The sequence below is a fragment of the Gossypium raimondii genome, chromosome 10 (assembly GCF_025698545.1).
Source record: "Gossypium raimondii isolate GPD5lz chromosome 10, ASM2569854v1, whole genome shotgun sequence".
Classification (NCBI taxonomy): domain Eukaryota; kingdom Viridiplantae; phylum Streptophyta; class Magnoliopsida; order Malvales; family Malvaceae; genus Gossypium; species Gossypium raimondii.
The window spans coordinates 11,253,356-11,319,653 of record NC_068574.1 but is presented as its reverse complement, the minus strand read 5'-3'; the positions used below and the strand labels follow the sequence as shown (position 1 = coordinate 11,319,653).

Here is a 66,298-nt window from a genome sequence, read left to right as displayed (position 1 = left end):
TTAGGTGATCCAATCACACCTCAATAAAAAATTGGTGGCGACCCCCAATTTTTGTTTTTTTAAAGTCGACAACTAATTTTTGTTTTTTTCCAAAATAAAAGTTGGTTTCGACAATAATCTTCAAAGTCTCAATTTTATCATTTAAACTAAAATCTCATTTGTTTTTCATATTATTATTTTTAAGTATATTTGTTGCAAAAAAAAACTACTAGAATCTAATTTAAATATATCAGCAGAATTTAATGAGTTATTTATTATATTATCCATTTTATTTAAATACACAAAACATTTATTTAACTCAAATTTTGAAAACAGAAACTATCATCCATGCCTCTAAAATTATGCTAAAATAGAAGTTATTGTTAGGATCGACTTGTATAAATAACAAATAAGTAAAATAGAAAAATTTAAATACACAAATATTTATATGAAAAATCTTTGATTAAAAAATATCTTTTTCGATAAGTTGTGGAACGTCTTTCTAAATACTTACAAAATATATGAAAATGTGAGACACACTCTACAATTATAATTTAAAAGAAAAAGAAAAAAGAAACGGACAAATGATACCATTATTTAAATAATGCATAATTTAAAATTTCAATTTCGAATACTTACCAGAAGATCTAAAACAAAAGTTCAAATTGACATCTACAAATACAATCAATGTAAAAAAAAATGAAAAAGAAAAAATCTTAAAATCCCAATAATTTCTGTGATCTTGTCTTGAAATAATCTTAAACAATCGAAAATGTGTGGTTGGTTTATGGAACCAAATCCAAGCCTAGCCCCATTGATAGGAGACAATGGTGTAGTCTAGCCCTGGCCTAGCCACCCCACCCCACCCTTTGGTGAATTCATGGCAGCCAGATCCCCGGCCCCATCAGCCAGCCTTGAGGATGAACCCTGGCTCAACCACCATAACCAGTGGTGGACCACCTTTTTGTAAAAGCCAACACGTTATCCCTTCACAAGTTTCTAAGAACCTGTTTTTATATGATCTGATCCGTATTTAAACACAATTTTTTATTCATATTTCTTATTAAAAAAAGTTTGGGTTTTAATTGAACTTTAATTGATTCTTTATTTATATTTCGGTAAACTATCATTAAATTATTAAATTTACGTTTTAATAATTTAATTTTAAAAATTAAAAATGATTATAGAATTATTCGAAAGTTTTCATTTAAATTATTAAATTATTTAAAACTTTTATTCAAGCAATTTGATTATTACTTTTAAAAAAAGTCAAGGTAACGAGCTCCAAACGATGATTGATATGGTAGATTAATACCCATCAGCTATTAGAAGAACTTTCCAATCATAGTCCTTACAGATCAAGTCATCCATATAATATACAAAAAGAAACTCCAGATATTTGATATCTTTCTCTTTAAATGAGATATCCATTCTAACGACAGTTTCATTAAATATCTTACAACTAGAATCCCTCTTTTTTTTTATTCAGGTCCTCCACCATCGCGAACCCCGATTAGATTCAAGCATGATACAATTTTTAGTTATTTGGAGAACCCAAGTACACTTTTTCAGTTCCAAGAAACAATTTTCAGAAATCTTTTTTTTTTTCCTTTTGGAAGATACAGGAGCGAAACAATCAACCTATAGATATTGGAAGACCCAAAAGATTCAAGTCGATCTGACGGTTAGTATTAGCAATTAGAGAAGAAAGTTGTTTAAATTTTAGTTCGCAAATTTGTGACATTCAAAGTCGTTTCATGAAAAAAAACTAAACTATAGAAGAGAAAGGAATGAGACATTTTGATTGGTGTAGGTGGTGCAAACAAATTCGTATGGTAACAATGTTAACAGTCCTCTGATTTAAACGAAAATTTTCGATGATTCTTTATATTTTTAAAGTTAATTCGTGACGTTTTTCTAAAGTTTTTGTGACGTTTGTGAAACGTCACTAAAGATCATTTCTAGTGTAACCACGAAAGTCTTGCAAATATATATATATATATATTTACCAATATTTTTCTTTTATTAAATAATTTTTATTTTATTTTTCAAAATAAAAAATAGGTTGGCAAAGTCTTGGGTGTATTACTCAATCAAATACAAGAAATTTAAGGCCAAAAAGGAGGCATGTAATTAGAGTGAAGACCGAAAAGATTAATTGTAACTAATGGGTGTGGAAGATGTCTCCATGCATGATTGTATGTGTAGGGATTTGAATGTTTACACACACTTCCATTTAAAGTAATATTATTTTAAGGGTATGTGAAAGGATTCATTATTCTTCAATTTCTCTCAAGTTGCATTTCGCAAGTATTGTGAGAACCTTATTTATATTGTTTTCTTTAAACATTTATTCATTTTTCAAAGTTGTCGCTAAAAGTATACATTTTCATATTCCGACCTAAGACCTCCTTCTAAATCGAAAAAGAGACTTTTATATAGGCAGGTTCAAGAGTTTGAACTTGAAGAGATGTGCCATTGGGTAACAACAGTGGACACTTGAAGACAACAATGTGTCATTATAGCACATCTTTTAATCGTCTTATATCATTTATAAAATTTGTAATTCGAACTAAAAATAAGTTATCTTAGAGTGATAAATTTGGTTCGAGGAGGTGAGATGTTGTTAGGGATTAACTCGTATAAACAACGAAATAGAAAAGATAGAAAAGACCGAATACACAAATATTTACATGGAAAACTCCTCCGGGAAAATCACGGGCAAAGGAGGCTTCGGCTTTTTACTAATTGAGTAAATAAACGAGAGTACAATTTTGAAAAAAAATAAACCTAAATGTACTAAACGTACAAACTCAAACCCCAAAAATAAAGTCCCAACTTGGGAACAAAATTTTCTCTATAGCTATCACGAAAACTCTCACCAAAACTCATATGCGACTACATCTTTTTGCCCCCAAAAGAAAAGTCCTGTAATACTACATCTTTAATTGCCCTTCAATTAGCCTCTCAAAATTGAGATATAAAACCCCTTTAAATAGGTTAAGTTTAGAGGTCTAATCATACTAAAATATATTTAGAGTAATCAGAGTTTAACTGAGAAAAGATAACAGAGTTCAACTTAGAGAAGAAACCCGACTTAATAGGGAATATGTTGCCACGTCACAATCTCGAAAAACTTTTTATCGTAACTTTGTTATTCGACCGAAAATATGAAACACACCTCACAGATGTCCAAGTTAATTTAATTTAATTGAATATGGATCCCGTGGCTTTAGGTTTTTCTTGATGAGTTCTCTCAAATATATAATTTAAGAAAAAATAATTGAATGAAAGGGGGACTACTCAAAGGTTCAAGCTCCAACTCTCCTCATTTTGTGTGTGAATTTGGATTAGCTTTTTTGGATAAGGTTAGGTACCCATTCCCTCCATTCTATTATATTCATGCGCTGAATTCCAAAAAAAAAAATAAAAAAAAAAAACAAAAATCATATTCATGCCCTATGGTCATGGGCACATCTTCAATTGGGAGATGAATTATAAAAATCTTATAATATTAAATTTTTTTAAAATAATAATTTATTAATCATTAAAATCAATCATTAAATTGAATAATGTAAAATTTTAAAATTTCAAACCTGTCACTAAATCAATTATGAATACAATAAAATAAAATTTCACTTTATGCCATCATTTAAAAGAAATAGTGTGTTTATTGTGAGAATCATAACAAAGTCTTAGGAAACAAACTTAGTTTTGCAAAAGGCAACAAAAGAAATGTCTCCAATGCAATCTCTTTAAATTAATGGCTATGGATTAAGGAGTGAACTAAAATCATTTGCTTAATTAATTGAGGTTTTATATAATTAATTCACGATTTAATCTATATTTTTGTCACATTAATATTTATTTTTTATCCAATTTAGTACTTTAAAGTACCATTTGGTCCAATTTAACGCAATGTGGCATTTTTAATAAAAATACAAAAATTCTTTTATTTAAATATATATAAATTTTAAAAATTTATAAAAATAGAAACAAAAATATCAAAAGGTATATAAATAGAAAATTTTAAAAATATTTATAAACTCTAAATCTATATGAAGTAATTAAAGTTTTAACCAAAAGACTAAAAATGTAAATAATTTATGGGTTTTGAACCCAAATCTGAAATTTGGTACACACTTTTGCATATCAAATATCACAATCCATAGAAAAAGCTATTAATCAACGAAATTTTGAAATGGTTTTAATTATTTAGAAAATGTCAAAAAAATCTATTAATTTAACATTGAGCTCAAAATTTCAAAAATGTTATTGTTGTTCTTTAAGCTCCTTAGGAAGCAAATAAGAAAACATGGGTGTCCATCCAGAACACGCATTTTGCTTTTCTTCTTCGTTCAAGTCAAGAGTGGGAGATGAAATGTATTCCAACTTGCAGTTTAAACTCAAGATCAATTTTGCTAGGATTTGGGAACCGATAGTCCGTAACCGATAGGATCCGGACCTCCGACCTAAAAGAAGAATGTTCACCTGTAGGCACAGTCAGCTAAGGACCTCATGGGAATGCAAGATGTTCGCAGAGAGAGCTCGCGTAAGCCTCTCACAAATGAGGTCACAAGAGGAGAGCTCGCGTAAACCTCGCAGGGACGAAGTCGTGAGCCCTGTCTGCAAAGAGAATCCCCACTCTTGACTGGCAGGTGCAAGGTTTGCTGGGAGAGTCAGTCCCAGGGTTAGAAAGGACCGCGTGCTCCGCAGAAAAGCGTGCAATAAACCAAAGGAGGCCCAGAGAATGTTAGCACCAGGAACAGGGAATGTCAGTGTCCTCGACCCAAAGACCAAGACAAAACAATGGATCCTATTGTGAGCTGTAATAGTAACGGTAAGAATGTATATAAATGGCTCTGTGTTTTCCTTAATATAACATAAGAAAATATTACTCAACAAATCACAAATTTAAAAACCTTCACCATTGAAGCAGAGTGAGAAAAGAAGATGATTTTAAAATAATATTAGTGATATGGAAAAGGGACGTTGGGAACTTGGGATAGATAGAATTTGAATTTCGATTAATTAAATTTAATTTTATAACTGCATTTAAAAAGAAAAGAAAAGAATAGTATCCAAATTATTTTTGAAATGGAAAGTTAAAGATAGGTAGTACGATATAATTGGTCAGATTTTTTAGAAAATAATATTTTAAATACTAAATTGAAATTAAAAATATTTAAATACGAAAGTGAATAAATGAGTATATTTTAAAAATCAAATCGTGAATAAAGTTCAATGTAAATGGAATTCAAGAAATTCAAGCCTTAGTTTACCATAACATTTACTTTTCTTATTAAAAATTATTTATTCGATAAATAAAGTTTAAAAATGACACATTTTTTTAAAGTGTAATAAAAATATACAGTATAAATAAAGTTGTTTGTTTGCTTAAAATAATGAATATAATGGAAGTGCTAGACTGCAATAGCCACTACGGCTTGGTACTGCGAAAAACTATGCAAACTAAACAGAAATAACACCAAAGTTTGCTATGCAATTCAATGTTCCTATGTTTGCGGAGTCTAATTCAATGAGTAATTTCACTATCTTTCCCACGAATACAATAACCGATTCGCATTTTATCACTTTCCAAGTATAGAGATCTCACATTTGTACCTAAAGACTAGAACATTCATCTAACGACCCAAAAGTTAGTGATGTCAAAAAATGCGGTTTCGGAACTCCATTTCCAATTATCAAGAGGTTAGAATAAAAATATATTGAAGTTTGGTCCTTTAATTTTGTTAAATGGGTAGTTAATTAAGATATAAGAACTAAATTTTAAAAATGGTAAAAGTTAATCGCTAAAAATTATTAATTGATTGAAGGACTAATTGAGTAAATAGGCCACTATTATTTTGTGGAACGGTGCTGGATAACAACAAACATCCACCAAATCTTGTTAATTAAGCTTAAGTTAATTTAATAAGGTTTAATTAAATTAATTATAATTAACTATATGTTAAACTAAGTATATAAGTTAAAATTAAAAGAAAAACATAAGCCATTTGTATGTTCATTTTCTTCCCATGAAACTAAAAGAAAAAAAAACAAGGTTTCAAGTGTTCAAGATTTGACCAACAATTTCTAGTCTATTTCTTGTAATATTTATGTTTTTGAGGTCTCAAGAGTTTGATTTAGCTAACTCGAGTATCAATTTGTAAAATTGTTAAAGTTTCTATTGATGAATTCTTGAAGAAATTGGTATTAATTTGTTAGATTTTAAGCTTAGCGTGAAAAGGACTAGTTTGTAAAGTTTAATTGTTAGTCTTGAACATAAGGACTAAAGTGTAAATATTTAAAAATTGGTATGAATTTATGTAATTATGGACAGTAGAGGATGTAATTGAGATTGATTTCAAAATTGAAGCTCAAATTTGAAAAATATTGTAATTTGGTTTTAGGGACTAAATTAAATAAAATACAAAATTTTAGGGGCATTCGAATAGTGAAATTTAATTGATATATGTTTATAATAGGATGATATAATATGTATATAATTGATAAATTGAATTGAATTATTATCTAGATCGGGATTTGAACCAAAACAACGATAATCGGGAAAATGTAAAATTACTAATTAGTCCTTGCAGTTCAATTTGTTTGCTAATTTAATCAGGTAAATTCATATGGTATGTTTATTTTAAATTTTTTTATTTAAAATTATGAATGTATATATGTTTAATTGAAATTTGGATTGTTTACGATTTGGTACAAAAGGTGAAATATGGACTAAATCATAAAAAATGATAGATTGACTGATAAATTGAATATAATGAACTAAAATAGGAAATGTTATGTGTTGAATTGATGATTTGAACTATGAACTAAATTGATGAATTACGAATTTAACGAAATGATGATTTGAATAAATTTTTACCCTATTAACTGTTCGGTAAAGTCGGATATAGTTGGCATGCCATAGGATAGATTGAGTACGGGTTACTTTGACTATGTGTCAATGAGTATCGAACATAAATTTTACTTTGGTTATGAGCGCTGGGCACAAACTATTTACTTCGGCATTGTCTGATGAGACACCAGGTGTCAAATTAGTGTGTTGGTTGGATCCGTGTATCCGTTCGAGTCTGGGTTAATAGGGGTAAAAATGTAAATTGGATAAATGATATACGAACTGAGTTGATATTATGATTTGATGATACAAATACATACTGCAATATACGAATATCGATAGTATGTGAAAGATCATACGAACCTATTATACGAGCCCCGTGAGTCGATATGGAAATGCGATGAATCAATGAATTCGATTTGGAATTTGAATGACGAAACAAATTAGTGATTGACATTAATTTTAAATTGGATGTATTGTTGATAAATGGATGGAATTATATGAATATGATAGTGAATTTGTCACACCCTAAATTTAGCGGATAGAAAAGAAGGCCTGTAGATATGAAGTTATTTGTTTGGCGCACTATAGTATCATAGTCTGCAAATTACAAACTTTTGGCTAGCTAAAGTTTGACATAAAGTATCCGCTGTAGAATATGATAGTGAATTTGTCACACCCCAACTTTAACGGATCGAGAAGAATGCGTGTAGATGTGAAGTTATCTGTTTGGCGTACTATAGTAGCATAGTCTGCCAAATTACATACTTCTAATGAACTAAGGTTTGGCGTAAAGTATCTGCTGTAGAAGTATCTAAGGATTTATTCTCATAGTATACTTGAATTGAAGAAAAAGTAAGACAAGCGAAGAGTACCCCTCAGAGTTTTGGTTGAGCATGACACGTCTACTAAGTATATGTTAAAGTTGTAAGAGACTAAAATGTCTTTAAGGACATGCCATATACAAGTTACCACCGTAGGTATGGTACATTGGTTTGCTCGATCGATGTGCAAGATGGATTCTTTAACGTGATTGGTTGAGAGTCAACTAAATGGATTGACTGGTCAAATATCATCGACATCGAATTTTCTTTTATATTTTCTTTGATTTTTGTAGGACATTCAAGGGAAATTTTTTATATACATTTCAAACTTGTCAAGATCCACTAAAAGGTACTAGGTATATATATATGGTAAGAAAGGGACGTTTGGATGGTTTTCTTCCTTCCATTTTACACTCTAGTTTTTCATAAGATTAAATATTATCTTCTTTTTCATTAATTGGAAGCTGAGGTTTTTAAGGTAATCAGTGGATGTTTCAACCTCTTATTAAGTCTGGTAACTCTGCATGTTAGGATTTTGAAAGAGTAAGGATGTTAAGAAGTATATGAATAGTAAGATATGAATAAGAGGCCCTGCATGGGGGCCGTATATAATTGAGATGATAGTAAATTGTCTGTAAATGGGTTTTTAATGGTGATTCCATGTTCTTTTACGCAGTTGTTACTACTAGTTCGAGAAGGACGGTCAAATTTAGAACTTCAAGTTACAGTAAATGTGAGTTTCAAGTGAGTCTTCTTCCTGACTCATGCATTTTAATTTACAATGGGAAAATCGTATATTGATGTCATTTCGAATGTTTGGTGAGTGTAAGTGTGTGTGAAGCATCATAAAGTTGTTGCATGTTTACAAATGAAATATATCAGTTACTACATGAACAATGAGATGTGTGGTATTTATGCATATGAAATCAAGTGTGGGAATGAATTAGCCAGGTGAGTGAATAAATCTGGCTAAGTGGATTCAGTGGTAAGTAAGTAAAACATTCATTTGTGATGCCTCCGGTAGGGTAAGTATATTGCTAACCGGATAGGCAGATTACAATGACAACGAAGACACTCATGGTGTAGCCTCCGGTGAGATGTGAATCGGACTGACAGAACACGACATGAGGATATGTAAGACCATGTGGCTAAGACCCATGACGCTGTATGTCAATGAAAATATTCATGGTGATGCCTCTGTTGAGATGTAAATCGGACTGACAGATCACAATATGAAGATATGGATAAGCCCGTGAGGGAAAAACCCATGGCATCCTTTGAGTTAGTTCGTCGAGACAGTAAACATGTAACTCTCTATGAAACCTTTGTGTCATATTCTGTAACGCCTTTGTGACGTATTTTGTAACACCTTTGTGGCGTATATTGTAACGCCTTTGTGTGGTGTATTCTATAACGCCTTTGTGGCGTATATTATAACACATTTGCGTGGCATATTTTATAATACTTGGCGTATTCTGTAATGCCCTTGAGGCAAAATCTGGAGAACTGCTCTTGAGGAAACGATCTGAGTAAGTTTGAGGATATCTCGATTGGATAACCTTATGATAAAATTTTATATTGACCTAAGGTATTTCCTAAAATAGTTCTCAGTTGTGTTTTTGAAGAGTGAATCTACCATAGTAGCCAGCAGTATAGAGAATTTAGTGTATACGTAAATTATCTAAGTGCTTACTAGATCTGGATTTGTCTACACTGTGAATGCAGGTTATCAAAGTTCTATGGTATTCACCAATCTGAGTATTTTCATGTTATGTATAGTGCTTATCTGGAATCTAAGTTTTCCACCAAGTTTGGTGCTCTCGTGATATATATAACATAGTTGTCTAGAATTCTTATAGATGACCTAAATCGTTTCAATCATCAGAATAAGTTATGATTTGGGGTTGTTTCAAGATATGATTTGATTGGTATTCTGATAGTTGCCAACTACAGTATGAGAGTTCGCCAAAGGTAAGACCCGTATGAAGGTCAACTTAAAAGATCAATTAGTATATGTATTCGCCAAGAATAATATCTGTGAGAACATCATCTTGAAAGATCTATGAGAACACCCTCTTGGGTGAAGTATTCTACATCTGTCTGAATGAGAATCCGCTGAAGGTAGGTTCTGTATTGATATCCTTCTGGGAAGTAATTTGTCTTTTAAAGAAGGAAATGAGATCTGTATCGACTGGTGAAATCTGGAATTAGCTCAAAGAGTGACTTGTGAGTGGATTGGTCAAGTATAGAAGTTGGCGTATATGTATATATATCCAATATTAGGAAAGTATTCGCTAAAGACAGATATGAAATCCAAATACTTCAAGATGTGGAATTCAACCAAAAATGCTTCAAGGTAATCTAGGTTAAAACTCACTATGTTCGCTTGAACTTACAAATGTTTGTTTATGTTCCAGGTTCTACTGTAAAAGTAGGTACGCCAAGAGGGGCCAAGCTAGGATTGCGCTATGGTAGCAGTGCAAGTTGCAATATTATGCATACAGAGGGCATCATAGGAGTATGGCGTATAGTACATTATGCCAAGAAGAGTCTGCTATTAACAAAGTTTTATGTTGTAATGTTGCACGTTGTTTAAAACTTTAAATGTGTTTTAAAATAGTTGTACGCCGGTTGTAAATTTTTTTTGTTAAGAGTTTGTGTTGTAACATCTAATATCTAGATTTGATGATTCGGGTCGGGTAGAGGATGTTACAGAATTGGTTAAGTGTTGATTGATTAAGTGAACTAGAATGTTATATCTTTGAATTACTATATGGTATGATAAATTTTGAACTCGCCTTCTTAATATGTGATTGCCATGTTAAGCAAACTTGATAAGCTAGTAGTTTAACATATTAAATCGTAAATTGAGGCAAGTTGTTGTTTAATGCCTATGAACTTACTAAGCATTCGATGTGCTTACCCCGTTATTCTCCCTTTCCTAAAAGATTACCAACTTGCTGAGTGTGTCAAGCGGATCATTGAGAACCTTACACTAACACATTATCGGTTTGGTAGAATTTAATCATTTCAAAACTTGGTTTTGTGACATGTATATAGATATTATATATTTGTTAAATCTTGATTGTTCGTATAGTTTGAAACCTTTAATGCTTGGTTTTGGTGAGGTTAATGCCTACATGAAATGGTGTGTTTTGGTAATATGATTAGGTTATGTACTTTGACATTTTAAATAGCATGAATGCTCATAGATTAATATGGAATAAAATTTGATTTTTAGATGATTAAATGGTTGGATAAATGATGTATAATTGAATAAGTTAAAATAGTATGCTTTGTGAAAAAGTAAAGCTATGTTGAATTTGTTGATTGGGAATGAATCAATGGTTTAAATTGGTTTGATTGGGTGTCAAATTGTGGCACATTGGATGGAATGTTGTGAAATTGGATTGGTTTTGTTTTGTTGGCATGAGAAAGATATCAAAATGCAAGATTTTAACATTTTTGGCACAGAGGTATCGATACTTTAGAAAGGGGTATTAATACATTAATGTTTTTTCTTTCATTTTTAAACATAGAACCTAAAAATGGCATTGGTACAGAGATAAGGTATCAATACCTTGACAAGGGTATTGGTACTTTATGCCTGTTATCGATACATTTGTTCTTAATTCAATTTTTCTAAAACATCAAAGTTCAAAATGGTATTAGTACTTATATGGGGTATCAATACCTATTTTCAAAATTTTGGAAATTTTGTAATTTTATCCTATTTCATGTTTGGAATTGCAATTGAGCTTTTGTAACCTCGATTAAGGCTCGAATTTAATTCTATATCATATTGTGAATGTGTTTATGACATGATGAAATGTTTGAATGATTTATTTACGGTGTACTTGACAATATTTGTTACAACAACGAATATGACATCCTGTAGTTCAGACTTGGCGATCGTGTCAGGCAATGAGTGTTACAATTCACCTCCAAATCCTCCCCCTGAAAACTTAGGCAGTAAACACTCAACAATGTTTACAGTTCAATTTGCACTCTCTCACAAAATAGTTCCTCAAATAAACAGACTAGAATGCACTCAATAAACTCATATACAAAACTTGTACAAGCCCCAAAAGTATATATCAATTTCGGCTTACTAACACAAAATCTAAGTTAATGTCGAAACCATTTTTTGAAAAAAAAACGGGTATCGATTTTGAAAATGGAAATGGGAGTCGCCACCGATCTTTTATTAAGGTGTGATTGGTTCACCATTAAAAATTTTGAAAAGATTTTAAAATACGATCCTTTTATTTTGAATAAAATGAATTAGACGATGAGAGTCACTTATTCCAAAGAAATAAAATGACACACACAGTAAATTAGGGCGCAACATTTTTAATCTTCAAAATTAAGTTTATCTTTTAACTTTAAAAAACCATGCATTCGAGAAGGATATTTGATTATTCGGGTCAAATGAGAAAATCAAAACCCAGTAAGTTAGTGTTTAATTTTCACAGAATTCCTAAATATCGAATATCGTTTTTATTTCCATTTATTAGAAAAATACTCGTCTCGAGAAAACCACATGTCATGTCCAATACGTTAGGACATAACGTGCCGAATTCCCGAGAATGAGCTTTTTATTTGTGTGTTAGTTAAAAGGGATATTCGGTTTCTTAGATCCCGAAGAAGATTGGAATCCAGTAAGTTAGGACACAATCTTTTAGAGGATCCCAGATTCCGAGTGTCGTGTTGTTTTGAAAGACTTTTGAATGAATTGGTTTTGATATTTAAATAAAATGTACTCCTTTTGATGAATAAAACACCATGGAATGACAATGTATAACGCAAAAGGATAACTCATAATCCTAAAAATACATGTTAATGAACTCGAATAATCTATCAACACAAATGAAATGATATAATGTACATAATATCCATAATCACATATCACTTGGAAATATTAGCACCAACACTTAAAAATTAAAGATATAAAAGTCTATCACAAACACAACGAAACTAGACTAAAGTAGCTAAAAGAAATTTGAAATTATCAATGTATGCACACGAATTACATATAAAAGTTTAAAAAGTAATAACTAATGTGAAGATTTAAAATATTTTAAAAATAGAACACGAGATGAATACTATATGAAATAATATTTAAAAGAATTTTAAAATGAATATTGCATGAGAAGAAAACCAAAATACATGAAATGATATATAGATGTTACATATGGAATGAAATATTTAATATAAATAATATATATTTATATAATAATATATGTAAAAGGGTTGAAATGAGTAAAATAATAATAGAAAATTTAAAAGAAATAAAATATTTATATAGAGAAAATAGATAAAATTTACAATTTGAAATTGGTGGTATATTATTATATACATACGTATAAAAAATAATTTAGTATAAATTATATATCCATAGATAAAATAGAATTAGAATTATGAAATATTATTGTATAAATCTTTAAGGTTAAAATATACATATATATATGGTAAAAAGATAATCATAAAATGTACAAATTATACTAATCAAACATAAAATCTATACAATAATATATTACAAAAATTAAATAATAATATATGGAAAACACCAAATAATACTATATAATAAAATAAAATAAACGTATATAAAAAGGTTAGGAAAATTGATAAAAGGAAAATAAATAAAAAATACTACTACTACTACTACTACTACTACTACTACTACTAATAATAATAATAATAATAATAAAGATAATAAACCAAACAATTTTAGCAATAATAACAAAATAGAGGACTAAATTGGCATTAAAGCAGTGATTCAGGGGAGAAATCTAAAAATAGATAAAAGGAAAGGCCCAAATTACAAAGCGCGAATGACATGGGGGATTGAAAGGGGAATAATCCCCACCCTCCAAAACGCAGTGTTGCATGAGGACCGACATGAAAATCGCAGGAAAATAGGCAGCCCAATTTAAAAGAACGATAGAAACTAAATTGAACCTAGACGCAAAAGTGGAGGACCTGGCACGCAAATAGCCCTCCCCTACCAAAACACGCGGGTCAAGCTGCAATCGGATCAGGTCATCGGGTTTAGGGCCAATACGGCACTGTTTCAGGGCCACTGAAGTAGGCCTTAAACGGCGTCGTTTTTCACTCAATAAATACCCAACTTTAACCCTAAAATCAGCAATTAACAGCTTTAAACAAATTTTTAAAAAAACTAAACGTTTCTCCCCCCCAAAGTCGTGTCGCTCAGCAAAGATTGCTCAGAGGCCTTTGAACCGTCGTCCGACTCCGATGGCGACGGAGCTAACGAAGATCCGGCTAAACAGGTAAAACCCCTCGCTCTCTAACCTTATTTTCTCTTTTATTATCTTATTGCTAATGAATAACAGAGCCACGAAAAAAGAACAAAGAAATGCGAAAATAAATGAAATCACCTTCCAAAACTCAAAGAAAACTCTGTTTTCTCGATTCTTTTCTATTGATATTGTGTATATTGATATTCTCTCTGTATTGATTCCCTTACAAACGTTTCGACCTTTTGTTTTATAGGCCAAGAGAAAAGAAAATAAAAAAAATACAAAATCCCCCCTTTTTCGTTGTCTCTGCTGCTTGTTTGTTGTGCAGGTTCGGGTACGGAGGTGCGCGGGCGCGCATGTACGGAGGCTGTGCATGAAGAGGCAGGCGCGCGTGGGGGAGCGTACATGTGTGTTGGCGTCGGCGGCTTGATGGCTTGCTGGAGCGGCGGATGAGGCGTATGAAGGCTCATGGGGCTGAGGGAAGGCTGGAGGCGTGCTTGTGGGGAAACGGTGCTAGGGCTTCTAGGGTTCCTTGCCTCTGATCTTGTTCTGGGCTGCATGGTGATTGGGCTAGGGTTTAATGGGTTATTCGGTTTAGTATGTATTGGGGCTGGAGAGTTAGGCTAAGTGTAATTGGGTTTGAGCCATGTTGGGCCTACTGTTGGGTCTAGTGAGTTTTTGTAATTTGGACTGCTATTTCATTGGACTTTTTTTTATTTAATTTGGTTTATGGGCCGGGCAAAAATGGGCTCTTACAGTTAATACAAAGTAACTTCTTGAAAATAGCTATTACAATGACAATCAAAATAAAATCACTCGAAGATATGCTTTCCAAAATCACCACCACTATCTCGATCACATCTCAGCATTCTAAGGATTTAATTGATTCATAAGAATCCAAATTAAATGCTAAGGATTGATTTTTATAAATGAACCAAGAATATCTTTAATAAAAATACATAATCAAGTCCAAAAATTTTCTTCATTAAATTATCAAACCAAATAAAATAAGTTTTAACCATTTTGATGGTTGTAAATAACATTGTGGAATGTCATTCAACAACTTTCTAACTCATTTTACTTCAACAAACACTAATAATTTTAAATCTTACTTTCAATTTTCTTTTTATTCTCAAACCACGAATTTGTTTTCTAAAATTATGTGATTCTTGACATCAAATTTGTTTGTTTTATATAATATATAGTATTCAATGTCATTGTGTCTACATATTTTTGAGCCCTGTCTATTTTTGGGTTGGTCGGTTGTAAAAGGAAAAGAAACTTCATTGAAAAGGTTACATAAGTTTATTGAATTGGTTTTTCTAATAAAAAAAAAAAGGGTCAAAATAAGTAGCCGAACCACATGAGATGTGTAAGTTGAAGGATGCATGTGATATTGTGTCAGGGGATGCAAATAGGTTGAAGTTAAAGAGAGGATAGTCAAATGACAACAACGACTTCACTTAATAATAAGATACAAAAATCTAAATTGGGCGAGTAAGTGGATGTTTTTGAATGACATGTGCCAACTTTTAGAACAACATCCACACTTTGATTTTTACTATTTCATTTTTTTTAATATTACTGATTACATCATGAAGTTCTGTTCTTCTTTTTTTAAACAATGGACTAAAAATTGAAATTAATAAATTTTGTGTGGATCTTGATATTAAATTAATTTTATCTAAAAAGCATTTCAATCTTTAAAATTTTAGGTTGGGTTTGATTTTAAGAATTAAAATTATTTTTATCTATTTTAGTAAATAAAAAGGATTAGTATTTGATACATTGACAAAGTTTTTTATAGTCCATAAACAATTTTAAAAATTGTTATTTTTAATATTTTATTATACTCTTATAGGAGACTCACAACCCCTAACCCTACTTGTGAAGTCTAAAACTCAATTTATAAAATATTTTCTCAATAAAAATATTAAAGAAAAATTATTTAGTATATTTTTAAAAATGAAAATTAAACAAAAAATTGTTTTCACTACAAATATTTTGTAAGACCGAAAAAGCTAGAGGATTGTAACTTTAAAAAGTAAATTGACCCTTTTTAAACTCATATAAAACAAATATATATTTTTTCAATAATTTTAAACATCAAACTCTACAATCCATATAAAATGTAATGCATTTATTTCATGAGAAAATATTTGGCACAATATCATGAGAATTTTTAAATTTCACAAATGCAATTAGAGTGATGACAAGTGTTTTATAAGATATAGTAAAATATAAATATATATATATATACAGAGCTAAAAAGGACATTGTAAGTGTACTAAAATTAAGCCTTATTTTATTTTTATGTTTCTATCATAAAAATAATAATAAGTACCAAACATATTTTTATATTTTCATTATTGAAAATAAATTTCTATTTTATTTCTATTTCTATTTACTAAATATGTTTTTCAATTTCCAGAAAATAAAAATATTAAAAAATCAAAAATCAAGGAAATCTTATATTTTAAGATCAAATCTATTACAAATTTGTGTTCTATTAAAAGGAAAAATTATCCCATACAGAAAAGCAAGTTAAGGGTAAGATATGTGGTTTTATAGGACATATTAAAAATATATATTCAATACATAAGTGGTAAAATTTTTAATTTTAAAAACGAGGTTGAGATTTGGTCACATGTCTTATTTATTTATTTATTTTAGATACAACTTAAGAATACATAATAAAATCTCAACCCATTTGTAGTGTTAAAATATTCCCGCACCAACCAAATAAGAAATGAAACATTTGCTATACTTTAAACTTCGTCTCCCAAATTTATAAAACTCCATAAGCTATGTCTTTATAAAAAGGGAAAAAAACCTCACTGATCAAAAATTATGTGAAGGTTTGCATCCAAAAAACAATTTTAAACATATAAATTATATAAGTGATGTGGAATTGATGATTGAAATGCAACTTCAGTGTGGGTAGGAGGATAATACGCTTCAACGCAATTAAATTCATGTCCTCCTACATTGATAATAATAACTAAGACTCAATTGACCATTTGTATTATTCTCTTTCCTCTAACTTCTTTTGCTTTTCTTTTTTGAATTTAAACTTTTAAAATAACTTTATTAATTTAATTTTAATAAATTAATACATATGGTTTCCAATGCATTTTTATATTTCCGTTTCCGTTTCCAATTGCAATTTATTTACTTTTACTTATTTTGATTTAGAGGTTTTTAACTTTTATTTATTATTTTAATATAATTATATATTGATTAAACTATTTAAATAATGTTACAATAAAATTTTTAATTATGTATTAAATTTTCAAATAATTTATAAATTAAATTATATAAAACTCTTAATGTAGTGAAGATAGCAAGGAGCAGCGATTAAAATTATGTCGATAACATTTTAAACTAATGTTTTGATATTTTAAACACTTTAATATTTTTAACTATCATTTAACATTGATATAAATTTAATTTATATTTAGTATTTAATATACATATATTTTTAATTTTTATTATATATATTTATTTTAATTTAATGTCCTTTATAGTCATTTTCTACTACTATCTTGTGATTAAATCTAAACACATGTCTCATCACTATTTTTAATTTCACCAATGCAGTATTTCATCTCACTGTGACAATAACTAATCTAATCTCTACTATTATTTTTAATCTCTCCGAATTCAATCTCACTGCCCATCCAAAAGAAACCTCAAGTTTTGAAGTTGGCGAGAGGGAGAGGTTTGTGGGTTTGATGCACAGTGCTCAACAATGGCCCTTTTAGTGATATGGTTTTGTTGGTCTCTTGGGCTAATTGGGCTCATATAAGTTAAACAGCTTGGGCTTTGCTAAATGTTTGGATGTCTAATATGTCTTTGCGGGCAATGCATCCAACTTCGGATAGTTGCAACCCAAAAATTAGGGTAAATTCTATAATCAGTCACTTAATTATTAGTACTTTTTTGGTCACTTAGTTTTAAAATTTTCTGTATTAGTTACTAATGTTATCCAAATTTAATATTTTAGTTACTCCTCCATTAAACCACTAATGGAATAACATAATAACAAATTTAGCCCTTCAATGTTTATAAATTCTATCGGTTTGATCCTAATTCTAAAAATATTAATAAATTTAACCTCAATTTTACACATTCTGTCAATTTAATCTTGATTATTAAAATTTAAAAATAAAAAAATATTTAGAAGTTCTTTTAGGATAAAATTATTATTTTAATAAATAAATGTGATGTTAGAAAATGAAAAGAATATATTTATAATTTTGTATGTATTTTTGATAAAGTTTTATTGAAAATGAATTATTATTTATAAATTGGATTTTGATAAAGCTTTGAGAAGCAAGATTGTGATTATTAGTGAAACCCATATAAGGAGAGTGAGAAGGATAATGCTGAAATGAAAAAATTGCTAAAAGAAAGCGGGTATTTCGTGATTATAATAAATCCATCCAAAAACAACTATTCCACACTATGTTTCTCATTTCTTTACTTTAAGGTTGATATTCCTCCATTTCCATACTTCTTTTCTATTTTCAAAATGGTTTGGTAACAAGCAATACAAAGTTTCTCTGCAAAGCATATGTGCCCATTAATAAGCAAACTCAGACTTACAAAGAAATGCTACAAAATGCTTAGAAGTAAGCTTTTCTGTATTAGTTTTTTAATCAATAAACAATGCTAAAAAGCATTCCACTAAAAATTTTGGTTAATTCTGATTGAATTCCGAAAACCAGAATGCTAAATATTTACTTTAAAATATAATATATCATTTTATAAAGTAGAAAGGGGCATGCAACATGAGGTTAAAAAAAGTGCCTTCCTTAGCGGTAAAGCTGGGTGTTGTATGTAGGATTAGGTTGGTATATACCTTTCAATCTCAAATTTTTGAATCGTTTAAAAAAAATTGGATACGGGGAGTTTCTTTCAGCATTTTGCTTCCTTAGATTCACAACCTCAACCTCTACGCCTATCAATGGCACTGAAAGTCTCTTTCAGTATTTTGCTTACAAGCTTTGACATAAGGAGACTATGCAACTTTTACCTAATCAGCTTCATTCTCTTCTTCTTATATTCCTATAATTTTACCCCTTTCTTTTAAAGCTTATATAAATACTTGATACGTTCAACTTCATGTCTCACATCCATACAAGCACCGAAAAGTTTTAAAAGCTTTTAGCAGCTAGAATGGCTATCAATGGTGATTTCGTTTCCAAAACGACCCTTTTTCTGGTCGGTTTAATTGCATTCATTTCTTTTCCAGCAGAAGCTGCTGTAAGGAAGTACCAGTTTGATGTGAGTCAATCAAAAACTGAGCATTTTATGTAATTTTTGTAATATTTCAGCTGTTTCACTTGATGATGTGTTTTTAAACAGATTCAAGTGAAGAATGTTAGCAGACTGTGCCATGCAAAGCCAATCGTAACGGTAAACGGGAGGTTTCCAGGGCCTACAATCTATGCTAGAGAGGGAGACAGAGTTATTGTCAATGTTACAAACCATGCAAAATATAACATGTCCATTCACTGGTAAGATTTTTTATTAATATGCAGGAAAAAAAAATTGCAACAAGGTTTCTTATAATGTGTTGTTTGATGATCTGTTTAGGCATGGATTGAAGCAATATCGAAATGGTTGGGCGGATGGACCGGCTTACATAACACAATGTCCGATTAAGACAGGGAATAGCTACGCTTACGACTTCAATGTAACAGGGCAAAGAGGAACTTTATGGTGGCATGCACACATTCTTTGGCTAAGGGCTACGGTGTATGGAGCCATTGTCATCATGCCGAAACAAGGAATGCCATATCCGTTCCCGAAGCCGAACATGGAACAGCTTGTTGTATTAGGTCGGTTCCAGGGTTGATGTTTTTTGATTGCTATACGAGTTCCTTTCTGTGATGATGATGACAACTGTGTTCATGTTGCAGGGGAATGGTGGCACAAAGATGTTGAAGAGATTGTCAAGCAAGGAAATAACATGGGATTGCCACCAAACATGTCGGATGCACACACTATCAATGGAAAACCTGGACCTCTTTTTCCATGTTCTGAGAAACGTAAGTTGAAACTTTGAAGAAATTTTGTTGGAAAACATGTTCTGTTACATGTTCAATCCTGAATGTTTTCACTTTTCAGATACATTTGCAATGGAAGTCGAATCCAGGAAAACATACTTGCTAAGAATCATCAATGCTGCTCTCAACGACGAGCTTTTCTTCGCGATTGCCGGTCATAACATGACAGTAGTTGAGGTGGACGCAGTTTATACAAAACCGTTCGTCACTCAAGCGATACTGATTGCACCAGGGCAAACCACGAACGTTCTAATACAAGCCAACCAATCCCCTGGGAGATATTTCATGGCTGCTAGGCCTTTCATGGATGCTCCAATCCCTGTAGACAACAAAACCGCGACAGGGATATTCCAATACAAAGGAATCCCCAACACTGTTCTTCCTACACTTCCTCAGTTACCAGCTTCCAATGACACAGATTTCACTTTGAGTTACAACAAAAAGCTCAAGAGCTTAAACTCTGCAAATTTTCCTGCAAATGTTCCCCTTAAAGTCGATCGAAAACTGTTCTACACGGTTGGTTTCGGCAAAGATTCTTGCCCGACATGCGTTAATGGGACAAGAATCTTAGCCTCGTTGAACAATATTTCTTTTGTGATGCCTAAAATTGGACTTCTCCAAGCTCATTACTTCAACATCAGTGGAGTTTTTAGAACTGATTTCCCTGATAAACCTCCTAAGCCATTTAACTATACTGGTGCACCCTTAACAGCCAATCTTGGCACTGCACATGGGACAAGGCTTAGCAAAATAGCCTTCAATTCTACAGTTGAGCTAGTGCTACAAGACACTAATCTCCTTACAGTTGAGTCACATCCATTCCATCTCCATGGCTATAACTTCTTCGTGGTCGGAACCGGTATCGGAAACTTCGATCCTGTCAAAGATCCGGCAAAGTACAACTTGGTCGATCCTGTTGAAAGGAACACAGTTGGTGTTCCGACTGGAGGTTGGACCGCCATTCGGTTTAGAGCAGACAATCCAGGTACCATCATGAACTCAATTTGTTTTCATTATTGAATTACTCGAGTTCAAGTAATATAAGTTCAAATTTCATTGGATTTTGCTGGTTTAGGTGTTTGGTTTATGCATTGTCATTTGGAGCTCCATACTGGGTGGGGATTGAAAATGGCATTTGTGGTTGAAGATGGAAAAGGAGCTGATCAATCAATTCTGCCTCCACCCAAGGATTTGCCTCCATGTTAAACTGTTAGGAAGAGCTTCTCAATGTTCAACAAACACCACCCAAGTTTGCTTATAAATGTATTTTCGAAAACCAAGTTTGTTTATAATATGTATTTCATGCTATATGTATGTTCTGCAAAAATTGCAGCACATATGAGGAATCAAATTTAAAGAAAAGAAAAAAAGTAAAATTTCTAATTGTTTTTATATCCCAATTGTAATGGACTCCAAGAAAGTTTATTGTTTCAGTGATGTAGTTGAGTTGCAATGAATTATTGGAAAGGAAAATGAATATGTTAATATTTCTCTACTATATTATTTATGGCAGATTAAGCACTACGCACAATAAGATTATGCACGAAATAAAACAATATCAGTTTTATCAAGTACTTAAAGTCATTTTTTTAAACAAAATTTTTACTTTTGTTCTCCCCAAACTTCAAAGTTGCTTTCATTCTAAAAGTTGGCCACCCACTTGCATTTAAACAGTCGGCTCTAATCATGTATAATTACCTAATAAAAGCCTTATTTATTTCGACATTAAAAACTCTTTGCCAAACTAAAATCTTGTTAGCATTAGTGTGGCTTTTAACCACAAGAAATACATGCCTGCTAAATAACCACAGCAACCCAAATGACAAGCCAACCTAACTCAACCAGTTTAGGCAAAAAATAATTATGAAATCAACAAAAATATCATAATCTTCATTTCCATGGCTACAAACAGCAGTTAAGTTTATAGCAGTGGCTAAAATATCTAATATATTCCAACAATCTGCCTCCAACGTTATGAGTACTGAAAGAATGCATCGATATAATAATAGACGCTGATGCATGGTATCTTTTTGGGGCTGTTCTGGAAGAAATATCAGAATACAAGAAAAAACTAATGGACTGACTCAAGTATTTGGAGAGTTCATCTTTGTTTAACAGCAAAACATTCTTTCAAAAAATTATGAAGCTGAGATGAATATATGTTTGGAAAAGCCCGATAGTGGTCGACGTGCGGAGATGTGCCAAAGTTGAAGGAGAATACTTTTATCCCCTTCTTTCTCATCTCTTCAATACACAACTCGATTGATTTATACGGAGCGACTTTATCAGCTGTGCTATAAAGATATAACTGAGGACAGGGAGGAGTGTGCTGCATGATAGCATTGATCGTTTTTCTTAACCTTCTGCATATAACGAGGAAAACGTAATAGTTTGCATCAGTCCATCATTCCTCGCAGTTGCAAGATATGATCATATTCATAGAGCGTAGATTGTATGGCATGTAGGTGTGAAAGCATATTTAGGGTCATTTAAAGTTATATGGAAACCAATAAATGGCATAAAGGGAAATGTACCGGTTAACATCGGGCATATTTAGAACAAATTTGAAGAGCTTTTCCAGGGCAGATAGCAGCACAGATTCAATTATCCCGGGTTCCACTTTCTGTAATTTTGAATCTGTCTCTGCACTTTCTAGTCCATTTACTAAAGAGCTCTGTTTCTTCAGTATAGCAGCAGCGAAACCGGCTGCCCAGACCTGCAAAGATGAAGAGAATATGTAAATCATCACTACTTTCCCAGTTGATTTAATTAGAAAGGCCATTGTTTTCAAAATGAGCATACAATTACTTCATCAAAATCATATTACAAAGTCCAAGGCCGGAAACCTACGATCTTATATGGCAGCAAATGAGGTCAAAGAAATTTAACTGTGTTCTATTTTAATGCTAGAGATACAATGTGTAACTTCCCAGATTTTTCAAGGGAACAAAAGAAAACCGAAACAACTAGTCAGCTCAAAGTAGTATGATAGAGAACTTAACAAAGTTGGAATAAGTAAAGATGTCAAAAAGTTGGAAGCCTATTATTTGAACATCCAGAGGACAGAAACATTTGCATCTGCCTGTGAATCAGTAGTCGCAGGTATAATTTTTCAGAACCAATATGAGAATCTAATACACATTCCAGTCTTTTCCACTGTTAATACCTGAATCTAAGGTTTCAAGAGAGAGTAAACAAAGCATAACACGGAGATGTTAACTTTGATCAAATATATAGAGCTGCCAGCTGCAGAAATTTCCCAATGTTCATATCCACAACCTGGACACATTCTCATTCTGTTGGATCAAAGGCCAGATTAATCACAATCCATCATTTTTTTTATTTTACACAAGCTTGAATCTTATTAATTTCATGGTATGCTATTTAGGACCAGATCGATAGTAATATCAGCTAAACTCAAGTTCACAATTTGACATAAAGATTTATTTCAAGACCCAAAGCTAACTCAGTAATCATTCATCACCCATCAATCATACCCAAAGCTTGGATCTTATTAATTCCATTGTATCCTACCTAAAACCAGGTCTTTTGTAAATATCAGATAAAAAACTCAAGTTCATAATTTGAGATAAAGCTTTATTTCAAAACTCAAATTCATGGATCAAAAACCATAATTAACATTAAAGCATCGTAATTAGACCTCATAGAATCAACACACAAAGCAAAAACCTTAGGATTTAAAGGGTCAGCAGCTCCTGAATCAATAATTACTCCTCTTATCTTCTCTTTCAATCCCTCTCTTCTCTGAAAGCTGTCAAGAAGTGAACCATATCTGCCACCCCCCAAAAAAAAAAAACCAAACGATACCCAAATTTACTTTCCACAACCCAAAATTTAAAATGAAAAAGAGAAGAATAAACCATTCATTAAACTTACAGGAACCAGCCAGTGTTGCTAAAAGCATGGAAAATGAAGCACCTTTCACGACCATCTTCCTCTTCTTCCATAACCCACTTGGCCAACTCATTTCCCAATTCAGATACACGCTGCTCAAGCCTTACACCAATATCAAACCATAGCAATTCCTTAACGTCTACTAAAAAAGTAACCGCGTGGATTCCTCTTAAATTGTTCCATTCCACATATCGCTTTAAATGCTTGGTTTTAGCCCCAAGCCATCCCAAAAGAACCACTATTACGACCTTGTCCCTGCATCCAAAAGCCTCGGCTTTTCCATCTCCATTGATAACAATCTCCGGCGCTTTGTTCCAAGCTACGGCCGTGTCGTTTGCATTGGATTGAAGGAATGCGTTGAGAGAAGAAGAATGAATGGGTTTAGCAGAAACGCTGGAATAGGCGTCGTTTCGAAACCTTTGAGGGAGTTTGCGAAAATGGGTTATTGTATGTTTAGTAAGAAACGACGGTGTTGGAGCCGTTTTGGTGATGATTGAAGAAAAACAAAGAGCATTGGAGGAAGCAGCTCCCATGGTGGAAATTTTGAGCTGAGGATTTAGAAAAGGGAAAGGTTTATATATTGGCCTTCTCCACATTGAAAGTATCTAAAGGGGCTACTAAGAGGACAATTGACTATAGTACCTACTGAATTAGAAGGTTGAAGATGATAAAATTCAGAAGAAAAATGTCATATCCGATACTGTTAGAGAAATTTAAGCGAAAATTAATAAAATAATTTCCTGTCCTGTTAGTTTAGTGTTGGTTTTTCTTTTATATATACTATATATTATAAAAGAAAACTACTATGGTTAGCCTTATATTAATTAAAATTTTAAATTATTGGGAAAAATAAAAATTTAAAGGTTAAAATATGTTTTGATTTAGTCTTAATATTTTTATTTTAAAAAAATTATTTATTTATTGAATTTAAATTTTAGATTAATTAAAATTGAGGTTAAAACTGTTAAATTTTTTATTAAATTTTTGAAGTGATCTATTGAAATTTTTATTTTTTTAAGTAACTCAATTTTGATAATAAAATATTGTATTAAAATGAAAGTCAATTTTAAATAATGAATATTCTTTTGCCCATATTCATATGCATTATGAATTAATATCAAATAATAAATCTAATAGTTGAACCTACAACATATAAATCCATGAAAAATAGATGAAATAGTATCGAATATTTATTTTTGTTATACTAAATGTGTTAGGGACGCTTGTGTTAGCTACTGTTTATTTTCAAATATATGATGGTTTCGATCACTTTAACATACTTAAATTTGAGCTTTAATCCTATACTTTTATTTGGTATAATTTATGTTAGGTATAGTCTTTAGTCATATTATGATTTTAATCCTTTACTATGTATAAATTTAAGATTTAGTGGACAAATAATAGTCTCTCTACTATTATAACAATATTAGTTAATCTAAATAATTAAAATTTTTAACTATTTCAGTAAAAATGTTAATGCAGATTTGTTGTTAAAAACATCCAACCAACAAAATACAAGCCAAGCTGATGGGTTTATGGAAAAATAACGAAAAATTTTGATATATTATTATAACAATATATGATTTGAGATAACGCCATGTTTGTCTGGGTCACTATGTTAGTCACGTTGTAAGTATTTTGGTTAGGAATCAATTTGATAGACTAATCTAATATTTATTATTTTTGGATTCTCGTTGATGTTACTCTCAGAATTTGTAAACCATTAAGTAGGACAAACTCTGAATTCAAGTGACACTTGTTGAATTATAGTAAGCGAGTTAAGGCTATATATGTTTGTGGAAAAGTCCTTGAGAAGAGTTTTCTTCTTCTTGAATATACTATTCTTTGGTTCCTCTATTATGATCCAACGATATTTCTTTCTCCGTAAACTGAAAGCTCAAAATCTCGATTTAGTCAGTGGTTATTCCATCCCCGGGTAAGTATTACCATTTTGTATGTTAAATTCTGAATGAGTAAGTCAGTAAGAGGTGCATAAACAGTAAGATGTAAGTTTAAGGTTTTGCATGGAAATTGTCAGTGCTTGAAACAATGATAAGAGGTATTTGAATAAGTTTAAATGGTGTTCTTATGTTCTGTAAGTAGTGTGGGTGTTGCTGTTGTTTCATGATGGAAGTTGGATCTAGAGTTCAAGATTCTGTAAGTGAGTGTCAGATGAGTCTCTACTCTAACCCTTGCATGTATACTGTCCATACTAAAGTATATCCACATGAAAATGATCAAACTATGAATTGGAAATCATAGATAAAATAATATGAATATGATACTTATATGACTATAGGAATGAAGTTATGTTAGAATTGATTGAGTACATGAATGATTGTTGAAGATGGTATGTGCAATGGATATGAGATCTGATGAGTCCAAATACGTAAAGAAATGTGTATTGAGTTATGATAAGGTTAAGAAATAAATTAGTCTGTTTGAATGTGAGTTCTATTAGATGTATAATAAGTAATATGAAATACTGAGTCTGGGATGTGTTTGAGTCAAAAGAGTTTGTAAAGTGAGTCGGGTCACTATGGTGGTAATTGATGAAGTCCGTCGGGATAGGAAACACGAACTCTGATATGAAATTCTGAAGGAAAAGTCCATAACCATGACACACTACTGTTGAACGACATTTATTTAATGGGGTTCTCTGCATGTCCCAAGGCGGTGATGGGCAAACCTCATGCTATGTGAGTTTAGGCAAATCCATATTGCAAACATGACAATCTTGGGGTGCCTAAATGCATCATGTGAGCCTTTATGGTGTACTTTGAATGAATTGCCTTTGTGGCATACTCTGAATGGATTGCCTTATGGCGAATTCTATATAATTGCCTTTGTGGCGTATTCTATAATAAGGCCTTATGGCGCATTCTATATATTGTTTGTTTGCCTCTAATGTGTATTCTTAGTATAGCCAGATGACATATTTTGTTTGGATCTCTGACGTGTTCATATCCATAAGTATGGAATAAAGTGTTTGATCATTGTATGGTGAGTTCAGTATAAGTTTGATTAGTTGATAAGAAGGATAAGTTAATTGAAGTTGACTGAGAAAAACAGATTAGTGTGTAAATATACAATATAGAAAATGTTTGTAAATAGTAATGAAAACTCGTATATGTGAAAAAGCATCCGCCAAATCTGACTGTATAGGGTTGACTTTGAGGTCATGATAACTGAATAATATTGTCATCTGGAAAACAATGATATTTTGGTATAATGATTCGAATAACGTTTGAAAGTAAAGGAAATTATTGGGATAGTAGGAGATGGTATAAGACTTAGCGAATTGGTGGAAAATGAATGGCTCAGATATCCATAAATCGTGTAAGTATCCGCCTATGATTATTGTCTGCGATAGTTGTTCTGATTTAATTGAGTAAAAGAAGATATGTTCAGTATGTAAGGGTCTGGAAAAGGATAATTCATAGGTTATTAAGCAAGATAAGAGTATAGAAATGTATGTTCAGACTATAATTTAATTTGATAGATTGAAGACCTGATTCAAGTAAGAATGTAATAATGAGTAATGTATGTACATGAGTAAATCTGGAATTGTGATGGTATTTGCTTAAGCTAAGTAAATGAGTAATAGTGCTTGCATTACATAAATATTAGCTAAAGGTACAATGACTTATCTCTCACTAAGTTCTTTTGAACTTGTTCATTTCGTTTTTATGTATCAGGTTTTAGAACAAGGGTCTGCGCCTAGAGGGATACTATTAAAACTACGCCAAGGAAGTGGCACATTGGATTACTATGCATACAATGCTGCTGTAGAGTTATTAGGTAGGATTTTAATATAATAAGCTTGTATTTGTCAAATAATTGTGTTGAGAACGATTTATTTTGTATAATTATATTTTTTTTAAATACCTTGTTGATTTGTTGAAATTTAGTTTTGGAATGTAATTTTAAACTAAGATTGTTTGTAATTTGGAGTTGTTCGCCAAAGTTTGCTGTTATAGGTTCTGTGTTCTATGTGAGACTACCCAAGATTCAGACCTGGTGAACCGAATCGGGTTGAGGGTGTTACATATAAAGTCATCAACAATGCATTATAACCAAATACTAAGTACATATCAACATCCTAACATTTAACCATTGAACTTCAGCTCGGTGAACTATATGAACAAATATAGATACGCATTTATCCACAAAAAACACGCTAGAATGCTCAATTGAGCCAATCCAACCAAGAACACACCTGAGCATTAAGTGCCTAGCCTGTAGGCTAACATTCCTCCAGAAACACACCTAGGCACCAAGTGCCAAGCTTGTAGGCTTTACATCCGCCCCAGAAACACGCCAGAATCACTGTAAATATAACTCGGTAATCCGCGACAAATGATAGATTCCAGTATATTTAGTGTATAATAACAAGTCAAGAATCATCATCTCATCATAAGTCAATCTCGTACAGCGCACAAAATAACCTATTGACATGCCAATTGTATCCTATCCTACGTTCATCCGGGCTCGATACATAAAATCGTATAACATTTTACAATTCAATTACTTTCTCACCTTGTACCAATTTATGACAATTTTATTATATATACACATATTCAATGAACTACAATTCACAAGTCAATATAGTATCACAAATTATACTAAAATAAACTGTATGAACTTACCAATGCTAAACAACAAAGATTGTAATGTCAGGTACTAATAAACAATTTTCTCTTTTCCACGATTATCAACCAGCTCTTGATTTAAACAATAATTTATTTCAAACATCAGCCTCAATTACATAACCACATCTAATTTGATGCAAATGACCTTTATTAGCATTTTTTACAATTTTCTAAAATTTTTCACTTTGTTCAATTTAGTCCCTAAAACCGAAACGAGCTTATTTTTCATAATTAAGCCCAAAACTATTATGCTAAATTCATTATCATCCTAAAACAGCCTCAAGTCATGAAAATTACAAGAAATTCATGCCATTTTCAACAATTTAACAATTTAGTCCCGAAACTCAACCATGCAAACTCACTTTGCAAATTAGTCCAAATGGTCAAGCTTCAAACAAAACTATTAACAACTAAAAAACTTCAAAAATATCAATGAAAAGTTTTGAAAACTTTGATAAAATCACAAATTAATCCCTAAGCTAGAAATATCAAGCTACAACAATCTTAAAAATATAAAATTTATGAAAAACCGATAACTGGAGCACTTACATGCATGAATCTTATATTATTCGAACTTCAAGCTCTATTGATGGTGTTTTTAGTCTTAGTTTTTCGGTGGAAAAACAAATAAATATAATGAAAACATTGTTTTACTATTTTAACGTTTGTTTAATTTAATAATAATATTATAAAACACATAATCTTAATTCAGTTCTTCCATTAACCGTCCATGCTTTATCATTATGGTCTAATTACCATACAAGTCCTCACCCATTAACTAAATAAGCCATTTAATTAATAAAACCAATAGTGAGTGAAGTTTGCAACATTTACGATTTAAGCATTTTTCTTTAATTAACTAGCCAAACATTAAAATTATTAGACCAAATTTTAATAAACTAATATATTAACTCTGTAAATATTTAATAAAAATATTAATAGGCTTGGTTTACAGAAACGAGGTCCCGATATCTCATTTTTCAAAACCACTTGTACTTAAATATTTGTTCAATTAGCAAAAAAAAAAAAAATCAAATGGTCATATTAAAATTCAATATAATACTATATTTGAATCGTAAATATTAAATAATAATATTTACGGACTCACTCATGGGGTTTGTGTTCCCGAAACCATTATTTTCGACACCACTAGAAAATGGGCTGTTACAATTGCCCTCCATGAGACGCTCTTTATGCATTAGTCACGAATTTTGATCCACGAATTGTGACATTAGGACCTTGTAATATATATATATATATATCTGTGTGTGTGTGTGTGATTTGGCATCCATGGGGCAAAAAATTAGGTTGCCTTGGGACCCTAAGACCTTATACTATAGAATATATATGATCTGTTACATAATTTTTTTAGATTTTATATAATTTTTTTAGAAATTATATATAAAATTTGATTAATTTCAATTTTTTTTACATAAGTACAATTTTAAAAAATAAATAATGAATTTTTAGAATTTTAAAGATTTTTATTGATATTTCTAGAATTTTCTATAATTTAGAATTATAGTTTAAAAAGTTATAAATGTACCAAATCGAATATTTTAATTATGCTTTAGGGTCAAATTAGATATTAACCCTTGAACTAACGTGTCACACCACTTTTCCGTTAATGTTGTAACGACTATTAATTGATGGTGACCAAAATGCTATAATTCAAAATATTATTGATCAAAATGTAACTTTTATAATTTAATGATAAAAAATTAATTAAAATTGAGTGATTATTTCCATAGTTTATCCAATTTAAAAAAAAATCAAAATACATGTGGTAAGTCATCGAATTGAATTGAATCCACTAGTTGGAATAGGTTTCGTCCATTTCTTTGAAGTTCTTTTCCTGTTTTTATATAACATTTTAATTATTTTGCTCAACGGTTTGTTTGATAATTCATTGAAAAATGATTTAATTTTTAAACATGATTGATAATTTATTATAAAAATCAAATGATAAAATATTTTCAATAAAAATTGTGAAAATTGATGAATAGACAAGTGACTACTTATCACTTATGTTACATTTGATAGGATTATTATTTATTTACCATGTTTTAGTATATAAGTTAGAAATAAATTAATTTTAATTGATAATTTTATTTTATTCTGATTATCTTTTAAAGATTTTTCTTTTAAAAATTTTAAAATTATATTTATTCACGATCTAATCATATTTTGTACTTAATTTTAAGAGTCATAAAAACAAATTTTATAACTTCATTTGGTACTTAAATTTTCAATACATAATTTTTAGTATTTAGTTTTTCAATTTATCAAATAATATTTAAGTTGAAAATAAAATTTTATTACTATAAATATAGAAAACTAATTAAAATTAAATAACAAACAAAATATGATTTTGTTGGATCATTGTGATTGCTTAACTTATGAATTAAAATCAAATTTGAATATTTAGGAACAATTTTCGAAATTTTAGATTTTTTTCGTTAAGGAAGAAAGGAAGTTCCACATCTCGAACTTTTGACAAGAAGAACACAAACCTTCCAAAACGACAACCATCTTCCGAACACTTTGGAGACATCCCATATATACTACACCTAAAAACTCGAAACTACCCTTACTATAAAGGGTGAATTCGACATTTCAGTTAATTCACAGCTAGGCAGCTAGGCTAGGAATAGCCAAAAAAAGAAAACTTCGTTCGAAACATTTGCGGGGATAAGCTGAGGCGGTCTTAAATTGCAACAAATCTAAAAATAAAAAGCCTCCCGTGGCATCTCTTTACTTCGCGCGCTCTTATTTGATCCGGTTCTCTCTCGACGCGCCATCGTCTCCATCACCATCGCCGCCGCTCCCACCTAGTTGTTTCTTCTATAAGTACGTATAAGGTAATGAATCGTCGCTCCTCTTCCATTGTTTTAGCCTTTTCTCCGCTTCCAAACGGAGCTTTCGCAAAAGAAAAGGAGTCTTGGTTTCTTCAAGTTTTCTTTATCTCTACTTCTTATTTTTTTTTGTTGTTAACTAGAAGAGGCAATTTTTTACACGGTGTTTTTTCCTTTTCAATTTTTGCATTGGTGGTCGTGTTGTTTCTCGGTTTGTGATATTTTTTGAGTTTTCTTTTCCATTTTCTGGATTCATCATGTAAACTTTTTTTGCTAATAGATTCAATCATGTAGTTGGCATATATATATATATATATATATATATATATATATATTAATTTTCTTTATTTTTCTGTTGGGTTTGGTTGCTGTTAAAATTAAGAGGAACTCTCATGCATTTCGCCTTTGCTGTTTCTAATAGGCATAGCACAATTTTTTATTGACCTTTTCATTTACTTATATGAGCTTTTGCTTATTTTATGGTTGGTGTTTAGCTCACAGTCCGAGGCAGGAGGAAAATGTTAACAAGTACTAAAATCTGAGTTTAAATGGTCCATTATTTTCATCTTTTACTTATTGCAGGCAAGAGTTAAAATAAAGAGTTTTTAAGATTTTTTTTATTTTGAAACTACATACTCATTGTCGTTAAAAAGAGGAAACTTCACTTATTTTGACCCTTTATTTGGATTCTTATTTAATTTTAATGGTGTCAAAAGATGAAATTACAAGAAAAACATAAAAATGGTGTTATATTCCTATATAAGTTTAGATTTTCTAGTGGGGTCAATGTGCTAATGCCCCTGGCTGTAACTTAGTTAAGCGAACCTTCTCAAGTTCATTGAAAATATAATGTTCTAAAATGTAGTAAGAATGATATTCTCGTCCTTCGCTTTCCTCTAGTTCTTCTCCATGGATAATGATACATATGGCTTAGTGACTTTTGCTTTTGTTTGTTTGATTATGCAGGGCCATGCCACCGTTTACTGCTATAGCTTTGGATAGGTTAATTGAATCTGGAGATTCAAAATCTGTTCATAAATCTTCTCGTTATTTAAAACCACCTATCCCTCCTAACTCAAAGCTAAGGAGGAGGAACAGTACATCAGCTGCAGAAAGGAAGGGTAACCGCCCCCAAATTTCACCTGCCTTGTATGCTACTCCGGATGCAACTCCACTACCTGATTCAACATCTTTTTTCCCTTCTTCTCCTTACATCGTTAATCACAAGCGACGTGGACCTTGCCTTTCGAGGAGCTCTTCCGAAATATTATCACGGCAAATAACCCTTGAAGAAGATGAGGTTAACAGCAAAGTAAAGGTAGCAGACAAAGCATCACTGGCAGAAACAAAATATGTTGATTTATCGAAGGATGTTCCTTTTACTTCTAGCGTTCGTAAACCTAATGAAGAGAAGCATCGAAATGGTGTTTTTAATGGTCATGTCAATGCGGAGAAGGCAAATGTCCATGGTGGCTCCATTCAAGATGAGCACAAAAATGGTGTCCGGGATGGTGAATTGGGAAGCAATAATGGGGAAGTTGGAAGCTGCCTGATGAGTAATGGTTTGGCCAAGGATAGAGCTGTGCCAAAGGTTGGACCGCCAAACTCGGACAGATGTAGTGACAAAGAAGATTTCTTTGATCTGAATGAATCAACGAGTGCCACAAGTAATACTGATGGAGATGATCATACTGCGGCCGAAGGTGCTGGAAAATCTGCTGCATCAGGGGTAGAGTTTTATGATGCATGGGACGGTATGTAGAGTGTTAGTTTTATCTGCGTGTAATTTCATATGGAAATGCATACCTAATAATTTAGGTGCTAATTGTTTGAAAAACTCGATATATAGGAGCATGGTAGCATTGATTGTGCTGGATTTCTTCTTGTTTAATTGTGTCTATGATCTCTATGTTCATGTGTGCATATTTCATAGGTGTCCCGGTTTCCCTTTTATAGTAGAGATTATTGTTCAACTAATGAGAAATATGAAAACTTTCCCCATGGCTATTTGCTTAGCATTGGATAAGCCAACTAATGTGATGATTTTGTTGTCCGTTTAGCTAGCTTACCTACCTTTCTTGTTTCCTCCAGAGCTAAGCTCCGATAATGCACTACATACTTTTGTTCGCGACATTGAAGCTGAACTGCATGAAATAAGATCGAATTTACTCGTAGAGATCGAGAAGAGGAAGAAGGCAGAAGAAACTTTGAACCAAATGCGATGCAAGTGGCAAAGAATCAGCCAAGAGTTTGCTGTAGCAGGATTGGCATTGCCAGTAGATCCGGTTGATGCGACAGATGATGAACTGGTGAAACCAGTTGAAGAACTGAGGCAGCAAGAGAGTGTTGCACGACTTGTATCTTTATCTGTGGGAAGAGGTTTTGCAAGGGCTGAGATGCAGATGGAGATGGAATCTCAAATTAAATTGAAGAACTTTGAAGTCGCCCGATTGTTGGACCGGTTGCACTATTACAAGGCTGTGAATCAGGAAATGTCTCAGAGGAACCAAGAGGCTATAGGTGAGAGTTCTATAAGCATGATGTTTACAAGTGTAATGATGCATTATATTTACAGGATTCCTTTTTCTGATATTTGCAATTTATCATTGTTTAATTACAGAGATGGCACGGCGTGATAGACAAAGGAAAAAAAGAAGACAAAAATGGGTCTGGGGTTCGATAGCCGCAGCAATTTCCCTCGGCATGACAGCCCTGGCATGGTCTTACCTCCCATCAGGAAAAGCATCATCGGCATCTTCTGCCCGCATTACTCAGGCACCTGTTAGTGATGATGCAACCACAAAAACAGCTAAGTGAAAAAAATTATTCTATCATTAAAGCTGTGGTAGCCCCAATCTTGAGCTTAATTCTGCTGGTTAATATAGTCACTCCATAAAAGTGACATTCAGCCGTTTTGTAGTTTGAATCTCAACTTCTGCACCTTTCTGTATCCTCACCCTTTTGTATCCCAAACTATAACCTCCTTTTTACAAAAAGAAAGAAAAAAAGAAATGTTGCCCCAAGCCAAAGTCAAATCTGAAGCGTTAAACACTTCAACCATTAAGCTAACAGACGGGTTAATCTTTTTCTTCTTTAACAAAGACGCCTTCGTTCTTCCCCAGAAATAGCAATATATAAAATTCAATACAAAACAATAAAGCTACTCCGGCATAAGGATATTAACATGAATTTATATAATAATGATTATTAACACATTAAAATTTATTAAATGAAATATGAAATTACAAATTTAGTTGTTAATGTTTATGTATTTTATTAAATTATTTTAGTTAAATTAGCTTTTATTTATTTATTATTAAATTTAGTTATTAATGGTTTAAAAGAGTCAAATTATTATATTTAATGGAAATGTTAATTAAAACATTAATTTGTTAGTGATGTTGACATAATAGTTTACATGTATTTTATGTCGTGACATTATTTGTTTTACATGTCATATTAATAAATATTAAAATTAATAAAAATATGTAAAAAATAAAAATATTCTATAAAGTTCGTAAAAATTAAAGAAAAACATAAGGACATGTTGATTGTCATGTTTAAAGAAAACAATGTTTTAATTAGTGTTTCTATTAAAAATAATAATTCATGTCTTTTTAAAAGGTTGATGATTGAATTGATTTCTTTTAAAAATTAAGGACTAAATTTATCTTAAAATAAATAAAGGTCAAATTGATAAAAGAGGATTAAAATTTAAGTTCAAAGGACGGGTCCAAAACGCTGCGTTTTACTTATGCGAACCTGTATCAAAGGATAAATAAATACGATAAAAATCCTGAATTATCCAATTGTCTGAAAACGCAGAAATGCTGAATCAGCTTCAGTGAAGCTGCCTATCAACAAGCGGAGAGAACAGCGGAGAGAAACGGACGGCGGTAATGGAGCTACTAGCTCTGCACATTTCTCCGACGTTAGCCAGAGAGTGTTTCTTAACGGCCAGCAATAGCAAGTCTTGTGTTTTCCCTCGCTACGTTCGAAATCGTCACGGAAAATCGCGGTTCCGATTCCAAGCTCGAAAAGGCGGTTCCAGGAGCTGGAATCCAAACAAGATTTCCAGGCTAGATTTAATCCAACAAGTACTTGAAAGAAACAATCTCATTGAAGATTCACAAGAAGAAGACGAAGACGAAATAAGTGGTGACGACTCCTCTTTTTTGTCTTTGAGTGAAAAACCAGATAGGAACATGGCTTTGCTTGACGAGTACGAGTTGGAAGAGCTTGATTTTACCTCTCCCACTAATCATCGCAGCGGTTCGTAAGCTTAGCTCATTGCTCCTTTTTTTTTTTTTGGTTTCTTTGTCATTTAATTCTCTGTTTTTGGTTATTATGTCTTTCAAAAATCAACGAGAAACATCATGTTTAATCCGCCTTTTTTATGAAAAAAAGGGAAAAGAAATCATAATTGATTAATACGTTAAGCAATTCTAATACACTTGGAGATATGGAAGTGAAATCTTGCTTTTTGTTACTCACAAATATTGTTTACAATCGTAATGCACTTTACCTCTTTTATCTCTTTAACCAAAATGCAAATTGTACAAGTACCGTGGCAACAGAGCCTTTTTTTTTTTGTAAAATATACTACCATAAGAGATGGCGAGACTGAGAGCAGATTGAATTTTTACAGATTGCGGTCAACTCCTTTTGTTGTAGTACGAACTTGTCAAAGATTTCATTTGTCTGTTGTGGTTTTATATCTTGATGGTGGGTCAAATGTAGGGTATGTGGCTGTTCTGGGAAAGCCGAATGTTGGAAAGAGCACACTTGCTAATCAAATGATAGGTCAGAAGTTGTCTATAGTTACGGATAAACCTCAAACCACCAGGCATCGAGTTCTTGGTATATGTTCAGGCCCGGAGTATCAGGTTTGAAGATTAGTTTCTTTTGTCATAACTATTTTTTTTTTGACAAACTTTTGTCATAACTATTGTTTGCCATGTTTTGGGTCATTTTTTTGGTATTGTCAATAACCTTAAAGATTATGTAGAAATTTTGTGTCTAGTTTCTTAACCACATAGGACAATCATGTTCCATTCCTAATTCGTATGGCCCAGAGCTTTGCTTGCAGATGATACTGTATGACACTCCAGGTGTTATTGAGAAGAAAATGCACAAGTTGGATTCTATGATGATGAAGAATGTCCGAAGTGCTGCCTTGAATGCTGACTGTGTACTTGTTATTGTTGATGCATGTAAAGTGCCTGAAAATGTATGCTTCATGGTTTTTACATTCTCTGTTGAACATTCCTCCCTTTTTCTAAGTCCAGTTTCTTATGTCTAGATCAATGAAGTGTTAGAAGAAGGCGTAGGAGATTTTAAGTGTACACTGCCAACTTTACTGGTTTTGAATAAGAAAGATCTGATAAAACCTGGTGAAATTGCAAAAAAGCTTGAGGTAAGAATCTGTCAAGTTTTGAATGTGCGTTCATGTGGATGTCCTTAAAATTTAAGATGCATATTTGTTGGTGTCACAAGTGGGATGGTTGAGAAATAGTTACAGAAATTCTCTTATGTTGCCCTTTGGTTTCTTGCATTGCAAATATTTCTCACCTCATCTTTGTCTGTGAATAAAGTTTTGTGTTTACTTTCTGCTAGCAGACCTACAATAAGACAAAAGGCCATGGCTGTGCTTGCCGGTTTTCCTTGCAATGTATAGGGTATTTGCTTTACCATGTCCCAAAAGGCCATGTTCCTTGCAATTGAACTACCATGTAATATGCATCAAAATTCATAAATGTTAATGTTTTCATTCTTGCAATATTGACAATTATCAAATTAGTTTTTCTTGTCATTGTAGTCTAGTTTTTGTAAATTTATGGTGCATGAAATGAAACAAAGAAACAATACAGATATGGTTAGTCCAACATTGGTCTTAAATGTTGCTTAAAACCTTAACCAAAGTTTGCAAAGGTGTTCTCTCTAAAATGTTTGCAGCAGTGTCTCCAGCATATTGTTATCACCACCTAGCATGCGAGTTCAACTTTGAATTGTCAAATTGTTAAGTTCATTCCCCATGTTCTGTACTTTAACATTTGTAACACCTTGAATTGTTCTTCGGTCCTCAAGATTGGTTTCCTAAATAGAAATCCTATGCATTGCAGTGGTATGAGAAATTTACTGATGTCGACGAGGTTATACCTGTGAGTGCAAAGTATGGACATGGGGTAGATGATATCAAGGATTGGATACTGTCAAAACTTCCTACTGGGCCACCTTACTATCCAAAGGTATGTAGAAACTCAACATATATGTCTGTGATTCTATTCCTCTCCAACTTATTTTCAAGAATGAAAAATGGTGGTAACTCTTGTTATCTGGGATGTTACCTTAAACTTGTCAAATATTTGAATTTGTTTAATATTAAGGTAATGGTATGATTTTAAAGTTGCACTATGTCGATAACGTAGTATTTTATTTGGCTTCATGTTAACTGTTGCCCAACTTTCCTCCCAAAATAAAATTTTTACCCAACTTTTGTGGGACTTGAAAAATAAATTGCTTTGTTCATATGAACTGTAGTGCTTTTTATGCATTGCCAGGACATTGTAAGTGAACACCCAGAAAGGTTCTTTGTAGCTGAAATTGTCAGAGAAAAGATATTTATGCAGTATCGCAATGAGGTTCCTTACGCATGTCAGGTATGACTATAGTTATCATGCTTGCCAGCAAGATATAATCATCAGCAGAATGTCAAAACCCAACCCAACCAAAACTTCTTCAAAATTTTTCAGGTAAATGTAGTGAGCTACAAAACCAGGCCAAATGCAAAGGAGTTCATACAAGTAGAAATTGTTGTTGAGAAAGACTCCCAGAAAATCATTCTCATTGGAAAAGTAAGTATTATCCTGTGTCTTTATGCAATTTGCTTGATTCATTTTAGTGGTCCTTTGAGCTTGTTGAATATGTTTGACAAAAAAGAGTTTAATCTGACCAGTGTTTGATGTTTTCAAATTTGTTAATTTAAAATATGAAATCTCTACTAATATTAAATCCTTTACTAAGTATGGTGTCACCAGTCAACTGGGCACCAACTTAGTTGGTTAATAACAAAAATATCCGTATTTTACAAGGTAAATTATATTTATATATTTTTTTTATAAATATATTTGATCCATAATTTTGTTTTTTACCCACATCATGGGTGTGCCATAATCTCATCTAAATAACATACATTTGCATGTCCATGATATATTCTAAGCCTTCCATTTGATGCATTGTGCCCTCTACTATTGAAGGGAGGGAAAGCTCTGAAAACGCTTGCGACAGCTGCTCGGCTTGACATAGAAGATTTCTTACAGAAGAAAGTCTTCCTCGAGGTGTGAACTTGAATCACTATGCTTCTCATAATTATATATGGTGAAATGTGTATGGTTTACTTTCTTTATAAGGTATTGTCTACTTTGGTGGTCAAAAAACAGTCCTCACGGTTTCCTTTGAAAAAAGGCTGAGGTTGGCCCTGCCTTTAAAATCCACAGTCCAATTCTTGGGTAGTTGATGTGGGATTGTTTTTCCCCAGGGTTCGATCCCATAGAGGCGCCATTGTTTATGCAAGGGTTGTTGGGCTGTATCATTATGAGGTATTGTCCATTTTGGAGGTCTAAAGACTATTTTTTTGGTTTATCTTTCGAGGAAAGTTTGCCTCATAAGGAAAGACTCTCACTTTATCAAGTCATAGTCCAATCTTTGATTAGCGGATATGAGATGTTTTCCTTTTAACACGTCGTTAACAGCATTTTCACCGTCATTATAACCAAAATGCCTGCATTAAGGAAATTCATTGATCCTAGTGATTTGGTCAAGCATGGTTAGCACTTGCCAGCCATATTAATCTGAAGCAACAAATTCTATATACAGGTTGAAGTGAAAGTAAAAGAGAATTGGCGGCAAGATGAAGGGCTTTTGAGATATTATGGTTATGGAGGGCAAATTCAAGCACTATAGCGTCTTTCCCCATTTCATACAGGTCATTTTTGTGTAATTTTAAAGAGTAGTTTTATGAAAATGTTTGAATCAGTTTTGACTAAGTAGGGGCTCAAGGAATGTGGCTTTTGTTTCAGATTTCATCTTACAATTTTGTTTTTCACCCATACAGTAGGTGTGCCATAATCTAGTGAATTATTATGCCGATGTACCCTTCCAGATCATTTCTCGACATGTCTTAAATTACTTCTATACTAACATTTGTTTGCCGTTAATGTTAATATCCTTTGTTGAACAAATGATGAAATCTGCCTCCTGCCTTGAGTTTCTCAACTTCCCCGTGTCTGTGGTCGATAGGGCATGGGCTCATTGGACCAAGCTTGACCGGCCGCTTGCCCAGTTGGTTGACTACTTGTAAGGTAAATTTTGTTCCTTCATTTGTTAAAATGATTTCTTACATTCTTGTAGTTATTAACAGCAACTCCAAATTCGAATCTCTATATATGAATTTGGTTTTCTAGTTGATTTGTTAGTAAGTTGTGTTTGAACTATCTTCAATTCCAATTTAAAAACCATCTTTTGTCCCAAGAACAAATGGAGAAAAACAGTGAGACAAGACAAACTTATGAAGAATAAACAGATTGTAATATTACATCCTTTGAGATTAGTGATAGCCGACATTGTCGTTGAAATAAATTAAGATTAAATTTCTTCTATTGGAAACGGAATTAAGAAAACAACTTCAGGGCGGCAGCTTTATAAAAGTGACCATCTTGGCATACCGAGCTGAATCCGGTTGAAAGCCGATTGCCTCGCAATCACCTGAGTTTCCAATCTGAGTTCATCACATTTGAGTTTAACATCTCTAAGCCTTTCTCCTATTTTCATTTGATCCTCTCTCATGCTTGTTTGATCTATCTTTCCCATTACTTTTTTAATTCCTTGGATCCTTGCTTTCAAACTCTTCAATTTTGGTTTGGAAGCCTCCTCCTTGATGCTTTTGCTGGGCGCCACCATTGTTATTCTCAAAGCTGAAACAGAGTGCGATATGAACTTGGATGGATTGTAATGAGTGAAAAGCCGATGCCATGAACAATGGATTTATAGCTAATTTTAGCAAAACCACATCTCGAATTTGGAGGAAACAATTGAGGAAGATGAAGAGAAACTGGGGAAACATCAATTTTATAGTAGGAATCAGCTTACAATCGCTTCGTCTTTCAACTGGAATCGAACGATTTCTTGGGAGAAATATTTAATGCACGTGTTGAGAATGATTGGATGAGCCCGAAAATAAGCAGGATTTATGGTAAATTATTAGTACCTTTTATTTTTTTCACAAAAATTAATTAACATATATTTTGACACATGAATATCAATACGAATTTAATCCATTCAACGAATTTAATGCTTGATGAAATTTTGAATTGGTAAAGGCGTTGTAAATGTGATATGTAAGTTTTATTATTATTATTATTTGAAGTTTTATTGTATGGGACTGTTTCGATTTATTTTAATATACATTTGGATATATATTTTTAATAAAAAATTTGGATACATTTTGGTTTTAATTTATTGTGCTTTATAATAAGTTGATCTGATATTTGTGATTGTAGCTTGTAAACTCCTTACAAAAATAAATTTAATTCTAAAATAAGTTTTAGACTAATAAAACCAAAACTAGGGAAGCAAGAATTTGGGAGATTTGATTTGGAAGGTGTCTATTAAGGATTGAAAATTGATGTGTAATTTAAAATTGTATGAAAAAAATGAAAAGCAAAGAATTAAAAGAAAAATATTTTCATGGGACATGTACTTTGTGGACCTCTATTTTTTAAAACATAAATTATTAAATATTTAATGTTTATAGATTGAAAATAATATATATATATTATGAGAATATGATACATTACACTTCCTTAGATCATTGTTTAAAATTTTCTTTATTAATAGCTTCCGGTTTCAAGTTCAAATAATTTATGGTAGTTTTTTTGGGTAAATTATTCACTTTAAAATTACATCTATTCTTATTTTGATTATTCTTTTTTTTTGAAATATAGCACTATCGTTAGTAAATATTATTATTTTGGTCATTGTTCTATTAAAACTCAAATGAAAAGCTAACTAGGATGCTATGTGTTAAATGTTTTAAAAATTAATTATAAACTCCATTGCCATGTAATGCCCTTAACTCGGCCCGATTAGCCAGGTTTGGATCTTTAGTGTTACGTCACATATCACATAACCCTTTTTTTTCTAAAACAGCTTACAATTCCAGTTCTCTAATTATTTTATATAACAATTTCACTGTAAAAATTAACATCTAAAAACAAAGGAAGTATTATACAATAACCTGTTACATTAGATATGGATCTTTACAAAATAAAAGTTTATTTAAAATTAGACTCGAAATGCGTATTCCAAGACTACGTCACAATTCCACTGTATGCATAATAGCTCGCTTCATTGAAACTTAGACGCACATCTAACAACGTCCCTCTGGCATAAACTCTTCCCAAATACCGGAGATACAACAACAAACCTTGTAAGCACTAGAGTACTAAGTGAGCTTTACTACAAAAATACCTTGATGAATACTTTGCATTCTGGTATGAGCCATTGTGCCCAACCATTCTTCTAAACCATTTATTATGACGGATACCACTACAATTTTGTCCACACATGTATGCCAGATATCATACTCTTCAAAATACCAATTCTAACTTATCTGGCTATTGAAGATTCTTTAATACATTACTTGATTTTCCTTGTTGCTTAAGTACTACCCTACAAAATATACCTTCAAAATCTGTTTCATATGTATTAGATTTTAATATTTATGCTCTGCTCTAGTTAATTGTTCAAAGACATGTTCATAGGCGATTACAACACATTTGGCGATTACTCACCCATAACTGATTACCATAAAATCTTATTCAAATCATTCCTTAGTTCACCATCACACAAATCCATGTTTATGATATACTACATATATCAATTAGAAGAATTCCACATCAATTTCATTCAACACCACAAATATTCAGAATACCCATATTTTAGCTTTCATAGGATTTTAGGTAAAGTCCTTAAATTCCAGACATAACCTCAATATGATATATTCCAAGAACTTTGATTCAATCATTTCTTAACCCAAACAAACTCATAATGAAAGATCCTTAAATCTCACATAGATACAGTTATATATATACTCAACCTTTTCAAATTTTCATGGCGAATACCTTTACCATCATGTAGAAACACAATTCTTTTCAATAACTTAATCCATTAATTCACAGATCTTACTCAACCTTTAATTGTGAGCATAACGGTACTTTATCTGAGTCATACTTATTTTAGAACAAACAGATTTATCCATAACTCACCTAGTAACAGATAGACTCATCTTGCAAACACACATAACAGATCACGCCACAAGGGCCAAATAGAACATGCCATTAAGGCATCACACAGATTATGCCACAGAGGCGTTATACAAAGTCTCGTATTTACTGTCTCGACAGACTTCACATATGGTGTCATGGTTTCTTCTTCATGGACTTATATAGAGGTTCATGTATTGTGATCTGCCATTTCGATTTACATATTATCGAATGCTACACCATGAATTTACATACAGACATATTATTTCACGTCATGGGTCTTAACCACATGGTCTTTCTCACATTCATGTATCGTGTTCGGTCTTTTACTCTCATTTTACTAGAGGCTACATCATAAATGGTTCCAGATTATACTAAGCTGCCACGAGTCTCTACTTCATGGTCTTACACTCGTTTTCAATTCATGATATGCTAGTCTGGTTAGCATTGTAACTGCCCTACCAGAGGCTACACAATGAGACATTTCTCATTATTTACTTACTCAAATGTAATCGTATTCTTAACTGACATTCCTCTAGTATCACAACTATATCTGCAGTCTTACCAATCAATATTATTCTCAACAGAACTTTTGACATATCATCATAATACTCACTTCATCTTTACTATGATCATACATTTACCGACTATTATAGATATCATCATCCTTTATATATATATATATATATATATCTTTCTACTTGAAAAGTTTATGTAAGAAAGTTAGAGTAGAGACTTACCTAAACTGTATTTCGAAGCTCCATACTTGGACATCTAACACGATCCCACAGCAACAACTGCTTACAGAACATAAAAACACTATTAAAACTTATTTGTATACTTTCTACCATCATCTCAAACAGTGACAACCCCCATATAAAGCTTTTTTCTTACATCTTACTGTTCATACACTCTTTACAGACTTACTCTTTTCGAACTTAACATGCATAATTGTAATACTTACCCAAAGATGGAATAATCATTGATTAGACTTAGATCCTTACCTTTCAGTTTATAGAGGAAGAAATACTATTGAATCACAGTAGAGGAACTAGTGAATAGAATAATCAGGAACGTCTCCCCCCGAAACTCTTATACACATATACATACAACCCAAACTCACTTATAGAGATTCAACAAGTGTCACTTGAATTTAGAGTTTGTCTTTCTTAACGGTTTACAGTTTCTAAAGAGAACATAAATGAGGATCTTAATAATAAATATCAGATCAGTTTATCCAATTGGTTCCTAACTAGATTTCCTTACGACTTAACTAGCACAATAATTTAGACTAACTGGGCGTACTATACCTTTGGCGATAGTTCATATCATCGATACTCTGAAATAAAATCCTCCTCTTCGTATAGCAAAATTTCTGAAAGAAAGTCCTTACTTACAATCCTGACAATTCCTATACGTCCATTCTATTCACCAAAAAGAGACATTTAGGTGGACAACACTTCGCCAATAGGTTACTTCATACCTACATGCCAACTTAGACTAGTCAGATCTGGATGTTACATACCATCCTTAACCTTGAAATCAAACTCTAAACCTCCAAATCATTAAACCTTAAACCATATTATAATCTTTAACCCTAAAATCAATCCTTAAACCCCTAAACCATTGAACCATAAACCTTTTTATCATCCTTATCCTTAAAACCAAACCCTAAACCTCACAATTATTAAACCATAAACACTCTTTATCATCGCATTTATTTGATTTTCCTTAACATCCCAACTATTTGTTTGGGTATTGATGAAATGTGATGATGAAGGGGGTTTAATGTTTATTGATTTTGGAATTTAAGGTTTGATTTTAGGGTTAGGAATGATAATAGGGATTTAAGATTCAATGATTTTGGGATTTAGAGGTTGATTTTGAGTGTAGGCCGGATGGTAATAGGGTTTAGAGTTTAATGATTTTTGGGTTTAGGGTTTGATTTTAAGGTTAAAGATGGTACCGAAGGTTTATAATTAATTTTTGAAATATTTCATTATATATACAATTGGTAGAACAATCAACAATATGTGACATCCTAGTTAGCTTTCCATTTGGGGTTTTAACGGAACAATGCCAAAACAAGAATACTTACTAACGACAATGCCATATTTGACAGAAATATTTTAGAGCGACCAAAACAGGAATGAAATAATTTTAGAGTGACCTAGATAGGTTACCTTAGTTTTTTTTATACATAATTTAGTTTGATTTTGAAAAGTTCTTTTAAAAATTTTACATAAACTATTAAAAAACATAAGTTATGAATATAAGTCAGTGATAACAAACTTGTATTTTAATATTATTGAATATGTGTTCATCTTTGAATTTGTAATTTGTAATTCTTTTATTTAAATATGATATATAAGTAGTCGATTGGGTTCTAACTTAATTGGTATGGACATTGTTTCCAATATAAGAGGATGTGAGTTTGAGTGTATTGAAGTATATTATCTTTCTATTTATGGGAAAAAACAAATATGATATAGAAAATAAGTTTTGTTTATTAATATTTTTAGTACTAGATAGAAATTTTATTAAAGTAAAATATTTTTTCTTTAAAAAATTAAAATCACTAAGAATAATTGTAATTCCATGACTTTATCATTCTATTAAAGCATTTGACCAAGTTTCAGATGATTTAACTCCATATCCGTACCCACTCTCTCTCCATATTTTTCTTATTCATTTTCCCGGAAAAACTTAAATCAGTTTCCAGGGAACCAAACGGAAATTCTAAACGTTTCAAGTTTCTTTCGGTCATTCAACGTTCGTTGTCATTATGGATTCGTATGATTTCGATAGCGTGAAAGAAGAGAAAGCTAAGGCGATGAAGAGGTACAATTGGCTTCAAGCCCCAGCGAAGGTGTTCCATTTTTTGGAATTGCTTATAGCTTTGCTGTTTTTAGCATGGACATTCGAGCGCCTGCCGTTCGCCGTCAAAATCTCCGGCGACTTCGTTCTAAAACTCTGCGGTGTCATCGCGAGTCCGCTCTTTGTTTTCCTCGTCTGTAACGTCATCATCGCCATTCTCATTGCTAAGTCTGGCATCTTCTCCACCGTTAACAATGCAGATCCCAAACTCTACGAGGAAATTACCAAAAATGTTGAGGAGGATCGTTCCAAATTGGAGTCTCAAGAAGAAGATGAGGATCGTGATAAGGAAATCATCTCTGAAGTGAAGAAATGCTCTCGCACGAGGGAAGAAATGGAGCGGCCATCGGAGTCCGACTCCGAAGTGGATAATCCGGGAGTGTATAGAAGGAGTAAGTCGGAGAAGTTGGCGGTAAAAAAGAAAGAGGAGAAAGCGAAAAAGGAATTACGACGATCAGCGAGCAAGAAGTGCCGAAAAAATGAAAACATCGATGATGAATTGCTTCCAGAAGACGAACTGAGTAACGAAGAGTTTCAACGAACAATCGAAGATTTCATCAATAAACAATTGAGGTTTCGCCGGGAAGAGTCCCTGTCCATTGTTCTCCAGAGGTATGCTTGACAAATAAAAGTTTTCTGTAGTAGATTTTAACCACCAAATAATTCAAAATTTCACTTAAATTTTGATTCATTCCGTAGTATGATCCAAAAATTTTAATTTGGTGTAAAATTTTCATTTTAAATAATTACTAAAATAATTATATTTTTCTATAAAATAATTATATTTTTCCTCGATATACAAATGAAGGTCTTTGAATTAAGAGTGAGTTGGTGTTTTGCTCTCTTTACTCAAAATATAAACAACTTAATCTCTATACATTAGATTAAAGAATAATTAAACAGTAATATGTGTATTCCATATTAATATACAGAGATTAGCAATAATATAAATGAGTGAAATTTTTTATCAAAAGATCAATTTACTTTTTGATTTAACATATAAAAATTAATTTATATATTCTTTTAATAAAAAACAAATATAATATCTATTATAGCAACTTTTATGATACTTTTACCTATATATTAAACAATAATGGAATACACACAAGTTTCAAAATCTGTCTACCGAGTTTACTGAAGAATATTGAAAATTAGAAAGAAAAGAAGATAAGACATTTTTAAAAAATATCACGTTGATTTTGAAAATTGCTCCGAATGTGTGTTTTTTATTCAAAACATTTTTGAATAAAACAGAACATCAGAGAGATTTCCAGACTATTTTGTGAATATTTCACAAAGAGAAATTCTACTTGTTTATACTGAGTGGATTGAGTAGAGGCTGAACCGAAAGGCTGTGGAGTACGGTCGGGTTTAAGGATAATATGGTTGTCTAAACTTGGTTTGGTTAAGAATATAGGTTTAAAATTTTATCAAGTCCCTTATATTTGTATATAACTAATATAGATTCTCCATTCAAAGAAAAAAAAGAAAAATCTAATATAGATTCATTTTAGGTTGATTCAAAATTTTAATTTTAAAAAATATATTTATAATTATTTTATTTTAATATTTATTAATATTTATATATTTTTATTTATTATAATTTTATATATAGTGATTTTATATTTTTTTAATGTCTATATCATAGTAGTATTATATATATATATATTTTGAATAAATTGACTGGGGTATTATTATTTGAATAGAAAAACCAATACTACAGCTTAAAAAACATTGAGCTCAGTTATGCTGGAATGGACAGAAAATTAAAACATGGACTACACTTTTTATCTTAAGTGAGAAGCCCACTGAAATTTAACTAAGAAATAAACATAAAATAAATACTAAAGAAAATAAGAGAAAGTAAACCAACGGTCATTTCTTAGCCAAATCAAAACAGCCTGGACGCCATTATTATTTCCGACTTTTCATGTCAAAACGTCAGTTCTGTTCAGAGGATAGCAACTTCCAAAAAAAATCTATCTCTATTTGCTATCTTTGTCATTTCATTTCACCTTTAACATCTTTCTTCAGTCTGGGTTTTGTGGCCATCTTTCTTCTGGAGTAGTTTCATTATAGTTCAGCGTCTCCCCCACCAGGTACAGCTCTTCCCCTTTCTTTAACGCATCCTTTGCTAGTTTGTGGGCTTGAAGATTCTCTGTTCTTTGAATAAACCTAAAGGCAATTTCTTGAAAGTGAGATTTGTTACTCTGGATATCTTTAATAATCGCTCTAATAATCGATTTATCCCAAACTGTCGTTTGACATTTGTTGATAACTGTTTTTGAATCCCCCATATAACTGAGCCTAAACCCATTTCGATGCCTAACTTTGTTGCTTCTAAACATGCACATGCCTTTGCAATAAACGGAGATGAGATGTTGGAATGAAGAATCGATTTTGAGGCTTTAATCACACCTTTCCGAACCTAAACTACTAGTCCTAACGCCAATATGGAAATTCTTATATCAAAAGCTGCGTCGAACTGTATTTTCTCCCTCATTGACTCCCCTCATCCTTGAGTTCTAGCGGACGTAAAGGTGAGCTTTTTTTCACGCACTCCTTCAAGTTCTAATAAATAGCTCTGTATTTTGTGTGAAAGGTCCTTTCCTGATGTGATTTTCCTCTCATGAACCATCTGATTCCGCGAGCCCCAAATAACCCATAAGGCGTAACAGAACATTAGGATCTGCTCCTTTGTACCCCTTCTAAAAACCCAAGTGAGCCATGTCCATGTATTTGATCTGTGTGTGCTGTTACCGAAGTCATATTAAGACTATTCCAAACATCAATGCTTGTAGGACATTGCCGAAACACGTGGTAGCTATTTTCTTCTTTGGAGCAGCATCGAGGACAACTAGCATTTGTAATCACTCTCTTGTATCTAAGATTAACTAGTGTAGGGATATAGTTCCAGGAAATCTGCCATATAAGAATTAAAATTTTTGATGGTAGTTGTAAATTCCATAACTTCCTGTAGAAATCTTTAGTTTCGGCCTGTACTAAATAACTACTAGGATCCAAGCTAGCATCTTGTAATAGTTTGTAGGCGCTTCGTACTGAAAACTCGCCAGAGTGTTCACCTTTCTACACTTGCATGTCTTCACAGTCTGTTATCGCAAGAGGAATCTACAATATTCTTTGAGCAATGTCCATTTGGAAGTTAGTTGTAATTATCTTCGTTTTCCACATATTAGTTGTACTATCAATTAGATCTGATACTAGTTCCAGCTCACCATTGCCTCCTCTGTTGTGCCATGACTCAGGTTCAATCCCTGGTATCCATCAGTCAGTCCAAATAGAGATTGCATTTCCTCTTCCAACTCTTCAGCTTAGTCCTTTAAGAAGGAGACCCTTCGTTGCCCAAATGCTCTTCCAGGTAAGAGATGGTAAGTTTCCCAACTATGCATTTAGAAAGTCAGAACGTGGATAATATTTAGCTTTAAGAACTCTGGCTAAAAGAGAATTTGGATAATTAAAAAGTCACCAGCCCTGTTTGGCTAACAATGCAATATTAATCTGGCTAAGATTTTGAAAACCTAACCCTCTGTTTTCTTTTAAAATGCAAAGATTTTTCCAAGTACACCAGTGAATTCCCCCTTTCCACGACCCTTTTGCCACAAATATTTCGCAACAATGCCTTCCATTTTATCGCATAGTGACTTTGGGAGTAAAAAGCAAGCCATTGAATATGTCGGTATGGCTTGTCTGACAGCCTTAATGAATACTTATTTTCCACCTTGCGATAGAAATCGAATACTCCAATTTTCAATATACTGCTTTAATCTATCTTTTAGAGCTCGAAAAGACTCCTTCTTTCTTCGACCTACCATGTTTGGCAAACCTAGATATCGTTCTGGCTCATCTGAACTCTAAACTCCCAACAAGTTGACGACTAATTGTCTTTCTTCCTCCAGCGTGTTTTTACTAAAGAAGACAGTTGATTTATCAAAATTTACACACTGACCCGAACATCGTTTATACTCACGTAAGATCTCCTTGAATACTAAAGCTCCTTTTCTTGAAGCTTCTCTGAATAAAATACAGTCGTCTGTAAATAATAAATGTGACATCTGTGGGCCGCTTCTACTTGCCTTGACTCCTTTTAAAATTACTTCTTTTGTAGCTATTCTCATGAGACTAGATAATCCCTCTCCACATATTAGAAAAAGAAACGGACTCAATGGGTCACCTTGTTGAAGTCTCCTGGTTGGACGAAAAGTTTCTCAAATACTTCCGTTGAGCACAACTTGATAAGAAATAGTAGACATGCAGTTCATGATAGAATCGACACAATTTTAAGCAAATCCCATCTGCAACATTATCTCCCTAACAAATTTCCATTCAACCCTGTCATAAGCTTTACTCATGTCCAGTTTTACTGCCATAGAACCCTTTTCCTCCATTCTCTTCTGTTTTAGTGTATGCAGTAATTCATAAGCTAGCAGTACATCATCTGAGATTAATCTTCTTGGAACAAAGACACTTTGCGCTATCAATGTATTTATCAATAACATCTCTAAATCTGTTTGCTATAGCTTTAGCCATGATTTTATAAATAACATTGCATAAACTAATAGGCCGGAAATGTGTCATATTAGAAGGATTATTAATTTTTGGGATAAGCACAATATGTGTTGAGTTAACTGAACTGACCTCTATTTTTCCATTCAATAGTTGTAAACAAAAAGCAACGACTTCCTCTCCAATAAAGTGCCAACATTTCTGATAAAAAAGAGCTGGAAATCCATCTTCACCAGATGCCTTCATGGGTTGCATATCAAACAACGCCTCTCAAACCTCTTCTTTTGTATATTGCACTGTAAGCTTTCTATTATCCTCTTCAAAAACACATCGATCAATACCCGAGAGCAAATGATCATAGTTTTCCTGATTCCTTAAAATGAATAAAGTCTGAAAGTAAGATCGTGCAATACTCTCCATTTCCTGAAGGTTTTCTGTTTCCTATCCACTATTGTTTTGTAGCTTGTTAATTATATTCTTCGTCCTCCTCTGTGTTGCTTGGCTATGGAAAAAAGCTGTATTTCTATCACCTAGTTTTAGCCAGTTTAGTCTAGCCTTTTGTTCCCAGTATCTTTCATCTTTTTCGATTTCAAAGTTTAGCTGAATCTTTGTATCAATCATCCCAGTCAAGTTAATATCATCCCTTTCAGCTTCAATCAGTTTTGATAACTTTGCTGTTAAAAATCTTTTTTCCATTGTTTATTTCTTTGCATTTGTCTCGCCCAATTTTCTAGGTCATTTTCTAAAATTTCCAGCTTCTTCAGAAAATCTCCTGATGCCATCTTCCATATGTGTTTAGCTCGTCAACAAAGGAGTCATCCAAAATCCACCAAGCTTTAAAATTGAAACGACTTTCTATCCTCCGTTTGTCTTTCTTATTTGTGTCAATTAAAAGGGGACAAGGACCAGAAAAAGAATGCACCAGATGCTGAACTTTTACCTTAGGAAACATAGAAATCCAATTCTCATTTGCAACAGCCCTGTCCAGACGTTCTTGTATATTTGTTTCAGGAAAATTACCTCTCTCCCAAGTAAACCATTTGCCAGAATATCCCACGTCAATCAATTGGAAAAATTCCAAAGCTTCACGGAACATCTCTATTCTTCTTTCATCTCTAAGCAAGCCTCTTTTTTTTTTTCAAAACCATACATAATTTCATTGAAGTCTCCACAAACAAACCAAGTAATGTCTTCATCCTTGTGGAGATTTTTCAAGACTGCCCATGAATCTTCTCTATCTTGTACATACGGGGTTCCATAAAATCTGGTAAATCGCCATTTAACATCTCTTTCATTATCAGCCACTACCACATCATTGTGTCTTTTAGAAAAATTCTGAAGCGTGATGTTGACATCATTTCGCCATGCCAAACACAAACCTCTTCTAGTGCCCTCCGAATCTACTTCAATGCCATTTACAAAACCACATCTTCGTCGACCTCTTTCCATCTGATTTTTACAAAGCTTAGTCTCTATAAAGAAGACTATTTGGGGGTCATAAGTCCTCAGCGAGTGCTGAAGTCTTCGAACTGTCCGTGGACTCCCCAATCCATGGGCATTCCAACTTAAGATTTTCATTGCGCCTGGCCAGCTTGCCATTTGGCAACCATCGATGATAAGTGATTAAGATCCACCATTCTCCTACTTCTTGCCATAATATTACCCATCTCTTTTTTTCCTGTTAAATCTTCAATCTCCCCTTTAGATCTCTTCTTTCCCTCCTCCCCTACAAGGGCTACATCCTCCAGATTGTGGTCCATCACATTTAGGGCGTGATTTGTCAGTGAATTTTCCTTTCCTTGGCCTACAGATGATGAACCTCCTTCCAAATTAAAATCCAGAACTGGATCAACAGGCTTCCCATATTTTATTTTCCATCCCATCTTTTGCTGGCCCTTTCTGAATCCTCTATTTTCCTCGTCGATTCCTCCCATATCCCCATCACCTTCCTCACGTAACCAGACACTATTCATGGTCAAAGCCCTTCGAGATTATACTCTTATAGATAAGTCCCAATCCATTTCAGCAATTTCCACTCCAAGATTCATTTTCGCTTCACAAAATAAATCAATGTGGCCCAATCTTCCATAATAAAAATATAAAAGTGATAATCGATCATATTTAAAAGTAACATATGAATGTCTCCCACCAAATAAAATTTGTTTCTTTCTTTCCAGAGGACGCCTTATATCAATTTGGACCCTTATTTGCATAAAATTTCTATTCTCTTTCCCTAGATTTGAAACATCATATTCCAGAAAATTCCCCAAGAAATTACCCAATTGCGTTGCTAGGTTTTCAAAAAATAGACCAATAGGCACATCATGAATCTGGACCCAGAAAGGTATCAAAACTAGAGGGACCTGTAACGAATCCTCCCCCAATTGCAATTTGTAAAGTATCAGCAAATGATTATTAAAGGTCCAAGGGGAACCCTTTAAAACCCTTTCCATATCCATATCGTGAAAGAATTGAAACAAATACCTTTTTTCCCCCAGATCTCGAATTAAACGCCTCGAACCGGTTGCCACAAATTTTCCATAGTACTTTTGATGGCGAGAAAGTGAATTATACTGGCTGTGAGAAAACAACCCACAAGTTGAAAAATCTCACCCCCTCTTTCCTAACATAGATCCATTTGAATGTGAATAGTATCCTTTTCTTCCTCATTAATCGACAATTGGGCTAATTCATCCTCCATTATTTCCAAGTATAAATCACCAACTTGTGAATTGCACTTTTCGTTGAAAGAAGATAGACTTTCGCGAGACACAAATTTCAAGGAAAAAAATACAAAAGAACAAGGAAAACCTAAAATTCTTGCCAGGGACGGCAGACAGAGGTGTGCTAGGGTAGCAGACTTAAAATCTCTTTTAGACCTTGTTTTGAGATGGAATTAAATTTTATAAATTTATGAGAGTTAGTATTATATATTCTATAGATTTAAATTTTATGTATTATAAATTATATAATATAAAACATTACAAATTTGAAAAATAGGTTGGACTTGAGCCTTGAATGTTCAAGCTTGATCTCAACCCACATTTTGAACGGATGTAAATTTTTTATCCAAATTCAATTTTTAAGCCTAATATTTCTATTCAAATCTTCTTAAATTTCGAATGAATCTTTAAATCTAAATGTGTAACCCAATTAATCAAGAGGTATATTTGCAAAAATTACTATTTGAATCAAATGAAAGCTCAAAATTGTCTACTAAAAAGAGAGAGTATATTTTGAACCTTATTCTATCTCAAATTCATCCTCTTGCACATGGATTTGATCGCTGGAATTTTAAATTTCGCTGAACCGACTATCATCCAACAATCCAACGTATGTTTCCTTTTATCAATACTTGGTTCTATATATGTATCGTTATATTTAGAATATATATATGTGTGGTTTTTTTATATATATGTAAGATAAATTTGGAATCTTTTTGTTGCCAATTAAAATTATAAATTAAATAGATAAATTTTAGAAATCATCAATTAAAATATTATTATATATTTAATGCAAATATTTATTAATAATAAAATTTGTTGTGAAATAATAATAAATATTATTGTGGTAGATACCTTGATTATTGCATGAGATATTGTGAAATATTATTATATATTTAATAGTTTTTGTAATGGTATGTAATTAGGGAGAGTTCAGTCACGATGCTATAATAGACTGACTTTGTGACTAAATGCATTTATAATTAATAGGCGAAAAGCTGAAATTTTATTATAAATTATTTGATCCTGAATTATATATGTCCAATCGGCCCCTCTGCTAGCTCGTTGAGACAAAAAAATGAATTGCACAAGGAATCAAATGAACAAAAATGGATGAAAATGATGAAGTTAGAGAAATGAGTCAGATTCGAAAATGAAAATATTTTTTCACTAAGTATGAAAATGACTTGAGAATTAATTTAAGTTTTTCGAATTATTATTTAATCAAATACTTGAAGTTCGAAAATGGAATTAAACTAATTGGTCATTGTGAATCTGTTGAATATGGAAATTAAATATATTTTCTCATATATTCTTTTATGGTAAAGTTATGTTCGATTAAATTATAAAATATTAGGTTAACAGTCCAATAAGCATCTATAATTGGACTCAATACATGAGAGGCCCAAAACCCCCCTCTCCTAGTTGAACTAGAGGACTAGTTTTTCTATCATATAAGTATTATTTGTATTCTACTAATTCAATCAGGATTCTTTATCTCTCCCTATAAATAGATGGCACTGGTAGGGCTAAACACACTCAACTTTGAGATTTTGTTATTCTACCAAAAAATAGTGAGAATTTATTTTATATGTTTAAATTATATATTCTAAGAATAACAATTCTATCGATTTCTATTAAGAAAGAGATTTACTTTCCTACCGAAAGTAAGAAATTGTTCCTGGTTCTATGTTTGATTCGTGATTATTCGAGTCCACACTCGAAGCGATTCGTGGTATGAAAATAGCGGAGAAAGTCATTCAGTTGAAAGCAGTGACTGTTAAGGATCTGTCTCGCACAAAAAAAGTGTACTTTTTGGGAAAAGTTATTTGCTATAAATATCACAAATTGACTCGATTTTCAAAATTTTAATTTTTCGCTATGACACAATCATTTTCAAACCATATTTTTTTTCCAGCATGAAGTTGTAATGAGTGTGAATAAGTTGTGCTTAAATCTTCTCTAGTGTTATTGAAATTATAATGGATTATTCTCTAAGAAAGGCCCCATAAGTGTAGGATTGGATCCAAACTACATAACCAATTGGCCCTATTTTTTTTACATTTCCAATCTTTAGTTGTTTTCGTAAATGCGATCATGTAATAGCTGAATCAACAACTCAACTTTTACAATTGGTATAAGATCTAGACGCCAAATGAACTTGGTGAAGATCCTGTTGATGATTTATTGAACCATGTAAGGAAGCTCAATCTCTATGCCACCTATGCTTGATGGGTCAAACTATGCTTACTAATATTTGTCTTAACTTGTAGGGATTTGAGAAAATTGACATACGGCTATGCATTTGTCTTAGGTTGCGGGAGCCATAATTTAGAGTGTGAAGCAGACTTGTACTGTTGACTCTACTATGGAGGTTAAATATGTGACTACTTTTAAGGTAACTAAAGAAGCAATTTGGCTTCACAAGTTCTTAATAGAACTTAAAGTTGTTCCTATATGGAAAAACCTATCACATAATATTGTGATAATGGTGCAATAATGGCTAATACTAAGGAAATAAGAAATTTTATGAGGAAAAACACTTTAATTATAAATTTCATATCATATTAGAGGCAATAGATGTAGTCAAAATAGCATTTGAGGATAACCTTCTAGATTTGTTTACCAAGACTCTAGTAACTAGGAGTTTTGATAAATATGTTGAGGACATGAGAAAGTGAAATGTGACTCATCATAGTCTACTTCTAACTTTTCAAATTGATTGAATAAAAAAGTACTACATAATTATTTAATATTCTTTGTATGTTTGTCCTTGATTTTGAAAGTAAAACAAAATGAACAGTAAATATTGACTCACTAATTACCTAAATTTTAACTAATATTAAGTTGCATTATATGGTCGATCATAATGCAATAATACAACTTATATAAGTAGGTAATCTAAATTGTTCGTAGTCCATGAAATCGATTGAGATATGATTCATATTAAGACTATTATGTTGTTTATAAGTCCAATTGAGGAGATAACTTGTCTTGGTTATTAGAGTTGTATTGACTCCAAAAATAGAGACATATATGTGATTTTCTGGACTAACAATATATCGAATAAGATCCAAGTTGAATTTAATTTAGTTTTTTTATAGATTATTCACTTGTGGTGTTCATGATGCAACTTACCTAAATCCTAAGTGAATGACCATGTGTATAATTTATGTAGTTTGATATATTGTAAACATTCTCATGATAGCGGGCTGAAAATTGGTATGTTGGGTACATGACTTATGCATGGTATGACTTTACCCACAATAATAGCATCATAGCTTGATTAAAAGAGAAAATGATATCCTTTCATTGACATTGTATGAATTATAAAAATGAAGCATGATGAATCATTTGGTTGAGCACAAATGATTAATAATTATCAGGACCTACTTCCCATTAATTCTAAAAATATTGGCTTAGTGTAGTTATTTCTATGTACCTATATGTTGAATAAATTAAATTGGATCCTAATAATGTTAAAATTTTCCTTATATTATACATTTGTATTTAAATAAAATTAAAGCTTAAATGCTAAAAGCCTAAACCACAACATTTGGCCTATTGGTCAAGGGTATTCATCATATCCATAAGGTCATGAGATCGATCCACAGACGATGCTATGTGATAATTTAAATGGGTGTCTAACACCCCATACGCGGCTTAGACGGTTAGACCAAGTTTGGAGGCTACATTAAAATGTTTAGGTAAAACCAACCTTAAAGTAATTTAAAGTTCGTCATTTAGAAACACCAACCAAACAAACGTGGAGTTTACAAATCAAAATAAAACATACATTAGTCCAAATGTAGACAAATAGTAGAGTATATAATAAAGATAGAGGATCGAGCTCCCGACACGCTGAGCCCCCTAAGTCTGTGGGTTACTCAACGTGTGTAACCAATATATAGGCAAGACAAAAATATAGATGTAATAGCATTTGTCCAATTTCAGATACATAATTAGAAATAGATGATACTTAATAATATTGTAGAAGTTTATATGTAGACGCAAAACAGATCAGATACAGATGCAGAATAGATCGTAATTAGATGTAATTTCCTACCCCTATCCGCTACACACCATGTTCGACCATCCCAACACACCACTTAAGGTATCAAATACCCATCCAGCCCTACACATCAAATAGTGTCGGTATGACACATTACAGAGTGATTACAGACTAGCTGTCAGATCAGTATACGATAAATCACCAGAATCAGATACAGAATTATGGCTTAACCACTCAGTTCGACAGATCATTAAATTGCCCACACTTCCTTCTTTATACCATTCCCACCCAATGAAGATGCAAATTACAGATACCAGATATCAGGGATTTACATACAATTATTTAACTTCAATTCATAATCAAGTAATACAGATCAATATCATTTAACAATTATCGCATGAATTATACATGTAGATAATTGATTATTCAGCCTCTGAATATTAAATATCAAGTTATATAGTCTAGTTTAGATCATACAGACTCTACAGAAGGCCTACATTCGATTTGGATGACACGACCATAGGGAAAATTTCAGTATTTTGGCTCACACGCCTGTGTGGATTCACATGGCCTGACAAAGAGCCGTATGGCTCAAAACAGTGAGTTACACAGTCTAATACATGGCCAAGCACACATCTATGTCATTGGCCCATGTGACCCTAAATCCAAAACAGTAAGTTACACGGCCTGGATACATGCCCGTATGACCTAAAGTACAAATAGTGAGTTACACAGCCTGAATACACGCCCATGTCTCTAGCCTGTGTGCATCTGATTCACAAACAATGAGTTACACAACCTACCACACGACTTGTCACACGACCATGTGGCTTACAAGGCTTAACACATGGTCGTCTGGTGTCGACAATCATATTTTTTGGTGTTCAAAAATGGTAGAAAATCGGGTTTTTAGTACACACTTGATATAATTTCGAAGTAGGAATGACACAGAAGAATCCCGGGACCTAAAACGACCATCTAATAACCAAGTCAACAACTTATTCGACAAAAATCACACAATTTAGCACAGAACTAACTATGTCAAAAGTTTCGACGCAAATCCCTCAAATGAAACCAACACTTACCGTCGAATTACTAGTGGTTACTCAAATTAGCATCTTGGGAATCACTACCTTCGATATCTATGCTTAAAAAGAAAGACAAATGATCGTTTAATAGAGAATTTAAGGGAAACAACAGAAAAACCCAATTCTGAACAAATGAATGAAGAACAACATAAATTTCACAGAAATAGGAGGAGATAACAAGAAAAACTTACACAATCACCTTCCAATTGACGCAGTGAACAATGTAAACCCTCAGTTAGACCCGTTAGCAAAATTATCGAAGCAAATCGAAAGAAAAAGGAAAAGAAAAACAAAGGAATTGAAAAAGAAAGGAGAAATAAGAAAAAGAAAAAGAAAATAAAAAGAAGAAGGAACGTTAACTAGACTTTTTTTTTAATTAAAACCAATAACTAAAATTCTGACTATTAGCAAAAATATTTCTTAATGTATGCACTGTGACTAGAACACAAAGCCAGTGAGAACATAGAAGCTTAACCATTGAACTAACAGGCTCATTCCTAACTCATATTCACATAGAATTAAACTTTAATAAATAGATTAAGGATAAAGATTAAATCAAATTAGAATAGCAAGAATTTTCAAAAACAATGCTCGAACCCTTGACCTCAATCACATGAACAGAGCATTTAACCACAAGAATAGAGACTTAGTTACCAACAAAAATTAACAAACAACAGTTCAAAAAAATTCAGGGCGTTACAGGGTGAATGTGTGTATGAGTCTTTTAGTTTAAGACATGGAAACATACTACATTGAGGGATAGCTTAATTGATTTATAAAAGAGTTGTAAATTTTATAATATTTCATAATTTTCTTAGTAATTTATCTATTTTTTTTCTATATTTTATAGTTTTCTAAATTTTTTAATATTTTAATAATTTCTAACAATTAAAAAAAACTTTTTAATAAAAAATTATTACTCCTTTTTGTTTCCCCCATAGTGTCTAATATCATACCTCAATCCATCCTTGTCAACTTCCTTTGCATCACCTCTTTTCAATCAAAACCATTACTTGTCACTTACCTTAAGCCACCAAACATTGACGAAATGTTTCGTTAACTGAAATGGAATAATGTTGGAATGTAGTAGTTATTTGATAGGAATGGAATAGAGAAGTAATAGGTATTCCGTTGTTTGGTTGATTGAATGTAATGGATAATTAGTAGGGCTAAATTAGTCAAAAAGGCTATATTTTTAAATTTAACGGAATAGGTCGATTTCTGACATATTTACTAGAATAGATCGGTTTCAGAAAGAAAGAGTGAAAAGCGTCCAACTGGATGCGTTTTCCTCCAACAGTAACTTCTTCCAACGGTAGAATTCCCCAACGACCATAAAAAATGACTAGTTTTATTTCTATATAAACCCAAATCTTTTCCTCATTTTTTCATTCAAATCCAGTTCTATCAATTCTCTCAAATCTCTCAAGATTTTAGTTCTAAAATTTTAATTAAAATTATTTCAAGTTCTTCTTAATTTAATTCTATTTTTTTATTTTTATACGTTTTAATTCAATTTTGGAATGAAAAATACTCTTATTCGTTTCAATGGCAACCACATTTCTACGTTCCAATTGCAAATGGTAAAAAATATTTCTAATATTTCTAATTTTATTTAAGTTCATTATTAAGTTGTTAAAAAGATTAAATTTTATTTATTTTATATTCAGGTCGAAGATTGAACTTTGGAGACATATATATAGAATCTATCTTCGAGGCCATCTCGTATGATTGAACCCTATTTGGAGGATACAAGATTCTTGCCTGTGTCCCGTATGCTTGGGGGTGTAAATTTGACCCCATCCTTATCAGTGCTTGGTGGAAAGATGGAGACCCAGTACACACACATTCCATCTTCCATGTAGTGAGTGTACAGTCACACTCGAGGACGTTCAATTATAGCTTATTTTCTAGTGGATGGGTTAGTCCCTACGAGATCAATGGTCATTGGCAGTTCGAGCAGCAGTTGCGACAACTATTAGGCAATGTGTTGGACAAGTTTTTCGGTAGTCGGATAGAGATGAAATGGTTGCAATAAATTTCAAAAATCTCCACGAGAGTTCGAGTCCCATTGAAAGAGAACAACACGCCCGAGCGTACATCTTGAGGTTAATCGAAGGTGTTCTAATGCCCGATAAATCTTGAACTCTTGTACATTTAAGGTGGATACTATAACTCGTTGACTTGAAAGAAAATGGTCGACTCAGTTGGGGGTCAACCATGTTGGCGACGTTGTATTGGGAGATGTGTCGGGCAACACAACCACAAAAAATTAAAATTGGTGGTTGCGTACTCCTTCTACAATCATGAGCATGGTTTCGACTATCATTTTTATGCTCTTGAGCCGACTACCGTTATACTTTCTCACACGTAAAAAGGTCAAATTAATTTTATAATATAGTTATCATAATATTATTTAATTAGGCTGATTTTTTAAAATAAATATCATTTGAATAGGTGGAACCATAACTCAAGTTATGTGGGACAGTAGAGGAGTTCGAAGATATCCAGCTACTGTTAGATCAACAATCAGAAGCTAAGGTTAATTTTTAAAACTTTTAATTATATAATATTTATTTAAGGATTTCAAAATTTAAAATAAGTAGGTAATAAAATTTATTATTTCGTACTATAGTTTGAATAGATGCCATACTCCGATCCAAGAATTCAACAATGCATCCTATCCAAATTCTTGGTCAATCCCAATATGAGGCACGTGAAGGTGCCATTGATAATTTACGCCACAATAGAGATGCATGGATCCAATCAAGTGATGCGACAGTTCGGGTTTGGGCAAACTATTTCGCTACCATCCCAAGACATTAAAGCACTGCAAAAGGTCGAGTTACGGGGGAGAATTGATGAAGATTGACCTGAATTTCATGAGCAATATATCAACATTTGGGGGCATAGGTACGAGTTCTTACCTATTCGCGAACCAATTATTACTTAGGATTTGGCCACTGCTTCATAGTACATATAATGATTTAGACACCACGATAAGCCATATCTAATATCGGAGGAGGTGAGGGGTAGGCAACGTTGTACGAGGAGGCCATGATGATCGCACTAAAATCCAAGGTTTAGTGTAGGTGCCAAGACGGGTTCGTCATTGACTTCAACTCAACAAGAGGTCGATGGTTGCAGCACCTCCCGGTCAGTATGGCTCAACTTATTTTGGTGCTTACACTAACCCCATATTTTTTTACACAAGCACCACACTATGCAGCACTGTACCCTGCTTTAACACCTTCTATAGGTATAGTCTTTACACCACCACTGGCCCCAAAATATTACATGCCAATGCCTACGACAACGCCGATGTATTCGCCCTGTGCAGAGCATTTTCACTCTCCCGTTTTCAACCCACTTGAAAAGTTTTTTAGACTCGAGAATCTTGATCTCCTTTTTTAGATATCCCGAGAATCCTAGGATATTTTTAGATTAATCGTGGCACATGTTTTTTTCATTCTTCACTCGTTACCCACCCGGTTGCCTATATAAAGGGGGTTTTGCTCCCCCTACTCCATCAACTCTCTCGGCCACCTTTTCTCAGCCTTAAAAAACTTCTCTACACCATTGTTTATATTTTACTTTCAATTTTTTAAAATTTTCAACTGACAGATTTATTTCTATTTGAGGGAGACAGTATGCTAGTTTTAAGGTGTGTTTGAGTTCATGATGATGAAGTGGCACTTCGAGACTTATATATTCATTTGCCATGTCAGGACGAAACCATTCCATTAGAATCCCATTACATTGCAAATCACACTCTAACTTCGCGATGGTTATACGATCACGGGTTATAAACTAACTACAGGTCTTAGTTGACGACAATTAATGTAAAGTCACAACTTGGAGTATGACTCAAGAGCCTAGCTGATGGTGGTTATGTGGTTACGGGTTTAGGTTTCGTTTCACCAGAAGAGGATGTTTTGTAGAATTGATAAATAAGTTTAAGATCATAGTTGTAGGAAAAAACTCAGGAGCTTTCTAGTATAATCCTCTTGTTCTTTTTATTTGTCACCACCAAAGCCAGTATCGTCAACCTCTCTCTTGTCCGAAACTGGTGACAAATTTATGGGTAAGGGCATTGTAAGGGGGCAAGCAACTGTCGCATTGGACAAAAGTTGGAGCCCGTTTTGGGTCAAAAACGGTTATTGTGATTAAATCACTCATTAATAACTACAATCGCTGCAGCCCTAACTCAACCTCCAGCTACCGCTGCCCTCCCGAATTGACCTCCAGCTTCTCTCCACAACCATCATCGCTCCCTCCTAACAGTGCTCTTGTATCCAACTCTGTCATTGTTTCGGACAATAGGGAGGATGACTATGCAAGGACATTGCTTCTTAGTCCTGTAATAATCTTTCGGTTGAATCATCATTCAACTAACCAAACACTAACACAACTGTAGCGGGTTGAACATGCTCTGAATGGTTAAGCCATTTCATTGAACCCAACATGGCATTAAACTCATTTCCACTCCAACCCTTCACTTGACATCACATACAAGTCTAATCATCATAACACTTGAAGCTTTTTTATTTTCTTATTATCAGAACCAAAGACTCCAAACCTTTTGAATAATGAAAAATTTTATTTACTTTTCTCTCTCTTTTTTATTACAATTTTTATAACTTTCTTAATTCTTTCATATTTTTCGTAATGTGTTAATAATATTTTATAATATTTAATATTTTTATATTTTATAAAATTTTTATACTTATTTTCATCTTAAGGAAACTGTGTTAAACATGCCTCAACGTTTAATAAATCTCTATACTTATTTTCGATTTCAAATTTTATTACAATTTTTATTGGTTTATGTATTTGACAATTGAAATATAAATTATTCTATTTATATTTTATTTTATATATAAATATTTATTTATTTATATTTATCTATTTTGTTCGCTAACGTGTTTTTCCAACAATCTTAAGACAAATCAATTATTTTTGTAATTCTCTAATCTGAGGCAATCAAGACACCAAGGTAGAAAGAAAAAAAATATTTTTTAAATAAATTTTATAAAAGTGAATAAAATTTGCTTTGGGATTTATTCCATACGTTCAATGAATTTTATTTCCAAAATGAATATTTAAATTAAAATAAAATCTGTTTCTGGACTTATTCCTGCTGTTCAACGAATTTTATTCTTTTCTATTTTATTTCCTAAATGAGAAATTAAAATTAAATAAAATCTGTTTAGAGATTTATTCTCGCCGATCAACAAGATTTTATTCGATTTTAATTTGTTTCCAAACGAAGACTTAATCAAATAATTCTGTTTTTAGAATTTATTCGCACCGTTTAACAAAATTTATTTTGATTTAATTACATAATTTGGTTGAATCATTTGGTTGAATCATCATTCAACTAACCAAATACTAACACAATTGTAGCGGGTTGAACATGCTCTGAATGGTTAAGCCACCCAACATGACATTAAACTCATTGTTACTCAAACCCTTCATTTGACATCACATTCAAGTCTAATCATCATAACACTTGAAGGTTTTTTATTTTCTTATTATCATAACCAAAGACTCCAAACTTTTTGAATAATGAAAATTTTATTTACTTTACTTTTTTTTATTACAATTTTATAACTTTCATAATTCTTTCATATTTTTCGTAGTGTGTTAATAATGCTTTATAATATTTAATATTTTTATATTTTATAAAATTTTTATAATTTGAAGTGATCTTTTTACTTTTGCCTAATTTTATTTCTTTCCTCCAGCTTTCCTTAATTTTTTTAATTTAGGTAATGGTAATCAATGAATTGAAAGTGTAATTGAATTAATTCATGTAATTATTTTTTGTATGATGTCATTTAATAAATTTTGGTTTAAATCTAAAGAATAATTTTGATGCATTTGAATATTTTCATATGATTAAAGAAAATCTCAAAATTTTAGAATTACATCGATAGTCAAATTGGTCAGACCATCAATTTTGATTTGTTCAATTCAATCAAATTTTAATTTATTAAAATTCTAAATTAATTAATATTAAACACAATTTTAGAAGCCCAGTTCTTAGATTTCTTAAGGCCTTTAATGGTCCCATGCAATTATCCTTTTTTATAGCTTATTCTAGAAACCTTTGATTAAATAATGGTAAGGTGTACAGCCGGAACCATAAAAGTTTAACTTCAAATTAAGAATGAATATCAAAATTATATATTAATTATAATTTAATATGTAATTATATACATTAACTTTGATTTTGTGTAATTTTATATATGATATTTTGATATGATACAAGTCTTGTAAATTATTAACGCAATTATTGATATACTATCATTTTATGTTTATATATTGAATACATAAATAATTATATTTATCCAATATAAAATTAAATTGATTTATTTATTTTTTAAATGTGTATGATTAAATCAAAATTAAATTTTCAAGTATACATTTGGACTATAATTAGAGTTTCACGTGTATAATTACACCAATTTAAAATTCATATATACAATCGCACATTAAATTAAAGTTCATGTATACTTTTGAGATTTATCCCTTTAAATTAAAAGTCAAATGCAACGTAAAACAAAAACAATTTACTTTCACATATATCTCTCTCCATTAGTAGGTCTCTCTAACTTTATCTTTCCTTCAATCTATTTTATCAATTCTCATCCAAAATATCTCGTCCAGTATAAGTAAAAGAAAAATTTTAGAGGTTAAAATTAAATGTAATTTCACCATTTTAATAGTCTACATCTTTATAAACTTTAAAATATTAAATTAAATTTTTTTCATTTTTAGGGGGTCAAAGTACAATTTTACCTTTATTAATTTAAAATTTTAAAAATTCTAAAAGACCTAAATGGAAAATTTTCCATTTTAAGCCCTAGTTTTGACCCTGACCTCGTCCCCTCCTCCTTCACTGTTAATTTTTTAGTTTTTCATTTTTCCTTTTACTTTTCAGTTTTAAATTTTAATTTCCTCCCCTTTCAATATCATTGCTATAACTTTTGCATTAACAACGCCTAATGAAGCTGAATAGAAAGAGCCAAAGAGGAGAGGTTCAAAGGCAAAAGCTTTAACCTTTGGTTTTGGCTTTCCTTTGTGCGCCGGTAGTCTCTAGGGTTTTCATTTTCTTTTCGTTCTTTTAATGTTTGGGTTGGGTTTCTTTTTTCTTTGGATCAGAACGTCTAAACCTTAAATTCGAAATTTGGTTTATCAATTCGTAGTTTAACCAATCAATTCGATTTTCAAAAACATAAAAATTCCATGGAAGAACAAAGCAATTTTTGCTTTCTATCTATTACATTAACATTTCATATTTCTATAATATGAATTATTAATGTGTTTCAGTTATATAAAAATTATTATAATAATTTTAAACATATTTTAATACAAAAAGAAGAGATAGAATACTTGACTTCAAAACCTTAACAAAAGATTGATAAGTCTTAATTTAAAAATGTAAATTTAAAGGTATTTAAAGGTGTAATATCTCCGTAACATTGTAAAAAAAAAAAATACAAATACAAATACAAATATTAAGTGGGAAAATTTAGTTTGGACTTAAACCGAAAACTTTGTCCCCTAAGGACAAGAAAATATATTTGATGTAGTAAACATGTAATAATGATGTGGTGCTCCATGCCTATAAATTAAGTAAGAGAGGACATTGATTCCCTTAAGCAGCACTCAGCAGCATTGGCCAAAAAGAAAAAGTGGTCGCACTATCACCAATTTTGAGAAACAAATTCTCTTTTCCACTTGCTTTTAAAGTTGGCTTTGCTGGATTCTTTTGATGGGTTAAAGGTCTATATGTTACTATCAGGTTTTACAATCCCTTTGCCTCATCCCATGACCAGTAATTTGTGTTGAAAAATGATTTCTTTGAAATGAGAGATATCTCTGGTTAGAAAAAAAATGTGACAAATATTGAATCTCGATATGTATGTTGACATTGAAGTTTGAGAATCGATCCAGATTGGAAGCATCTGTTTTTGACATTCTAAATTTTAATCGTTGTTGGATTTGTTATGTTTAATTTAGTATCTCACATTTATCAAACTATTTAATTTTATACAAGTTTAAGTGGTGTTTAATCTCTTTTGTAAATGCCTTGAACATTGAGCGATATTAAATCACTTTTTTCGTTCAAGGAAAGAACAAATTCATTAGAAAGGGTACAAAGGTCTAAAAGTCTAGCAAAACAAGGGCTAAAATGGAGAGAAAATACAAGATCTTGACTTTCATACTCTGCTACCGAAGAGAAACCAAGACCAAAAGAGAGTCTAAAAGGATCGCAGTTGACACTGAGGAGCACGTCGGTGTACATAATAATTTAATCACT

General features: G+C 32.1%; 5 protein-coding genes across 8 annotated transcripts; 4 read left to right on the top strand and 1 right to left on the bottom strand.

Moving 5' to 3' along the window:
- Window positions 1–19,042: 19,042 nt before the first annotated feature.
- Window positions 19,043–21,500, top strand: LOC105778347 (laccase-11). Its single transcript, XM_012602035.2, has 6 exons — window positions 19,043–19,217; window positions 19,299–19,450; window positions 19,530–19,774; window positions 19,856–19,984; window positions 20,064–20,987; window positions 21,078–21,500. Exons 1-6 carry the CDS (start codon window positions 19,110–19,112, stop codon window positions 21,206–21,208), a joined length of 1,689 nt encoding a protein of 562 aa, XP_012457489.1. The 5' UTR covers window positions 19,043–19,109; the 3' UTR covers window positions 21,209–21,500.
- Window positions 21,501–21,863: 363 nt separating this feature from the next.
- Window positions 21,864–24,657, bottom strand: LOC105778155 (uncharacterized). Its single transcript, XM_012601784.2, has 4 exons — window positions 23,900–24,657; window positions 23,693–23,795; window positions 22,537–22,718; window positions 21,864–22,365 (listed from the first exon to the last, which is right to left on the bottom strand). The coding sequence occupies exons 1-4, from the start codon at window positions 24,511–24,513 to the stop codon at window positions 22,104–22,106; spliced, it is 1,161 nt and encodes a 386-aa protein (XP_012457238.1). The 5' UTR covers window positions 24,514–24,657; the 3' UTR covers window positions 21,864–22,103.
- A 6,612-nt stretch (window positions 24,658–31,269) lies between these two features.
- Window positions 31,270–34,641, top strand: LOC105777351 (uncharacterized). Its single transcript, XM_012600583.2, has 4 exons — window positions 31,270–31,430; window positions 32,391–33,178; window positions 33,516–33,944; window positions 34,045–34,641. The coding sequence occupies exons 2-4, from the start codon at window positions 32,395–32,397 to the stop codon at window positions 34,239–34,241; spliced, it is 1,410 nt and encodes a 469-aa protein (XP_012456037.1). The 5' UTR covers window positions 31,270–31,430; window positions 32,391–32,394; the 3' UTR covers window positions 34,242–34,641.
- Window positions 34,642–35,220: 579 nt separating this feature from the next.
- LOC105777350 (GTPase ERA-like, chloroplastic) lies at window positions 35,221–39,885 on the top strand. 4 transcript variants are annotated; one of them, XR_001128262.2, is made up of 11 exons: window positions 35,221–35,696; window positions 36,165–36,310; window positions 36,514–36,654; window positions 36,727–36,840; window positions 37,547–37,672; window positions 37,985–38,083; window positions 38,177–38,278; window positions 38,681–38,761; window positions 38,962–39,022; window positions 39,300–39,408; window positions 39,723–39,885. XR_001128262.2 is itself a non-coding variant. In XM_012600580.2 (10 exons), exons 1-9 carry the CDS (start codon window positions 35,324–35,326, stop codon window positions 39,384–39,386), a joined length of 1,269 nt encoding a protein of 422 aa, XP_012456034.1. In that variant the 5' UTR covers window positions 35,221–35,323; the 3' UTR covers window positions 39,387–39,408; window positions 39,723–39,885. The 4 variants fall into 4 exon arrangements, 3 of the variants coding, with proteins under 3 accessions (XP_012456034.1, XP_012456035.1, XP_052478306.1); XM_012600580.2 differs by lacking the exon at window positions 38,962–39,022; XM_012600581.2 differs by lacking the exon at window positions 39,723–39,885 and having other exon boundaries at window positions 39,300–39,664.
- Window positions 39,886–45,530: 5,645 nt separating this feature from the next.
- Window positions 45,531–46,244, top strand: LOC105775920 (uncharacterized). Its single transcript, XM_012598413.2, has one exon. The coding sequence runs from the start codon at window positions 45,531–45,533 to the stop codon at window positions 46,242–46,244; it is 714 nt and encodes a 237-aa protein (XP_012453867.1).
- Window positions 46,245–66,298: the final 20,054 nt, after the last annotated feature.

Coding starts and splice junctions, on each gene's coding strand:
- LOC105778347 (XM_012602035.2), top strand. CDS start 19,110: ATGGCTATCAATGGTGATTTCGTTTCCAAAACGACCCTTTTTCTGGTC. Junction 19,775..19,855: donor GGAACAGCTTGTTGTATTAG/GTCGGTTCCAGG, acceptor TTCATGTTGCAG/GGGAATGGTGGCACAAAGAT. Junction 19,985..20,063: donor TTTTCCATGTTCTGAGAAAC/GTAAGTTGAAAC, acceptor TTCACTTTTCAG/ATACATTTGCAATGGAAGTC.
- LOC105778155 (XM_012601784.2), bottom strand. CDS start 24,513: ATGTGGAGAAGGCCAATATATAAACCTTTCCCTTTTCTAAATCCTCAG. Junction 22,719..23,692: donor CTGACCCTTTAAATCCTAAG/GTTTTTGCTTTG, acceptor TCATCTTTGCAG/GTCTGGGCAGCCGGTTTCGC. Junction 22,366..22,536: donor AATATGCCCGATGTTAACCG/GTACATTTCCCT, acceptor CGTTATATGCAG/AAGGTTAAGAAAAACGATCA.
- LOC105777351 (XM_012600583.2), top strand. CDS start 32,395: ATGCCACCGTTTACTGCTATAGCTTTGGATAGGTTAATTGAATCTGGA. Junction 33,179..33,515: donor GTTTTATGATGCATGGGACG/GTATGTAGAGTG, acceptor TGTTTCCTCCAG/AGCTAAGCTCCGATAATGCA. Junction 33,945..34,044: donor GAGGAACCAAGAGGCTATAG/GTGAGAGTTCTA, acceptor GTTTAATTACAG/AGATGGCACGGCGTGATAGA.
- LOC105775920 (XM_012598413.2), top strand. CDS start 45,531: ATGGATTCGTATGATTTCGATAGCGTGAAAGAAGAGAAAGCTAAGGCG.
- LOC105777350 (XM_012600580.2), top strand. CDS start 35,324: ATGGAGCTACTAGCTCTGCACATTTCTCCGACGTTAGCCAGAGAGTGT. Junction 35,697..36,164: donor TCCCACTAATCATCGCAGCG/GTTCGTAAGCTT, acceptor GGTCAAATGTAG/GGTATGTGGCTGTTCTGGGA. Junction 38,084..38,176: donor AGGTTCCTTACGCATGTCAG/GTATGACTATAG, acceptor AAAATTTTTCAG/GTAAATGTAGTGAGCTACAA.